A 72089-nucleotide genomic window follows, 5' to 3' on the forward strand; every position below is an offset into this window, starting at 1 on the left:
ATTCAGAGTCATCTCATTATTATTTGAGGACAGGGTCAGTAGAGTTATCTCATGATCATTAGAGGTCAGGATCAGCAGAGTCACCTAATTATTATTGGAGCACAAGATGAGCAGAGTTATCTCATTATTATTATTAGAGGGTTGGTAGGAGTAACCTCATTATTAGAGGATGGGCACGGTCAGCAGCATCATATCATCATTATAGGCTGAGTTCAGCAGAATCAACTCATTAATAGGCAGGATTGACTGCCATCTCATCATTATAGGGGAGGGTCAGCAGAGTCATCTTATCATTATAGGGTAGGGTGTGCAGAGTCATCTCATTAATAAAAAAACAATTATTGTAATTGGAGTAGAAAAATAGCGCCAGCGTCCTCTACAATATAGTGCCCTTCTATGAATATAAATGTCGTCTTCTGTGGTTCACCTCTCCAGGTGGTCAGTCACATCAGCCGCATTCTCCACATTCTCCCCCTTACAAGCCGCTGTCATCCTCTTCAGTGAGTTCCTGTGCTGAGGAGAGGTCATCAGTATTACGGCTCTATGTAATTTAGAATCAGTACAGGATAAGTAATGTATGTACACATTGACTGCACCAGCAGAATAGTGATTGCAGCTCTGGAGTATAATACAGGATGTAACTCAGGATCAGTACAGGATAAGTAATGTATGTACACAGTGACTCCAACAGCAGAATAGTGAGTGCAGCTCTGGAGTATAACACAGGATGTAACTCAGGATCAGTACAGGATAAGTAATATAATGTATGTACACAGTGACTGCACCAGCAGAATAATGAGTACAGCTCTGGAGTATAATACAGGATGTAACTCAGGATCAGTACAGGACAAGTAATGTAATGTATGTACACAGTGACTGACCCAGCAGAATAGTGAGTGCAGCTCTGGAGTATAACACAGGATGTAACTCAGGATCAGTAGAGGATAAGTAATGTATGTACACAGTGACTGCACCAGCAGAATAGTGAGTGCAGCTCTGGAGTATAACACAGGATGTAACTCAGGATCAGTAGAGGATAAGTAATGTATGTACACAGTGACTGCACCAGCAGAATAGTGAGTGCCGCTCTGGAGTATAATACAGGATGTAGCTCAGGATAAGTACAGGATAAGTAATGTAATGTATGTACACAGTGACTGCACCAGCAGAATAGTGAGTGCAGCTCTGGAGTATAATACAGGATGTAACTCAGGATCAGTACAGGATAAGTAATGTAATGAATGTACACAGTGACTCCACCAGCAGAATAGTGAGTGCAGCTCTGGAGTATAATACAAGATCAGTAGAGGATAAGTAATGCATGTACACAGTAACTCCACCAGCAGAATAGTGAGTGCAGCTCTGGAGTATAATACAGGATGTAACTCAGGATCAGTACAGGATAAGTAATGTAATGTACAGTACAGACCAAAAGTTTGGACACACCTTCTCATTCAAAGAGTTTTCTTTATTTTCATGACTATGAAAATTGTAGATTCACACTGAAGGCATCAAAACTATGAATTAACACATGTGGAATTATATACATAACAAACAAGTGTGAAACAACTGAAAATACGTCATATTCTAGGTTCTTCAAAGTGCCCACCTTTTGCTTGGATTACTGCTTTGCACACTCTTGGCATTCTCTTGATGAGCTTCAAGAGTCCCCTGAAATGGTTTTCACTTCACAGGTGTGCCCTGTCAGGTTTAATAAGTGGGATTTCTTGCCTTATAAATGGGGTTGGGACCATCAGTTGCGTTGAGAAGAAGTCAGGTGGATACACAGCTGATAGTCCTACTGAATAGACTGTTAGAATTTGTATTATAGTGGATAGGTTTAAAAAATGAACCTTATAAAAAGCGGCGCTGCTGCAGAAGACAGGACTCAAATAGATAAAATAAAGTGGGTCTTTATTTATATTGGTCTACGCGTTTCGGGGCGGACTGCCCCCTTCATCAGGACAATATGTCATTACATTGTGGGTGTGAACATTATGACTTTTTATTCTGTTTGTTTGGGCGCGATAATTCGGCCTCTGGGGGGGGAGGGGGGGCGGAGACATGAATGCACGTGTTTCTCTTGTTGATATGCCGCCCACAAGAGGTCTGCTGCGTGCCTTCTTTAGTGATGTGTTGAAAGACCTTGCTGACGTCTTTCTTGTGGGTGCGGTCTTCGTGACGTAATCTGTGGGCGGAGTTACGACTCTTCAGTGGTGACATCCACCGATCACCTCTGATGTTTTGTGGGCGGTGTATTTTGTTTGTATAGCGCTGGTTTGGTCTCTCAGATATATTCTTTTTCAGGTATGGTATTTTTGGTTTAGTTTGTATGGTTGCTATGCCGACCCTAGCTGGTCTGTTAGGTGCCGCTTTAGTGTAGCGTTTGAGGACCTTCCTGACGTCACGTTTGTGGGTGCGGTCTTCATGACGTAATACAGGGGCGGAGCTATGAACTTCTAGCCATAAGTATTACGTTTCAATTGTGATGTCTTGTGGAGGGTCTGTATTGTTAGTGTTGCGCTAGTTCAGCCACTACAGTGTGTTTTTATGCGGGCATAGCAGTGTGATCACAGGAGTATATAAGAGAGTGCAATGGCCTACAATAGGAATTTATGTATATAGATACAAAAAAGTGCGGGGCATGCAGAATGCGGGACATGTGGGAGTGAATAAAAGGATGTGTATGTATATATATGTGTATGTGTGGGGTAAAAAAACCCCACGTACAGGTACATATAAATGAGAGTGAGCATAAGGTAAAAAATGGTTTAAAAATGGAAAATACCAAGTAAATTAATTGGGTAATTAGATAAAAAGAAAATAATAATAATAATAAAATAAAATAAAAAAAAAATAAAAAATAAAAATAAAAAAAAGAAATAAATAAAAAATTGATGAAAAATAATTGATGAAAAATAATAAAATAGATAAAAAAAAGGATAAAAAAATATAAAAATAAAAAGAAAAATAAATAAAATAAAAAATGATAATGTTAAAAAATAATAATAATGAACAATAATAGATAATAAATAATAATAGTGGTAGTGGACAGCCATCTGGCGGGGATGTAACCCTTTACCAATAAGAGTGGGAGACGGGGGCTGTATCACCTCGTATGAGTCTGTGTATATAAGATAATATATTTTTTTATTTATTTATAGGATAATATATTTATCGATTTTATTTATTCATTTATTTATATATATAGTCACTGGTAGGTCTACTCATAGGGCCTTGCGACTAAAGGGGTGGGTCTCGATGGCCTATTTATGGTGGTCCAGAAGCACAAGTATTTTTTATATATAAAAAAGAGAGATTCGGGTTTGCAAGAGAATTTTTGGGGATCTGAGAAGAACGAGTTGTGGTGGTAAAAATATATTTATCTAGTAGCCAATATTTTTGCGTACGGCGTACATATACGCTCACGAGTGTGTCCGTTATTACTGTGAGGTGTGAGTGGGGTATTTGGTTTTACAGAATGGTTTCGCTGATCTCATTTAGTCCCGAAGGGGGTTAGGGTATCCAGTTGGAATATCCAAAAGACCTCCCTTCTTGGAGGCTGTTGAACCTATTATAGGGATTTGTGGGTATATAATCAATAGGTGTGATTTTTATTGCATGTTTGTCTTTTTCTGTTGTGGTCATACAGTGTCTAGAGATGCTGTGTTTTATATTCTGTTTCCGTATATTGTATCTGTGTTGGTTGACTCTGCAGTGTAGTGGCTGTGTGGTACGGCCCACATATTGGAGGCCACATTGGCATTCAATCAGATAGATGACATAGCTGCTCTGGCATGTCAGATGGTGTTTGATTTTGAAAGTGGCACCGTTTTTTGTGGATGAGAAAGTTGTGTTTCTATGTGTAATAATATTGCAACAAAGGCATCGTCTTTTGCCACATTTATAACTGCCTATTCTATTCTGTATAGTGCCCTTTTCTTCTCCCATGCTATGTTTTGGTTTGTTTGGGGCCACAGTGCTCTTGATTGTGGGGGCTCTTCTGTATGTGATTATTGGTTTGTTGGGTAGGTATTTTTCGAGATAGGGATCTTGTTTTAGGATGTGCCAGTGTTTTGTGAGTATTGTGCGTATGGCGTTGTTAGATGTATTGTATTGTGTGATGAGGTTGAGATGTCTTTCTATTTGGGTCCCTTCATTTTCAGTTTTTTTGTTGCTGGTCAGACATTCTTTTTGGGTATTTTTGATGCTTCTTTTATATGCGTTTGTGATGAGTCTTTTAGGGTAACCTTTTTCTATAAAGCGTTTTTGTAAAATTTTTGCTTGTTTTTTGAAGTCTGAGTCCTCTGTGCAGTTGCGTCTTACCCGTTTATATTGGCTATAGGGCACGTTCTGTAGCCATTTTTTATGGTGGAAGCTTTTGTAGTGTATGTAGCTGTTTGTGTCAACTTGTTTGAAGAATGTTTTTGTTGTGAGGATGTTGTTTGTAATAGAGATAGAGATGTCTAGGAAATCTATGTGAGTTCTATCAAAAATTGGGGTAAGGGCAATCCCCCAGTCTGTTTTGTTTAGGCTTTCGCAAAATTCTAGTGCTGAGGGTTCATTTCCGTCCCAGATGATGAAGACGTCATCTATATATCTTCTGTAGTATATGATTTCCTTCCTCTGGTTATCGTAGATATGAGTTTTTTCAAATTGGCCCATAAAAATGTTAGCGAAGGCCGGTGCCACTTTCGTACCCATCGCGGTCCCCCGGCGTTGATGGTATGTGTGGCCATTATAGATGAAAAAATTGTTCTCTAAGATAAAACGCAGACTTTCAAGCAAAAACAGAATTTGTTGTGGTTTTAGTGTAAGGTCCTCTCTCAGTGTATTTTCTACACATCTAATACCTAGGTCATGTTGTATGTTGGAGTATAATGCTGATACGTCCATCGTGAGTAGAGCATATGAGTCCTTCCAGGGGATGTCAGTTAGCTCTTGGATTAATTGTCTGGAGTCGTGAAGATAGCTGTCTAGATTACGTACATAGGGTTGTAGGAACAGATCAAGATAGTGTGATAAATTACTTGTTGCTGAGTTGGTGTTTGATACTATGGGTCTCCCTGGAGGGTTTTCGGTGTTCTTATGTATTTTTGGCAGATGGTAGAAATAAGGATTAGAGGGTGATTTTGGAATGAGAAAATTCTTTTCTTTTTTGTTTATGTATTGATTCTCGTGAGCACTTTTTATAAAGGTGGTTAGTTTTTTTATAATGTTAGGGAAGGGGTTCTCCGTTACTTTCTGGTAATAATTTTTGTCATTCAGAATGTTCAGTGCTTCTTTTTCATAAACTTCTGTATTTTGTTGGACTATTGCCCCTCCCTTATCTGCTGGTCTTATTTTAAGATTTTTATTGTTCCCGAGTTTTTTTAGGGCAATTTTTTCTTGGTTGGTTAGGTTGGCCTTATTGTGGTGGCTAATTGAGGGGTTGGCGTTTGTGGTGATCTTTTTAAAGTCTGCTGCCACTAGATCAAAAAAGGCTGGTATAAGGTGTCCTTGACTCTGAAGTGGAAAGAAATTCGATTTCGGGCGTACTTCTTGGTGTTTGTATGTTTGTATATCCTCTGGGTTGGTGCTCTCTAGTAACTTTTTTGTTTGGTTCTTTTTATGTTCGTATTCGAAATGTCTTTTTATTGTCAGGTTTTTACGAAATTTTTGCATGTCGAGGTATAGTTCGAAGGCATTCACTCTGTTGTGTGGACAAAATGAAAGGCCCTTTTGTAGGAGACTTTGTTCTGAGGTTGTGAGCTGGTGTGCTGATAGGTTGAAGATTTTTATTGTTGGTATAGGTTCATTCTCGTTTTTACTTTTGTCGTTTTTCTTTTTTGTTATATTGCCTTGCCTTTTTTGTTGTTGCCCTCCTCTACATCCTCGCATTCTAATTTTCTTTTTCCCGGGGTCGGTTTGAAGAACTCTGTTATTTGTGGTGTGATTGATATGTGTTGTTTGGTACCTATTTGTTTCGTGCTCGGTTGGGATCGAATATTGTTTGCATGGTCTAAAAAAGGAACCAGGGCTGAGGTTCCTGTGCGGGTATTGTCAATGGTAATGCAGTGGGGGGGTGTTACAGGTTTGTCTGGCGGAGAGGTGTGATGTACCGTAAGGATGGATGTGTCAAGAAGTGAACTGATATTCAGTGATGTGTGGCATAGGTGGGTGTCCGCTGTGGTGCCAGATCTCTTGGGAGATATATCTTTTTTTGGGGTTGGGCTAAGATGTATGAGTGGGGAGGAGTTAGCCGTGTAATCTTTGAGTGGTGTACGGTTCTTTTTAAAGTCTAAATATTTAGATTTTAGGACTCTGAATTTTTCCAAGAACTCGTCGGTGGATGAGTCTAAGTCGTGTTTTTTATTGGGAGGGTCGGTGTTTGCGCTTGGCGAGTTGCGTACCAGACTGGTATTGGTAGTGTCATTCAAAAGTATTGTTTCCTTTATAATGGCGGTGATGGGTGTAGGGGTTATGGGGGGTTTAGGGTTGGGTGGTCGCTCATGTATTGGTGGTATGTTAGGTGGAGCGCTGGTTTTACTGGACGGTATAGTGTTTTGGAATTTGTATACTGTCGGTGCCGCTTTCTCGGTTTCTCTATTTTTGGATTTTTTGTAAGCATTATTGGTAAAAAAACGTGTTCTCGTCTCATGGTTGAAACTGGGTTTTTGGGGTCGTGTGGTATTGGTCATATTTTGAGGGCCCGTGTGTTTCTGGTTATGTTTGCTAGGGTTTATGATGTTATGTTGGTTCCCTTTTCTTCGTGTGAGTCTATAGGTTCCCTGTTCTTTGTCCATTCTATCTCGTTGCAATTTTTTAGCTTTATTGGCTATAATATTTTGCTCACTCTGGTAAATTCTATTTGTGAGATTTTGGTTTATTGTTGGGTAATCTGGGTGAAGTTCATAGTGCTGTAGGGATTTTATGATTATTTAAATTTTTTCTGTATGGTTTTTAATCAGAGCTTCCCTTTTGTTGGAGATGATTCTTATTAGGCCCGCCGCACATTGATCCAAATAGTCATTCCATTCATATGCGAAGACAGGGTCTTCTGGAAAGGTCGGGGCATTTCCTAATCTTAGACCTCTTGGTGCTAGATTCTCAAGTGTATATATTTGTAAAAACATGGCATCTAGTGAGTGTATCAGTTCATTTCTCAGGTTATCCTCAAGGTCCTGAAAGAGTTGGCACATAGTCTTAGTTTCATCATGTGAAAAACTTGCCTTGTCATTTTTGCTGGTTGTCATGGAAGCAGGTTCGTTGGTATTATTCCTTGATGTATAACGTAGCACCAGGGACTTGCGTTGCTGTGTACGTTGCGAAAAATACTCCATTTTCCTTCTTTGTAGTGGTTACGGTTTTTCTACACGCTTTTAGGCTGCAGTTCCTCCTTGGAAAAAAGGACTTCAGGGGGTCCTCCGGGTTCTGTGTGTTCCCACCAGGCTCCGGACACAATATGTAAGAAAAGGAGAAAGACAGGAGGCAGCGCCTCGTGTGTAGAACCGTATGATAATATTAAAAACAACAATGCACTGATTGTGCTTACCGTATTGGGTTGTGATGAGTCACAACTCCTATGAATCGCTTATGCTGGTAAAAGCCCGTCCAGCTTGCGGGGATGACTGCTGCTGCTGCCCAGGTTCTTACCCGTTTTCGTGGAGCACGATATCCGGGGTATGGAGAATAGTAGATAGGTATAAAAAAGTGAACCTTATAAAAAGCGGCGCTGCTGCAGAAGACAGGACTCAAATAGATAAAATAAAGTGGGTCTTTATTTATATTGGTCTACGCGTTTCAGGGGCGGACTGCCCCCTTCATCAGGACAATATGTCATTACATTGTGGGTGTGAACATTATGACTTTTTATTCTGTTTGTTTGGGCGCGATAACATCGGCATAGCAACCATACAAACTAAACCAAAAATACCATACCTGAAAAAGAATATATCTGAGAGACCAAACCAGCGCTATACAAACAAAATACACCGCCCACAAAACATCAGAGGTGATCGGTGGATGTCACCACTGAAGAGTCGTAACTCCGCCCACAGATTACGTCACGAAGACCGCACCCACAAGAAAGACGTCAGCAAGGTCTTTCAACACATCACTAAAGAAGGCACGCAGCAGACCTCTTGTGGGCGGCATATCAACAAGAGAAACACGTGCATTCATGTCTCCGCCCCCCTCCCCCCCCACGCCCCCCCCACGCCCCCAGAGGCCGAATTATCGCGCCCAAACAAACAGAATAAAAAGTCATAATGTTCACACCCACAATGTAATGACATATTGTCCTGATGAAGGGGGCAGTCCGCCCCTGAAACGCGTAGACCAATATAAATAAAGACCCACTTTATTTTATCTATTTGAGTCCTGTCTTCTGCAGCAGCGCCGCTTTTTATAAGGTTCATTTTTTAAACCTATCCACTATTCTCCATACCCCGGATATCGTGCTCCACGAAAACGGGTAAGAACCTGGGCAGCAGCAGCAGTCATCCCCGCAAGCTGGACGGGCTTTTACCAGCATAAGCGATTCATAGGAGTTGTGACTCATCACAACCCAATACGGTAAGCACAATCAGTGCATTGTTGTTTTTAATATTATCATACGGTTCTACACACGAGGCGTTGCCTCCTGTCTTTCTCCTTTTCTTACAGAATTTGTATTATGGCAAGAAAAAAGCAGCTAAGTAAAGAAAAAACGAGTGGCCATCATTACTTTAAGAAATGAAGGTCAGTCAGTCAGCCGAAAAATTGGGAAAACTTTGAAAGTAAGGGCTATTCGACCATGAAGGACAGTGATGGGGTGCTGCGCCAGATGACCTGGCCTCCACAGTCACCGGACCTGAACCCAATCAAGATGGTTTGGGGTGAGCTGGACCGCAGAGTGAAGGCAAAAGGGCCAACAAGTGCTAAGCATCTCTGGGAACTCCTTAAAGACTGTTGGAAAACCATTTCAGGGGACTACCTCTTGAAGCTCATCAAGAGAATGCCAAGAGTGTGCAAAGCAGTAATCAAAGCAAAAGGTGGCTACTTTGAAGAACCTAGAATATGACATATTTTCAGTTGTTTCACACTTGTTTGTTATGTATATAATTCCACATGTGTTAATTCATAGTTTTGATGCCTTCATAGTCATGAAAATAAAGAAAACTCTTTGAATGAGAAGGTGTGTCCAAACTTTTGGTCTGTACTGTATGTACACAGTGACTGCACCAGCAGAATAGTGAGTACAGCTCTGGAGTATAATACAGGATATAACTCCGGATCAGTACAAGATAAGTAATGTATGTGCACAGTGACTGCACTAGCAGAATAGTGAGTGCAGCTCTGGAGTATAATACAGGATGTAACTCAGGATTAGTACAGGATAAGTAATGTAATGTATGTACACAGTGACTGCACCAGCAGAATAGTGAGTGCAGCTCTGGAGTATAATACAGGATGTAACTTAGGATCAGTACAGGATGAGTAATGTATGTACACAGTGACTCAGATTTTGTAGACTCAGTTTATGTTAGGTGAAGAAAAGGTGGACATAGTGTTAGATGAAGATGAAGTGTAGACTAAACGCTGAGCTCCCTTCAGATGTTTGCTTGTATAAGTGGATCAGTAATTGTGTAATCATTTCAGATTAGATTTTATTTGCTTTCTAAGTTTATGAAACTCCTTGAAAAAAACAAATAAAAGGTATAATAGGATTTCCCTCTGCTGGTTATGATGAGGGGAGGCCTCTCTCCATCCTGTCCTCCACTTCAGCCTCTTCAGATTCTCTCAGTTGTTTCCTGTCTCCTGCACATCTGTGTCAGCCATTGTTTTTGAGGACTCCGCACTCCGGGATCTTACCAGGCTTCAGGCCATTGTCTCTCCTCATTCAGTTCTGATTCTCTGCCAGATGTCAATTTTATTTTACTTGAGGAAAAGGGAGGAGAAAAAGCATCTGGAACATTGTGATCGAAGACGAACATGAGCAGGACCCGTAGAAGTTCCCTCGCTGTTCTACTGCAGGTAAGTCCAACCTGATACTCGATGATACATGTGATGTTACTACTGGACCCCGACCATGGTCATTATTATTATTTATTATTAAAGCGCCATTCGTTCCATAGCGCTGTACATATGATAAGCGGTGCACATACATAATACAGACACTTGCACTAAACATAAACAAGACGAGTTAGAAACTGGTACAGAAGGAGATGGGTCCTGCCCGTGAGCTTACCATCTACATAGTATGGGAGAAGGAATCGGGGGCTTCTGTCCGGCCTCGTATCAGACAGATCCGTCATAATCTGTGAAGCTGGAGATGACGGCTCACAGGTCACACTGACCGCCCCTCTTATTATTATTATTATTATTATTACTTCTATGTATTTCCAAGTTTCTATGTTAGAAAATAAATTACGAAAGAACAGCTCGAAAACTGAGACAATCACTCGTCTTTCTTCCTTTTTCTCGCCTCTCTGTATTTCTTTTCCTCTCTCTCCTCTTCCATTCTGTCTCTCTCTTATTCTCCTTTTACTACTTGTATTTTTTGTCTCTTCTCTGTCTCTATCTCTTATCTTTTCCTCTCTTTTTGTGTCCCTCTATCTCCCTTTCTATCATCTTTCTTTCTTTCTTTCTTTCTTCCATTTTCAGTACCCTTCACTTTCTTCTCTTTCTTACCTTTTCTGTCTCTGACTTTTTTTTGTATCCCTCATCTTTTATTCCCTCCTCTGTATACCTTTTAGAATATATAGATAATATAAAGTTACCGGTAACTGAACTTTATTACACAATCTGTCAAAATAATGATTTCTAAAACGTAGCGGCAGCAGTGCTCATCGGAGAGCGGTTCCCCTTCTGCTTTCCTCTATGGGCTACTTGCGTATGGACTCCGTATACTTTCTATGTATTTGTACACTGCAAGTTTAGTCACTCTGTAAAAAGGAACGCCACCTAAAATACATCTCTGCCTTGGATTATTCCTGGTTTTCTTCCTGTGCCGCCACTTTCCACCCTGGACCAGACGTCAATGAATTTTGGATCAAAATGATGTTATATTATTGATTCAGGATGACACGTTATTATATACTTTATTATATAGGAAATGTTTGGAGGTTGTCATTGGATGTTGTTTGTTTTTGCCCCATTGAACAATAACTCTTTCAACTCCATATCTATAAGATAAGGCTCTGTTCACATCACGTCTGAGCCCTATATTTGGGGCTCACACCAAATGTATACAGAAGGCTTCGTTCCCCGGATGGGGGTCATTTGAGTGTTGGTCGGGTGTCTGCTGGGCCGGTCAGTAAACTTAGTTCTTTTCTGTATAGAAAAGTATAGTCAACAAAGTATATTGGATAATATAATATGGAAACTTAATCTCTCATTGGTTACAATGTATCAGTCTGAAGTCCAGATCATTGTCTAGACCAGGGATCGGCAACCTTCTGCACTCCAGCTGCTGTGAAACTACAATTCCCAGCATGCTCCATTCATTTCTATGGGAGTTTGGAGAAGAGCAGAGTAAGTATGCATGCTGGGAGTTGTAGTTTCACAACAGCTGGAGTGCCGAAGGTTGCCGATCCCTCGTCTAGACTGATACAATTGTATCCACTTCTGAGCCGAGAGCAGGACGAGCTGTGGACATTGTGAGTGTAGACAAGAGGGTTCTCGTTCTCAGAAAGCAAGCAGAGATCTGGAATTGAAACATAAAGTTACATTTACTAACATTGTGTTTAGCGAGAAAGTCTAAAAATGCTTCAGATTTATCACTGCGACTGACGCTGGATAATAAGTGTGGCACAGATTTAGATTGTACATTTTGACCACTGATTAGGTGGCTTAATTTGTGCCAGAAATGTGCACCTGAATTTTTGCAGCGTTTAAAGCCACACCCTTCACCATTAAAGCCACACCCTTCACCATTAAAGCCACACCCTTCACCATTAAAACCACACCCTTCACCATTAAAACAACACCCTTCACCATTAAAGCCACACCCTTCACCATTAAAGCCACACCCTCCACCATTAAAGCCACACCCTTCACCATTAAAGCCACACCCTTCACCATTAAAGCCACACCCTCCACCATTAAAGCCACACCCTCCACCATTAAAGCCACACCCTCCACCATTAAAGCCACACCCTTCACCATTAAAGCCACACCCTCCACCATTAAAGCCACACCCTCCACCATTAAAGCCACACCCTCCACCATTAAAGCCACACCCCCTTTGTAACCCCTTGTCGATTGAGGCAAGGTGAGACACAAGGCAAATTATCTGTGACATTTAATAAATGTGGCTTCAGTTTGAGCAAGAATTCAGATGCATTTGAAATAGGAAATCTGCCCCGATGTCAGAAAGTTCTGGACCTTCTCATTCTTTTACATAAAAGTGGAATATCCCTTTTACCTTAAAGGGGCGCTCCCTTCCAAGACTTTTTTTGGCACACTGCAATGTATCAGATGAAAAAAACCCTGAATAATACATGAATCGTAAGAGCCCTTGTCAAATATCTCAATGTTTGCATCCTCCTGATCTCCAGATCTTTTGCGTTATGTGTACGCAGCACTTCTGCAACATTTAAGGTTTTGGTCACCTTATGGCATTTTTTGGGGGGCAAATTTTCCATCTTCTGGGCAGACCTGCAAAGAGAAGCATACTTACCTGCTCCCTGGCACTGGGTGCCGCCGGCTACTTTGCTCCCCATCCTCAGCGGCCTCATTCAGGCTGCTAATATCCTCTTTGACTCTGCTGCAGCAAATTGCTGGCCGCCAGAGTGACCTGCTCCCCTTATGTCATGTCAATTGGTGACATCTGAGCCCTATGTTTGATTCCCTTTGCAGGTCTTCCCAGGAGGGCTTTTACCAAAAACCTTGTAAAGGTGGCCAACCTCTGGACCACTATAGCACTATACCGCCTAGCCTTGCCTGTCAGTGTACACCATAGTTCTTGGCCTCTATTCATGGCGGTCTCTGTGAACAGTACTGTATATCTACCAATTTTCAGTTTTGCGGAAATGTTTCCAGTAATGGAACAGAGGATTCATCCCCCTCACTGGGACACTGAGCAGACGGCCACATCACCCAGGAGAATCCCAGAGGATGGGAACATCCTGTAGAAGGAGTCTCCTGAGGGAATGCTCAAATAAATATTAGGAACGAGAACAACAGAGATTTGTTGAATTCTTCGCCTTCCCTGGAGATTTCTCCTGATGTCGGATAAATATTTAGAATGATTCCACAATGGATCCGCGGCTCAGGATCTTCTTATCAGCGAGACATCAGGGAAGAATGTCTAATAGATCACAATGGGAACTTCCCTCTAACAGGGGCTGTCATGTCTGGTAGATAATGTTCCACAGATAATGTATACACTGCACAGCAGGTCTTGGGGTCTCGGGGGCAGTAGGGTGGGAAGGGGGGGCACCACCTGTTTCACATTCTGGAATTTGTGCAGTTATTGAAATGTAAACTTTTCCTCTTCTCCTCACTTTGTGATCTGGATTTGGCTAAAAAAATATCATAATAAAAGCCGCACTGGGTAAATAAAGCCTAAGGCTGCTCTATATGGGGACACACTGAAACATACCTGTATATACTCGGGTATACAGTTGCAAGAAAAAGTATGTGAACCCTTTGGAATGATATGGATTTCTGCACAAATTAGTCATAAAATGTGATCTGATCTTCATCTAAGTCACAACAATAGACAATCACAGTCTGCTTAAACTAATAACACACAAAGAATTAAATGTTACCATGTTTTTATTGAACACACCATGTAAACATTAACAGTGCAGGTGGAAAAAGTATGTGAACCCTTGGATTTAATAACTGGTTGAACCTCCTTTGGCAGCAATAACTTCAACCAAACGTTTCCTGTAGTTGCAGATCAGACGTGCACAACGGTCAGGAGTAATTCTTGACCATTCCTCTTTACAGAACTGTTTCAGTTCAGCAATATTCTTGGGATGTCTGGTGTGAATCGCTTTCTTGAGGTCATGCCACAGCATCTCAATCGGGTTGAGGTCAGGACTCTGACTGGGCCACTCCAGAAGGCGGATTTTCTTCTGTTTAAGCCATTCTGTTGTTGATTTACTTCTATGCTTTGGGTCGTTGTCCTGTTGCAACACCCATCTTCTGTTGAGCTTCAGCAGGTGGACAGATGGCCTTAAGTTCTCCTGCAAAATGTCTTGATAAACTTGGGAATTCATTTTTCCTTCGATGATAGCAATCCGTCCAGGCCCTGACGCAGCAAAGCAGCCCCAAACCATGATGCCCCCACCACCATACTTCACAGTTGGGATGAGGTTTTGATGTTGGTGTGCTGTGCCTCTTTTTCTCCACACATAATGTTGTATGTTTCTTCCAAACAACTCAACTTTGGTTTCATCTGTCCACAGAATATTTTGCCAGTACTGCTGTGGAACATCCGGGTGGACTTGTGCAAACTGTAAACGTGCAGCAATGTTTTTTTTGGACAGCAGTGGCTTCCTCTGTGGTATCCTCCCATGAAATCCATTCTTGTTTAGTGTTTTACGTATTGTAGATTCGCTAACAGGGATGTCAGCATATGCCAGAGACTTTTGTAAGTCTTTAGCTGACACTCTAGGATTCTTCTTCACCTCATTGAGCAGTCTGCGCTGTGCTCTTGCAGTCATCTTTACAGGACGGCCACTCCTAGGGAGAGTAGCAGCAGTGCTGAACTTTCTCCATTTATAGACAATTTGTCTTTCTGTGGACTGATGAACAGCAAGGCTTTTGGAGATACTTTTATAACCCTTTCCAGCTTTATGCAAGTCAACAATTCTTAATCGTAGGTCTTCTGAGACCAGAACTGGTGTGTGTTTTTTATAGGGCAGGGCAGCTGTAACCAACACCTCCAATCTCATCTCATTGATCGGACTCCAGTTGGCTGACACCTCACTCCAATTAGCTCTTGGAGATGTCATTAGTCTAGGGGTTCACATACTTTTCCCACCTGCACTGTAAATGTTTACATGGTGTGTTCAATAAAAACATGGTAACATTTCATTCTTTGTGTGTTATTAGTTTAAGCAGACTGTGATTGTCTATTGTTGTGACTTAGATGAAGATCAGATCACATTTTATGACCAATTTGTGCAGAAATCCATATCCTTACAAAGGGTTCACATACTTTTTCTTGCAACTGTATATATACACATACACACGCCCCTTTTTTATAATGCTATTAATGGGTCCCATTTCTTAGTACCAGTAGATTTCCTCCAGTAATAATGCCAGCAGTGTGCCCACTATTCTTAGTACCAGTAGTTTCTCCTAGTAATAATGCCAGCAGTGTGCCCACTATTCTTAGTACCAGTAGATTTCCTCCAGTAATAATGCCAGCAGTGTGCCCACTATTCTTAGTACTAGTAGATTTCCTTTCAGTAATAATTCCAGCAGTGTGCCCACTATTCTTAGTACCAGTCGGTTATCTCCAGTAATAATGCCAGCAGTGTGCCCACTATTCTTAGTACCAATAGTTTTCCTCCAGTAATAATGCCAGCAGTGTGCCCACTATTCTTAGTACCAGTAGATTTCCTCCAGTAATAATGCCAGCAGTGTGCCCACTATTCTTAGTATCAGTAGATTTCCTCCAGTATTAATGCCAGCACTTTTCCCACTATTCTTAGTACCATTAGTTTCTCCTAGTAATAATGCTAGCAGTGTGCCCACTATTCTTAGTACCAGTAGATTTCCTCTAGTAATAATGCTAGCAGTGTGCCCACTATCCTTTGTACCAGTAGATTTCCTCTAGTAATAATGCCAGCAGTGTGCCCACTATTCTTAGTATCAGTAGATTTCCTCCAGTAATAATGGCAGCACTTTTCCCACTATTCTTATTACCATTAGTTTCTCCTAGTAATATTGCCAGCAGTGTGCCCACTATTCTTAGTATCAGTAGATTTCCTCCAGTAATAATGGCAGCACTTTTCCCACTATTCTTATTACCATTAGTTTCTCCTAGTAATATTGCCAGCAGTGTGCCCACTCTTTCTATTACCAGTAGATTCCCTCCAGTAATAATGCCAGCATTGTGCCCTCTATCCTTAGTATCAGTCGGTTATCTCTAGTAATAATGCCAGCAGTGTGCCCACTATTCTTAGTATCAGTAGATTTCCTCCAGTAATAATGCCAGCAGTGTGCCCACTATTCTTAGTACCAGTAGATTTCCTCCAGTAATAATGCTAGCAGTGTGCCAACTATTCTTAGTACCAGTAGATTTCCTCCAGTAATAATGCCAGCAGTGTGCCCACTATTCTTAGTACCAGTAGATTTCCTCCAGTAATAATGCTAGCAGTGTGCCCACTATCCTTAGTACCAGTAGATTTCCTCTAGTAATAATGCCAGCAGTGTGCCCACTATCCTTAGTATCAGTAGATTTCCTCCAGTAATAATGCCAGCAGTGTGCCCATTATTCTTAGTACCAGTAGATTTCCTCCAGTAATAATGCTAGCAGTGTGCCCACTATCCTTAGTACCAGTAGATTTCCTCCAGTAATAATGCCAGCAGTGTGCCCACTATTCTTAGTACCATTAGTTTCTCCTAGTAATAATGCCAGCAGTGTGCCCACTATCCTTAGTACCAGTAGATTTCCTCCAGTAATAATGCCAGCTGTGTGCCCACTATCCTTAGTACCAGTAGATTTCCTCCAGTAATAATTCCAGCAGTGTGCCCACTATTCTTAGTACCAGTAGATTTCCTCTAGTAATAATGCCAGCAGTGTGCCCACTATTCTTATTACCAGTAGATTTCCTCTAGTAATAATGCCAGCAGTGTGCCCACTATCCTTAGTACCAGTAGATTTCCTCTAGTAATAATGCCAGCAGTGTGCCCACTATCCTTAGTACCAGTAGATTTCCTCTAGTAATAATGCCAGCAGTGTGCCCACTATCCTTAGTACCAGTAGATTTCCTCTAGTAATAATGCCAGCAGCGTGCCCACTATTCTTAGTATCAGTAGATTTCCTCCAGTATTAATGCCAGCACTTTTCCCACTATTCTTATTACAATTAGTTTCTCCTAGTAATAATGCCAGCAGTGTGCCCACTATTCTTAGTATCAGTAGATTTCCTTCAGTAATAATGCCAGCAGTGTGCCCATTATTCTTAGTACCAGTAGATTTCCTCCAGTAATAATGCTAGCAGTGTGCCCACTATCCTTAGTACCAGTAGATTTCCTCCAGTAATAATGCCAGCAGTGTGCCCACTATTCTTAGTACCATTAGTTTCTCCTAGTAATAATGCCAGCAGTGTGCCCACTATCCTTAGTACCAGTAGATTTCCTCCAGTAATAATGCCAGCTGTGTGCCCACTATCCTTAGTACCAGTAGATTTCCTCCAGTAATAATTCCAGCAGTGTGCCCACTATTCTTAGTACCAGTAGATTTCCTCTAGTAATAATGCCAGCAGTGTGCCCACTATTCTTATTACCAGTAGATTTCCTCTAGTAATAATGCCAGCAGTGTGCCCACTATCCTTAGTACCAGTAGATTTCCTCTAGTAATAATGCCAGCAGTGTGCCCACTATCCTTAGTACCAGTAGATTTCCTCTAGTAATAATGCCAGCAGTGTGCCCACTATCCTTAGTACCAGTAGATTTCCTCTAGTAATAATGCCAGCAGCGTGCCCACTATTCTTAGTATCAGTAGATTTCCTCCAGTATTAATGCCAGCACTTTTCCCACTATTCTTATTACAATTAGTTTCTCCTAGTAATAATGCCAGCAGTGTGCCCACTATTCTTAGTATCAGTAGATTTCCTTCAGTAATAATGCCAGCAGTGTGCCCTCTATCCTTAGTACCAGTTGGTTATCTCTAGTAATAATGCCAGCAGTGTGCCCTCTATCCTTAGTACCAGTTGGTTATCTCTAGTAATAATGCCAGCAGTGTGCCCTCTATCCTTAGTACCAGTCGGTTATCTCTAGTAATAATGCCAGCAGTGTGCCCACTATCCTTAGTACCAGTTGGTTATCTCTAGTAATAATGCCAGCAGTGTGCCCTCTATCCTTAGTACCAGTCGGTTATCTCTAGTAATAATGCCAGCACTGTGCCGACTATTCTTAGTACCAGTAGATTTCCTCCAGTAATGATGCCGTTAGGATGAGTGTGCCCACTGTTTTTTTCTTATGTGGCAGAGACGCCTTTGAGTGGTACTGGTGCCTCATCACCCCCCATAGCTGTGCTCCTGGCCCAGCAGTGTAACCCTTATAACTGATGCATCAAGCCCCAGTAACACCATCACAATGAGTAAATTTGGCAGGTTAGTTTTTCCAAAGCATTGATACCAGGAGAACGCCTCCAGTAATAGAGAGACCGTAGTATCCTCAGTTACGCTCCCAGTAAAAGATCCAGGAGAACGCCCTCAATTATAGCACCATCAGATAATCCCCTCTGACTTCTCTCATCTCTGCCTGTAAGATACAGAGAAATGGCAGCAGAAGCTGAGTGGTGGCACCGCACCAAGTATTGTCGCCAGCGGCCTGGGAGTAATGCCCGAGGAGCAGATCTGCAGATAGAGAGTAACAATGGAGAGGCCACCTGTAAGACTGCAGATTACAGAGAGTTTACAGCATGGAGAATTCACTGGGCGACTCTGTGACAATGAGAGGTGGAGCAGATCCCTAACATCATTGTACTGACTTCATATATAAGCGGGAAGAGTCCATAATAACCCTGAAGGGCAACAGAGAACATCAGCTTCTCCATTAGTGTCCTGTGGGAGAGGACGACCTGATGTCTGTGCCAGATTATTATTTATACGGCGCCACCGACCTCTGTACAGCCTTACATAGAACAATCCTGGGGTAACACATTGTAACAAGAAGCCAGCGAGGTACAGAGAAAAGATAGATATATAAGGTAGAGGCTCTGACCACAGGAGCTTACAATCTATAAGAGGAGATACAAGAGGTGGGGGAGGAGTAAGAGTCCTCCACCTCCTGTATCTCCTCTTATTCCTTATAGATTGTAAGCTCCTATGGTCAGGACTCTTACTCCTCCCCCACCTCTTGTATCTCCTCTTATTCCTTATAGATTGTAAGCTCCTGTGGTCAGGACTTTTACTCCTCCCCCACCTCCTGTATCTCCTCTTATTCCTTATAGATTGTAAGCTCCTGTGGTCAGGACTCTTACTCCTCCCCCACCTCCTGTATCTCCTCTTATTCCTTATAGATTGTAAGCTCCTGTGGTCAGGACTCTTACTCCTCCTCCACCTTCTGTATCTCCTCTTACTCCTTATAGATTGTAAGCTCCTATGGTCAGGACTCTTACTCCTCCTCCACCTCTTGTATCTCCTCTTACTCCTTATAGATTGTAAGCTCCTGTGGTCAGGACTCTTACTCCTCCTCCACCTCCTGTATCTCCGCTTATTCCTTATAGATTGTAAGCTCCTGTGGTCAGGACTCTTACTCCTCCCCACCTCTTGTATCTCCTCTTACTCCTTATAGATTGTAAGCTCCTGTGGTCAGGACTCTTACTCCTCCTCCACCTCTTGTATCTCCTCTTACTCCTTATAGATTGTAAGCTCCTGTGGTCAGGTCTCTTACTCCTCCACCTCCTGTATCTCCTCTAATTCCTTATAGATTGTAAGCTCCTGTGGCCAGGACTCTTACTCCTTATAGATTGTAAGCTCCTATGGTCAGGACTCTTACTCCTCCTCCACCTCCTGTATCTCCTCTTACTCCTTATAGATTGTAAGCTCCTGTGGTCAGGACTCTTACTCCTCCTCCACCTCCTGTATCTCCTCTTACTCCTGATAGATTGTAAGCTCCTATGGTCAGGACTCTTACTCCTCCTCCACCTCCTGTATCTCCTCTTATTCCTTATAGATTGTAAGCTCCTGTGGTCAGGACTCTTACTCCTCCACCTCCTGTATCTCCTCTTACTCCTGATAGATTGTAAGCTCCTATGGTCAGGACTCTTACTCCTCCTCCACCTCCTGTATCTCCTCTTATTCCTTATAGATTGTAAGCTCCTGTGGTCAGGACTCTTACTCCTCCCCCACCTCCTGTATCTCCTCTTATTCCTTATAGATTGTAAGCTCCTGTGGTCAGGACTCTTACTCCTCCACCTCCTGTATCTCCTCTTATTCCTTATAGATTGTAAGCTCCTGTGGTCAGGACTCTTACTCCTCCTCCACCTCCTGTATCTCCTATTACTCCTTATAGATTGTAAGCTCCTGTGGTCAGGACTTTTACTCCTCCCCCACCTCCTGTATCTCCTCTTATTCCTTATAGATTGTAAGCTCCTGTGGTCAGGACTCTTACTCCTCCCCCACCTCTTGTATCTCCTCTTATTCCTTATAGATTGTAAGCTCCTGTGGTCAGGACTCTTACTCCTCCCCCACCTCTTGTATCTCCTCTATTCCTTATAGATTGTAAGCTCCTGTGGTCAGGACTCTTACTCCTCCTCCACCTCCTGTATCTCCTCTTATTCCTTATAGATTGTAAGCTCCTATGGTCAGGACTCTTACTCCTCCACCTCCTGTATCTCCTCTTATTCCTTATAGATTGTAAGCTCCTGTGGTCAGGACTCTTACTCCTCCCCCACCTCTTGTATCTCCTCTTATTCCTTATAGATTGTAAGCTCCTGTGGTCAGGACTCTTACTCCCCCCCCCCCCTCTTGTATCTCCTCTTATTCCTTATAGATTGTAAGCTCCTGTGGTCAGGACTCTTACTCCCCCCCCTCATCCTGTATCTCCTCTTATTCCTGATAGATTGTAAGCTCCTGTGGTCAGGACTCTTACTCCTCTTATTCCTTATAGATTGTAAGCTCCTGTGGTCAGGACTCTTACTCCTCCTCCACCTCCTGTATCTCCTCTTATTCCTTATAGATTGTAAGCTCCTATGGTCAGGACTCTTACTCCTCCCCCACCTCCTGTATCTCCTCTTACTCCTTATAGATTGTAAGCTCCTGTGGTCAGGACTCTTACTCCTCCACCTCCTCTTGTATCTCCTCTTATTCCTTATAGATTGTAAGCTCCTGTGGTCAGGACTCTTACTCCTCCCCCACCTCCTGTATCTCCTCTTATTCCTTATAGATTGTAAGCTCCTGTGGTCAGGTCTCTTACTCCTCCCCCACCTCCTGTATCTCCTCTTATTCCTTATAGATTGTAAGCTCCTGTGGTCAGGACTCTTACTCCTCCTCCACCTCCTGTATCTCCTCTTATTCCTTATAGATTGTAAGCTCCTGTGGTCAGGACTCTTACTCCTCCTCCACCTCTTGTATCTCCTCTTATTCCTTATAGATTGTAAGCTCCTGTGGTCAGGACTCTTACTCCTCCCCCACCTCTTGTATCTCCTCTTATTCCTTATAGATTGTAAGCTCCTGTGGTCAGGACTCTTACTCCTCCCCCACCTCTTGTATCTCCTCTTACTCCTTATAGATTGTAAGCTCCTGTGGTCAGGACTCTTACTCCCCCCCCACCTCTTGTATCTCCTCTTATTCCTTATAGATTGTAAGCTCCTGTGGTCAGGTCTCTTACTCCTCCCCCACCTCCTGTATATCCTCTTATTCCTTATAGATTGTAAGCTCCTGTGGTCAGGTCTCTTACTCCTCCCCCACCTCCTGTATATCCTCTTATTCCTTATAGATTGTAAGCTCCTATGGTCAGGACTCTTACTCCTCCTCCACCTCCTGTACCTCCTCTTAGTCCTTATAGATTGTAAGCTCCTATGGTCAGGACTCTTACTCCTCCTCCACCTCTTGTATCTCCTCTTATTCCTTATAGATTGTAAGCTCCTATGGTCAGGACTCTTACTCCTCCCCCACCTCTTGTATCTCCTCTTATTCCTTATAGATTGTAAGCTCCTGTGGTCAGGACTCTTACTCCTCCTCCACCTCCTGTACCTCCTCTTATTCCTTATAGATTGTAAGCTCCTGTGGTCAGGACTCTTACTCCTCCCCCACCTCCTGTATCTCCTCTTATTCCTTATAGATTGTAAGCTCCTGTGGTCAGGTCTCTTACTCCTCCTCCACCTCCTGTATCTCCTCTTACTCCTTATAGATTGCAAGCTCCTGTGGTCAGGACTCTTACTTCTCCACCTCCTGTATCTCCTCTTATTCCTTATAGATTGTAAGCTCCTGTGGTCAGGACTCTTACTTCTCCTCCACCTCCTGTATCTCCTCTTATTCCTTATAGATTGTAAGCTCCTGTGGTCAGGACTCTTACTTCTCCACCTCCTGTATCTCCTCTTATTCCTTATAGATTGTAAGCTCCTGTGGTCAGGACTCTTACTCCTCCTCCACCTCTTGTATCTCCTCTTATTCCTTATAGATTGTAAGCTCCTATGGTCAGGACTCTTACTCCTCCTCCACCTCCTGTACCTCCTCTTAGTCCTTATAGATTGTAAGCTCCTGTGGTCAGGACACTTACTCCTCCCCACCTCCTGTATCTCCTCTTATTCCTTATAGATTGTAAGCTCCTGTGGTCAGGACTCTTACTCCTCCTCCACCTCCTGTATCTCCTCTTATTCCTTATAGATTGTAAACTCCTATGGTCAGGACTCTTACTCCTCCTCCACCTCTTGTATCTCCTCTTATTCCTTATAGATTGTAAGCTCCTATGGTCAGGACTCTTACTCCTCCTCCACCTCCTGTATCTCCTATTATTCCTTATAGATTGTAAGCTCCTGTGGTCAGGACTCTTACTCCTCCTCCACCTCTTGTATCTCCTCTTATTCCTTATAGATTGTAAGCTCCTATGGTCAGGACTCTTACTCCTCCTCCACCTCCTGTATCTCCTCTTACTCCTTATAGATTGTAAGCTCCTGTGGTCAGGACTCTTACTCCTCCACCTCCTGTATCTCCTCTTACTCCTTATAGATTGTAAGCTCCTGTGGTCAGGACTCTTACTCCTCCTCCACCTCCTGTATCTCCTCTTATTCCTTATAGATTGTAAGCTCCTGTGGTCAGGACTCTTACTCCTCCCCCACCTCCTGTATCTCCTCTTACTCCTTATAGATTGTAAGCTCCTGTGGTCAGGACTCTTACTCCTCCCCCACCTCCTGTATCTCCTCTTATTCCTTATAGATTGTAAGCTCCTGTGGTCAGGACTCTTACTCCTCCCCCACCTCCTGTACCTCCTCTTATTCCTTATAGATTGTAAGCTCCTGTGGTCAGGACTCTTACTCCTCCTCCACCTCCTGTATCCCCTCTTATTCCTTATAGATTGTAAGCTCCTATGGTCAGGACTCTTACTCCTCCACCTCCTGTATCTCCTCTTATTCCTTATAGATTGTAAGCTCCTGTGGTCAGGACTCCTACTCCTCCCCCACCTCCTGTATCTCCTCTTATTCCTTATAGATTGTAAGCTCCTGTGGTCAGGACTCTTACTCCTCCTCCACCTCCTGTATCTTCTCTTATTCCTTATAGATTGTAAGCTCCTGTGGTCAGGACTCTTACTCCTCCCCCACCTCTTGTACCTCCTCTTATTCCTTATAGATTGTAAGCTCCTATGGTCAGGACTCTTACTCCTCCTCCACCTCCTGTATCTTCTCTTATTCCTTATAGATTGTAAGCTCCTGTGGTCAGGACTCTTACTCCTCCTCCACCTCCTGTATCTCCTCTTATTCCTTATAGATTGTAAGCTCCTGTGGTCAGGACTCTTACTCCTCCCCCACCTCCTGTATCTCCTCTTATTCCTTATAGATTGTAAGCTCCTGTGGTCAGGACTCTTACTCCTCCTCCACCTTTAGTATCTCCTCTTATTCCTTATAGATTGTAAGCTCCTATGGTCAGGACTCTTACTCCTCCCCACCTCTTGTATCTCCTCTTATTCCTTATAGATTGTAAGCTCCTGTGGTCAGGACTCTTACTCCTCCCCCACCTCCTGTATCTCCTCTTATTCCTTATAGATTGTAAGCTCCTGTGGTCAGGACTCTTACTCCTCCCCCACCTCTTGTATCTCCTCTTATTCCTTATAGAATGTAAGCTCCTATGGTCAGGACTCTTACTCCTCCCCCACCTCCTGTATCTCCTCTTACTCCTTATAGATTGTAAGCTCCTGTGGTCAGGACTCTTACTCCTCCCCCACCTCCTGTATCTCCTCTTATTCCTTATAGATTGTAAGTTCCTGTGGTCAGGACTCTTACTCCTCCCCCACCTCCTGTATCTCCTCTTACTCCTTATAGATTGTAAGCTCCTGTGGTCAGGACTCTTACTCCTCCTCCACCTCCTGTATCTCCTCTTATTCCTTATAGATTGTAAGCTCCTGTGGTCAGGACTCTTACTCCTCCTCCACCTTCTGTATCTCCTCTTACTCCTTATAGATTGTAAGCTCCTATGGTCAGGACTCTTACTCCTCCACCTCCTGTATCTCCTCTTACTCCATATAGATTGTAAGCTCCTGTGGTCAGGACTCTTACTCCTCCCCCACCTCCTGTATCTCCTCTTATTCCTTATAGATTGTAAGCTCCTATGGTCAGGACTCTTACTCCTCCTCCACCTCTTGTATCTCCTCTTATTCCTTATAGATTGTAAGCTCCTGTGGTCAGGACTCTTACTCCTCCCCCACCTCTTGTATCTTCTCTTATTCCTTATAGATTGTAAGCTCCTGTGGTCAGGACTCTTACTCCTCCCCCACCTCCTGTATCTCCTCTTATTCCTTATAGATTGTAAGCTCCTGTGGTCAGGAGATACAGGAGGTGGGGGAGGAGTAAGATTCCTGACCACAGGAGCTTACAATCTATACGGAGTAAGAGGAGATACAAGAGGTGGGGAAGGAGTAAGAGTCCTGACCACAGGAGCTTACAATCTATAAGGAATAAGAGGAGATACAAGAGGTGGGGAGGAGTAAGAGTCCTGACCACAGGAGCTTACAATCTATAAGGAATAAGAGGAGATACAGGAGGTGGAGGAGGAGTAAGAGTCCTGACCACAGGAGCTTACAATCTATAAGGAGTAAGAGGAGATACAAGAGGTGGGGAGGAGTAAGAGTCCTGACCACAGGAGCTTACAATCTATAAGGAATAAGAGGAGATACAGGAGGTGGAGGAGGAGTAAGAGTCCTGACCACAGGAGCTTACAATCTATAAGGAGTAAGAGGAGATACAGGAGGTGGGGGAGGAGTAAGAGTCCTGACCACAGGAGCTTACAATCTATAAGGAATAAGAGGAGATACAAGAGGTGGGGAGGAGTAAGAGTCCTGACCACAGGAGCTTACAATCTATAAGGAGTAAGAGGAGATACAGGAGGTGGGGGAGGAGTAAGAGTCCTGACCACAGGAGCTTACAATCTATAAGGAATAAGAGGAGATACAGGAGGTGGAGGAGGAGTAAGTGTCCTGACCATAGGAGCTTACAATCTATAAGGAATAAGAGGAGATACAGTAGGTGGGGGATGAGTAAGAGACCTGACCATAGGAGCTTACAATCTATAAGGAATTAGAGGAGATACAGGAGGTGGAGGAGTAAGAGTCCTGACCACAGGAGCTTACAATCTATAATGAGTAAGAGGAGATACAGGAGGTGGAGGCGGAGTAAGAGTCCTGACCACAGGAGCTTACAATCTATAAGGAATAAGAGGAGATACAAGAGGTGGAGGAGGAGTAAGAGTCCTGACCACAGGAGCTTACAATCTATAAGGAGTAAGAGGAGATACAAGAGGTGGAGGAGGAGTAAGAGTCCTGACCATAGGAGCTTACAATCTATAAGGAATAAGAGGAGATACAGTAGGTGGGGGATGAGTAAGAGACCTGACCATAGGAGCTTACAATCTATAAGGAATTAGAGGAGATACAGGAGGTGGAGGAGTAAGAGTCCTGACCACAGGAGCTTACAATCTATAAGGAGTAAGAGGAGATACAAGAGGTGGGGGAGGAGTAAGAGTCCTGACCACAGGAGCTTACAATCTATAATGAGTAAGAGGAGATACAGGAGGTGGAGGAGGAGTAAGAGTCCTGACCAAAGGAGCTTACAATCTATAAGGAATAAGAGGAGATACAAGAGGTGGAGGAGGAGTAAGAGTCCTGACCACAGGAGCTTACAATCTATAAGGAATAAGAGGAGATACAGGAGGTGGAGGAGGAGTAAGAGTCCTGACCACAGGAGCTTACAATCTATAAGGAGTAAGAGGAGATACAGGAGGTGGGGGAGGAGTAAGAGTCCTGACCACAGGAGCTTACAATCTATAAGGAGTAAGAAGAGATACAGGAGGTGGGGGAGGAATAAGAGTCCTGACCACAGGAGCTTACAATCTATAAGGAATAAGAGGAGGTACAGGAGGTGGAGGAGGAGTAAGAGTCCTGACCACAGGAGCTTACAATCTATAAGGAATAAGAGGAGATACAGGAGGTGGGGGAGGAGTAAGAGTCCTGACCACAGGAGCTTACAATCTATAAGGAGTAAGAGGAGATACAAGAGGTGGGGGAGGAGTAAGAGTCCTGACCATAGGAGCTTACAATCTATTAGGAATAAGAGGAGATACAAGAGGTGGAGGAGTAAGAGTCCTGACCACAGGAGCTTACAATCTATAAGGAATAAGAGGAGATACAAGAGGTGGGGGAGGAGTAAGATTCCTGACCACAGGAGCTTACAATCTATAAGGAATAAGATGAGATACAAGAGGTGGGGGAGGAGTAAGAGTCCTGACCACAGGAGCTTACAATCTATAAGGAATAAGAGGAGATACAGGAGGTGGAGGAGGAGTAAGAGTCCTGACCATAGGAGCTTACAATCTATAAGGAGTAAGAGGAGATACAAGAGGAGGGGGAGGAGTAAGAGTCCTGACCACAGGAGCTTACAATCTATAAGGAGTAAGAGGAGATACGAGACCTGACCACAGGAGCTTACAATCTATAAGGAGTAAGAGGAGATACAGGAGGTGGGGGAGGAGTAAGAGTCCTGACCACAGGAGCTTACAATCTATAAGGAGTAAGAGGAGATACAGGAGGAGGGGGAGGAGTAAGAGTCCTGACCACAGGAGCTTACAATCTATAAGGAATAAGAGGAGATACAGGAGGTGGAGGAGGAGTAAGAGTCCTGACCACAGGAGCTTACAATCTATAAGGAATAAGAGGAGATACAAGAGGTGGAGGAGGAGTAAGAGTCCTGACCATAGGAGCTTACAATCTATAAGGAGTAAGAGGAGATACAGGAGGTGGGGGAGGAGTAAGAGTCCTGACCACAGGAGCTTACAATCTATAAGGAATTAGAGGAGATACAAGAGGTGGGGATGAGTAAGTGTCCTGACCACAGGAGCTTACAATCTATAAGGAATAAGAGGAGATACAGGAGGTGGAGGAGGAGTAAGAGTCCTGACCACAGGAGCTTACAATCTATAAGGAATAAGAGGAGATACAGGAGGTGGAGGAGGAGTAAGAGTCCTGACCACAGGAGCTTACAATCTATAAGGAATAAGAGGAGATACAAGAGGTGGAGGAGGAGTAAGAGTCCTGACCATAGGAGCTTACAATCTATAAGGAATAAGAGGAGATACAGGAGGTGGAGGAGGAGTAAGAGTCCTGACCACAGGAGCTTACAATCTATAAGGAGTAAGAAGAGATACAGGAGGTGGGGGAGGAATAAGAGTCCTGACCACAGGAGCTTACAATCTATAAGGACTAAGAGGAGGTACAGGAGGTGGAGGAGGAGTAAGAGTCCTGACCACAGGAGCTTACAATCTATAAGGAATAAGAGGAGGTACAGGAGGTGGAGGAGGAGTAAGAGTCCTGACCACAGGAGCTTACAATCTATAAGGAATAAGAGGAGATACAGGAGGTGGAGGAGGAGTAAGAGTCCTGACCACAGGAGCTTACAATCTATAAGGAATAAGAGGAGATACAGGAGGTGGAGGAGGAGTAAGAGTCCTGACCACAGGAGCTTACAATCTATAAGGAATAAGAGGAGATACAGGAGGTGGGGGAGGAGTAAGAGTCCTGACCACAGGAGCTTACAATCTATAAGGAGTAAGAGGAGATACAAGAGGTGGGGGAGGAGTAAGAGTCCTGACCATAGGAGCTTACAATCTATAAGGAATAAGAGGAGATACAAGAGGTGGAGGAGTAAGAGTCCTGACCACAGGAGCTTACAATCTATAAGGAATAAGAGGAGATACAAGAGGTGGGGGAGGAGTAAGATTCCTGACCACAGGAGCTTACAATCTATAAGGAATAAGATGAGATACAAGAGGTGGGGGAGGAGTAAGAGTCCTGACCACAGGAGCTTACAATCTATAAGGAATAAGAGGAGATACAGGAGGTGGAGGAGGAGTAAGAGTCCTGACCATAGGAGCTTACAATCTATAAGGAGTAAGAGGAGATACAAGAGGAGGGGGAGGAGTAAGAGTCCTGACCACAGGAGCTTACAATCTATAAGGAGTAAGAGGAGATACGAGACCTGACCACAGGAGCTTACAATCTATAAGGAATAAGAGGAGATACAGGAGGTGGAGGAGGAGTAAGAGTCCTGACCATAGGAGCTTACAATCTATAAGGAATAAGAGGAGATACAAGAGGTGGGGGAGGAGTAAGAGTCCTGACCACAGGAGCTTACAATCTATAAGGAATAAGAGGAGATACAAGAGGTGGAGGAGTAAGAGTCCTGACCACAGGAGTTTACAATCTATAAGGAGTAAGAGGAGATACAGGAGGTGGGGGAGGAGTAAGAGTCCTGACCACAGGAGCTTACAATCTATAAGGAATAAGAGGAGATACAGGAGGTGGGGGAGGAGTAAGAGTCCTGACCACAGGAGCTTACAATCTATAAGGAATAAGAGGAGATACAGGAGGTGGAGGAGGAGTAAGAGTCCTGACCACAGGAGCTTACAATCTATAAGGAATAAGAGGAGATGCAGGAGGTGGAGGAGGAGTAAGAGTCCTGACCACAGGAGCTTACAATCTATAAGGAATAAGAGGAGATACAAGAGGTGGGGGAGGAGTAAGAGTCCTGACCACAGGAGCTTACAATCTATAAGGAATAAGAGGAGATACAGGAGGTGGAGGAGGAGTAAGAGTCCTGACCACAGGAGCTTACAATCTATAAGGAATAAGAGGAGATACAGGAGGTGGGGGAGGAGTAAGAGTCCTGACCACAGGAGCTTACAATCTATAAGGAATAAGAGGAGATACAGGAGGTGGAGGAGGAGTAAGAGTCCTGACCACAGGAGCTTACAATCTATAAGGAATAAGAGGAGATACAGGAGGTGGAGGAGGAGTAAGACTCCTGACCACAGGAGCTTACAATCTATAAGGAATAAGAGGAGATACAGGAGGAGGAGGCGGAGTAAGAGTCCTGACCACAGGAGCTTACAATCTATAAGGAATAAGAGGAGATACAAGAGGGGGGGGGGGGGGAGTAAGAGACCTGACCATAGGAGCTTACAATCTATAAGGAATAAGAGGAGATACAAGAGGAGGACCATATTTTACCCATGAAAATACAAAGATATCCTAAAAGACGGAGTATACATTGTTATCTTCCCAGGTGTCATGTGGACGTTTATTGCCTCATTTAAATGTACTTCTTGTGTAATTGGGATCTTAATTTTTATGTATGAAGAATTTTAAGTTAAAGAGAATTGGTTTTATAGAACTGAACTCTTGCTATATTTGCCTTCTGAGCTCTGACCCACCGGGCGCGGAGACTTTCTTATCGTTATATAATAATCCATTGTTTGGACCTTTGTGTTTATTCTACTTGTTTGTTGTATTTTAGGAACATGAATGACCCCGAGGGGAGGGGGATCATCCTCTTCTAGAGTCTTCGGCACTGGACGTTCTTCCTGGTAGAAATTCCCCAAGACATTGTGAATCATCATCATCAGCTGATAACGGAGGACAATGAAGCGGAGACGAGACGTGACGCTGCCCATGCTTCTCCTCGCCTCCATCACAGTGTATGGTAAGCTGTGCGGTCATCTGGTCCTATGTGCTACAATGTTATCCTGATTATCTCCTACAGAATATAATGGGGAGTGGGCGGGGCTCCCAGCAGTCAGGCCCCTCCCAGTCAAAAAATCTGGAGACTCCATCATAGTGGTCAATAGTGAGGAGCGAATTGATTCGTTCAAAAATCAGTTTCCTTGAGCAGCGATGGACTCGATGGACAGGGCTGGACATCTCACCCGTCCCCGTCAGTCTCATGCCTGTGCCATTGCTTCGAGTAGTGACACAAGTGCAGAGGCTCTTCTGCTGGTACCTGAGCAGTGCAGATGCCGACTGTGAGAAAAAAAGAGATTTCAGCTCACCCACCGTCCTCCTTCGCCATGCACGGATCCCGGATCGGGAATTAATCAAAACCGTAGAAAAAAAACAGCGGCCTGTTTACGGCCTGCTCTCCGGATCCGTTTTTTTTAGCTTTTTTTTTTTACACCGCTCATTTTGTACCGCAGATACCTCCTAGGATACTTATTTTATATCTTTATTTTTCCCATAATTACTGTTTCTGCCTCTCTCATTATGTTTCATAACAGTTTTTTTGCTTTTGTGTTTTGGGGACTGCCCTAGGGGAATGATCCCCCTCTTGGGTAGAGGCCGACGAATCAGCACTCGTGATGCTGACTCCGTGTTGGGAGTACTTTCTGCGTCGCTTGCCTTTTAAAATAGATTTGGGTGTGCCCCCAGATTTTTGTTTCCACGTATACACTCTGTTTAACGAAGGGTCCTGCACATCCCTTTTAAATTTCGTCTCTTTGATATTATTTCATTTTCCAAGGCAATCATTCTCTCTTTTCACACGGGCGAGTATTCCGCGCGGATGCGATGTGTGAGTTGAACGCATTGCACCCGCACTGAATCCAAACCCATTCATTTCTATGGGGCTGTGCACATGAGCAGTGATTTTCACGCATCACTTGTGCGTTGCGTGAAAATCGCAGCATGCTCTATATTCTGCGTTTTTCACGCAACGCAGGCCCCATAGAAGTGAATGGGGTTGCGTGAAAATCGCAAGCAAGTGCGGATGCGGTGCGATTTTCACGCACGGTTGCTAGGTGACGATCGGGATGGAGACCCGATCATTATTATTTCCCCTTATAACATGGTTATAAGGGAAAATAATAGCATTCTGAATACGGACTGCATAGTACAACAGCGCTGGAGGGGTTAAAAAAAATAAAAAATAATTTAACTCACCTTAGTCCACTTGATCGCTCAGCCGGCATCTCCTTCTGTCTCCTTTTTTGCTAAACAGGACCTGTGGTGACGTCACTCCGGTCATCACATGATCTTTTACCATGGTGATGGATCACGCGATGGATCATGTGATGACCGGAGTGACGTCACCACAGGTCCTGTTTAGCAAAAAAGAAGACAGACGAGAAGCCGGGCTGTGCGATCAAGTGGATTAAGGTGAGTTAAATTATTTTTTATTTTTTTTAACCCCTCCAGCGCTGTTGTACTTTGCATTCTGTATTCAGAATGCTATTATTTTCCCTTATAACCATGTTATAAGGGAAAATAATACAATCTACACAACCCCGATCCCAAGCCCGAACTTCTGTGAAGAAGTTCGGGTTTGGGTACCAAACATGCGTGATTTTTCTCTCGCGCATGTTCCCGCAACGCACCCGCACATTTTCCCCGCAATGCCCGTGTTAAAGAGGCCTTAGATCTTTATCTAATGCCACAAACTCGTCCTTTTCATTATAGGGTAGCAGGGTATTTTGCACCGCTATGATTTTCTCACGAGTAACTTCCAGCAATGCTTCTTCCTGCGCTACAATCAGGCTGATTAGTCTTAGGGCTCATGCACACAACCGTATGCTCTCCGAGACATACACTCCGTAAGCGGGCCATATGTCCTGGAGCGGCATACATCGTGCGCACGGGAGCGCACAGCATCATAGGTTACTGGGGCTATAACTCTTGTCCCGCACTCATATGATCTTATGTACCGTATGTCTCGGAGGGCATACGGTCATGTGCATGAGCCCTTAGTGAGCATTCAGACAATGCGGCATTCCAGCTTTCCATAAAGTCCAACGAATAATTAAATGTTGGAGTTCTTTTCAGCCGTAGCCCCCCTGTCGATAAGATCTTAACGTCTTGGCATCCCACCTGGTGCGCATTTCTTTGGATAACAAAGACTCAAGTTCCCACATTAACAATTCCATGTCACAAGGAGTGTCACATCAAAAATAACCTCATCATCCATAACATCGTCAAGGCACATTGCTCTCGGCCATGCCTCCCGTCAAATTTGGTTCAGCCATTGTGCGACCAACGCTTTAATATATAGTAGGTCGGTGGGGAGCCGACTGTGCATGCGCCGCTCATGTCTGGTAACAGCACATGGACACTCGGCATCTGTGCCGCTCAGGCAGGAGCAGAGCCTCTGCGCTTGCGCCACTAGTGGTCTCTTGCTCCCTTTGTGGACTCTTCTACTTCCACCCTCCCAGCCTGAGCGACTCTCACTCACTGCTGGTCACCTACCACCCGTTTCCGGTGGCCTCCTGCAACACGCCATGGGCGCGTTTACATTTGCATTGTCTAAGTTCTTCCACAATTCTATGCTTTTCAGTCTTTGAAGACTGGAACTATAGCATTGCTCATCCCTGAATAAAATGCAAGAACTTCAGTGATGAGTGACACACACTAATTGAAAAATATAACATGATATATGTGTGATTCAGAATGACTACTCCTTTAAGCTCTGTAACGGCATCCTCAGCGGCACACAAGGGGCCGATATCTTCTATACGTCCTGTGTGCGCTCACAGCCGCGTGACTTCTTATTGTTGGGATCATATATCTAATCAGGAAGTTTTTTCCATGTAGCGGATTGTGTTACGTCATCCCAGAGGTCGATGCATTTCACCTACATCTTGGACGCACGCGGACAGGAAATCCTGACTTCCTTGTGTCTGTTCGGAGGCTTCTTCTGGCGGTTTCCTCTTCTTGTAGTGAGGAAGGTCTTGGGGTTGTATTGTGCATTGACAGAACCTCGTCTCTCACCGCCATCAAGTGCTCGATGTCCAGAGAATGGACACAATTCCTAAAATACTAAATGCTCAAGATCTTCAAACGGGGGCCGGATCTCAGTGTTAACAACAACCATATCGTGCACCAATAGTAACGCTGTAGCTGTGGTATACGGTATTCAAAGGACAGTGCCTTACCACATCTGAGTCTGTTCTACACAGTACCAAAGTAATAGTGAAATACAGTACCCAAACCACAGGACCAATGTGCAGTAGAATTTATAAGTAAAGGTGCCATGCAGTGCCACAATAATGGTTCCATATGATATGCAGCGTCAAAGTGCCATGCGGTATACAAGCATTTGTGTTATACAGTACACAGTATAAAATAGCAGTGCAATATAGTATAAAATAGCAGTGCCATATAGTATAAAATAACTGTGCAATATAGTATAAAATAGCAGTGCCATACAGTATAAAATAGCAGTGCAATATAGTATAAAATAGCAGTGCAATATAGTATAAAATAACTGTGCAATATAGTATAAAATAACAGTGCAATACAGGGAGTGCAGAATTATTAGGCAAGTTGTATTTTTGAGGATTAATTTTATTATTGAACAACAACCATGTTCTCAATGAACCCAAAAAACTCATTAATATCAAAGCTGAATATTTTTGGAAGTAGTCTTTAGTTTGTTTTTAGTTTTAGCTATTTTAGGGGGATATCTGTGTGTGCAGGTGACTATTACTGTGCATAATTATTAGGCAACTTAACAAAAAACAAATATATACCCATTTCAATTATTTATTTTTACCAGTGAAACCAATATAACATCTCAACATTCACAAATATACATTTCTGACATTCAAAAACAAAACAAAAACAAATCAGTGACCAATATAGCCACCTTTCTTTGCAAGGACACTCAAAAGCCTGCCATCCATGGATTCTGTCAGTGTTTTGATCTGTTCACCATCAACATTGCGTGCAGCAGCAACCACAGCCTCCCAGACACTGTTCAGAGAGGTGTACTGTTTTCCCTCCTTGTAAATCTCACATTTGATGATGGACCACAGGTTCTCAATGGGGTTCAGATCAGGTGAACAAGGAGGCCATGTCATTAGATTTTCTTCTTTTATACCCTTTCTTGCCAGCCACGCTGTGGAGTACTTGGACGCGTGTGATGGAGCATTGTCCTGCATGAAAATCATGTTTTTCTTGAAGGATGCAGACTTCTTCCTGTACCACTGCTTGAAGAAGGTGTCTTCCAGAAACTGGCAGTAGGACTGGGAGTTGAGCTTGACTCCATCCTCAACCCGAAAAGGCCCCACAAGCTCATCTTTGATGATACCAGCCCAAACCAGTACTCCACCTCCACCTTGCTGGCGTCTGAGTCGGACTGGAGCTCTCTGCCCTTTACCAATCCAGCCACGGGCCCATCCATCTGGCCCATCAAGACTCACTCTCATTTCATCAGTCCATAAAACCTTAGAAAAATCAGTCTTGAGATATTTCTTGGCCCAGTCTTGACGTTTCAGCTTGTGTGTCTTGTTCAGTGGTGGTCGTCTTTCAGCCTTTCTTACCTTGGCCATGTCTCTGAGTATTGCACACCTTGTGCTTTTGGGCACTCCAGTGATGTTGCAGCTCTGAAATATGGCCAAACTGGTGGCAAGTGGCATCTTGGCAGCTGCACGCTTGACTTTTCTCAGTTCATGGGCAGTTATTTTGCGCCTTGGTTTTTCCACACGCTTCTTGCGACCCTGTTGACTATTTTGAATGAAACGCTTGATTGTTCGATGATCACGCTTCAGAAGCTTTGCAATTTTAAGAGTGCTGCATCCCTCTGCAAGATATCTCACTATTTTTGACTTTTCTGAGCCTGTCAAGTCCTTCTTTTGACCCATTTTGCCAAAGGAAAGGAAGTTGCCTAATAATTATGCACACCTAATATAGGGTGTTGATGTCATTAGACCACACCCCTTCTCATTACAGAGATGCACATCACCTAATATGCTTAATTGGTAGTAGGCTTTCGAGCCTATACAGCTTGGAGTAAGACAACATGCATAAAGAGGATGATGTGGTCAAAATACTCATTTGCCTAATAATTCTGCACGCAGTGTATAGTATAAAATAACAGTACCATATAGTATTAATAGCAGTACCATATAGTATAAAATAACAGTACAATATAGTATAAAATAACAGTACAATATAGTATAAAATCACAGTGCAATATAGTATAAAATAGCAGTACAATATAGTATAAAATAGCAGTGCCATATAGTATAAAATAGCAGTGCCATATAGTATAAAATAGCAGTGCCATATAGTATAAAATAACTGTGCAATATAGTATAAAATAGCAGTGCAATATAGTATAAAGTAAGTGCTATACAGTATAAAATAACAGTGCTATGCAGTATGAATTAACAGGGCAATACAACATCCAAATAACAGGGCAATACAATGTTAAAATGACACTGGCTTGCAGTGCCGGAGTATATTCTCTGAATAATAGTGCCATACAGTGCACACATAGTGCCATACAGTGCACACATAGTGCCATACAGTGCACACATAGTGCCATACAGTGCACACATAGTGCCATACAGTGCACACATAGTGCCATACAGTGCACACATAGTGCCATACAGTGCACACATAGTGCCATACAGTGCACACATAGTGCCATATAGTATAGAAATACAAGCACACACAGCTCTATGGTGTCTACAGGACCTAATGCAGCAGAAAGGAAATATTGTGTTGCAGTCCGGACAAGTAGCACAGTCTCTGCTTCCTCAGATGGTGGCGGTAGAACCCCCCGCCCTCTCCTGTCCCTGGCACCCCTGAATGTGATGGGCATGGTGTGGTGGAAACTCACAGATGGCAGAGGTAATTGTCTTATTTGCCCCATTTGTAATCCAGTCCTGTTTCCTGGCTTGGTCTTGGGCACAGGTAGGTGAGCTCACCATAGTCAGTAGGTGGGGGGTTGTCACAGTAGAGGCTCTGCCCTGTGGTCTACACCTCTCACAGTATCTTTTCTTTCTTGATACAGGCTTTCTGCTGGTGTGGGCGCAGACTGACACCATAGAGCTGACAACGATCACTGGGGACCTCGTACGTCCTATGTCGCCTCCTCTGAACCCCGCGTTCAATATAGTGACCGAAGGGAATGTCTCTATAGAGCTGTCTCCCTGGCCCAGCACCACCATGGTGCCAGCTGTCACCACTCCGGGACAAGATGCCACAGTAAATATGGACAGCACGACGACTGCTGCCACCAGCCTGAATGGCGCCACAATACCACTGCCAACCGGTGCAACTAATAACAGTGACGTGTGCGGTGACACAACCACAAGAAGTGCGGGCAGGGAGTCTACACCGCAAACTACCGGCAGTGCCAACATCGTGCCCAGGTCAATAAAGAAATCCAGAGCTGTCACTAACTTCACAGGTAAGACATGGGGGCATATGGAGCCATCACATGTATGTCATACGTTATCTGTGGTGTTACATAGGACTGCAGGTGACACCTACTACATTATCTGTACTCAGAGAGTTATCACTGTGTTATCTGTGGTGTTACATAGGACTGCAGGTGACATCTACTACATTATCTGTACTCAGAGAGTTATCCCTGTGTTATCTGTGGTGTTACATAGGACTGCAGGTGACATCTACTACATTATCTGTACTCAGAGAGGTATCACTGTGTTATCTGAGGTGTTACATAGGACTGCAGGTGACATCTACTACATTATCTGTACTCAGAGAGTTATCACTGTGTTATCTGTGGTGTTACATAGGACTGCAGGTGACACAGTGATAACTCTCTGAGTACAGATAATGTAGTAGATGTCACCTGCAGTCCTATGTAACACCACAGATAACACAGTGATAACTCTCTGAGTACAGATAATGTAGTAGATGTCACCTGCAGTCCTATGTAACACCACAGATAACACAGTGATAACTCTCTGAGTACAGATAATGCAGTAGATGTCACCTGCAGTCCTATGTAACACCACAGATAACACAGTGATAAGTATCTGAGTACAGATAATGTAGCAAATGTCACCTGCAGTCCTATGTAACATCTGCTACATTATCTGTACTCAGAGAGTTATCACTGTGTTATCTGTGGTGTTACATAGGACTGCAGGTGACATCTACTACATTATCTGTACTCATAGAGATATAACTGTGTTATCTGTGGTGTTACATAGGACTGCAGGTGACATCTACTACATCATCTGTACTCAGAGAGGTATCACTGTGTTATCTGTGTGTTACATAGGACTGCAGGTAATATCTACCACATTATCTGTATTCAGAGAGTTATCACTGTGTTATCTGTAGCGTTACATAGGACTGCAGGTGGCATCTACTACATTATCTGTACTCAGAGAGGTATCACTGTGTTATCTGTAGTGTTACATAGGACTGCAAGTGACATCTACTACATTATCTGTACTCAGAGAGGTATCACTGTGTTATCTGTAGTGTTACATAGGACTGCAAGTGACATCTACTACATTATCTGTACTCAGAGAGGTATCTCTGTGTTATCTGTGGTGTTACATAGGACTGCAGGTAACATCTACTACATTATCTGTACTCAGAGAGGTATCTCTGTGTTATCTGTGGTGTTACATAGGACTGCAGGTGACATCTACTACATTATCTGTACTCAGAGAGGTATCTCTGTGTTATCTGTGGTGTTACATAGGACTGCAGGTGACATCTACTACATTATCTGTACTCAGAGAGGTATCTCTGTGTTATCTGTGGTGTTACATAGGACTGCAGGCCTTCTACAAGGTCTATCCCTTTGATGTTAGGACTTACACTTAGCAGATACTGTGAGGATTTCTTGGCAGGACTTTTGGGTGCAAAATCACGTATTACAGGTGCTGCAGAGGTGAATGGAAATGTTATAGAGCTGGAGTGCCATCTAGTGTTTAAACTTGGTATTGTAGGATTTCATTATTTGTGGTTGGAAAGTACTATTTATTATTATTATTATTATTATTATTATTATTATTATTTTATATTATTATTAATATATCTTATTCATTCAAGAGTCCTTAAAGGGGATGTCAAGCCAGTATTAAGTAAAGGCTCAAAATAGTCAAAAATAGTAAAATAAGTCATCTTCGCCTCACTGTTTCCCCACTGCTCAAAATCTGATTGTTCCCAGTCCCCCACGATCTCGTCTTCCTGGCTGCTCGATGCAAAATGTGACTGCTCAGCAAATCACTGCATGAGGCCGGTCACTGCTGCGGCTTTTATTTGCTGAGCGGTCGTATTTCTTGTGTTGAGAAGGACCAGGAGGGAGAGAGCGGTAGAGACCCAGACACCATCGGACTGTGAGCAGCAGGGATCAGTGACCAGAGTATGGATTATTTTATCATCTGACATCATTCTGAGCCTTCTTTGTCCCCCTGTGACCACCAATGTACCTTTTACGGTGGTCACTAAGGGGCCTTAGGCTGGAATGCTGCTTCCATACAGTCTGCAGCAGAGAGAGGGACTGGGCTCTCACAGGCAGAAGTGCCTCTCTGGAATGTTTAAACCCTTAGATGCTGCAGTCAATAGCGAGCGCAGCATCTAAGTGGTTTAAAGGGAGGGAGCCCCACTTGTCTTTGATCGTCATCCTGCAAAGGAGATGGTGGGGCGCCAATGTCTTAGCATGGGAGCCTGGGGCCTAATGAAAGCCCCAGACCTGCCTGCAATGTATCCCCATCTTTGGCGCAGCCTGCTGGTGACTGTCAGTATAGCACTGTCAGTATAATACTGCCCTGTATAGTCAGTACAGGGTATTATAGAAGTGATCAAAAGATTGCCTGTTAAAGCCCCCTTATGGGACAAAAGAATCCAAGTAAACAATAAAGAATACACCCTTTTCCATTGGAAAAAAGCTTTTCAATGGAAAAAGAAAGTGCAGAAATAAAATCCCCTCCATATTTGGTATCGCCGCATCTGTAACAACCTGCACTATGCAATTATCATGTAATTTATCCTGTATGGTGAATGCTGTACAAAAAAAAAAAAGAAAAGCAAATAGAACCATGCCAGAATTGCTGTTTTTTGCTTTTTCACCACCAAAAAAAAAGGAATAAAAAGCATGATATCAATGATGACAATGAAAACTAAAATTCATCCTGCAAAAATGCTCTGTAGAATGGAAAATTAAAAAAAAGTTCTGCGTCTTGGGATGCAGAGATGCAAAAACATTTTCTTTTTTTTTAAAGAGTATTTATTGTGCAAAAGAAGTAAAACGTAATAGAAATCTATGTATTTGTTATCGCTGTAATTACACTGACCCAGAGAATAACGTTTTTGTGTTATTTATGCCGATAAATGAATCCCGCTAAATGTATAACTTAATAACTCAGTGGCAGTATTGCTGTTTTTCCATCCATCCCGTAAAGTTAATAAACGCTATTCAGTAAGTTATGTGTACCCCAAAATGGAGCCATTAAAAACTACAACTTGTCCTGCAAAAAACAAGCCCTCATACAAAAATAAAAAAGTTCTAACTCTTGAAATGTAAGAAAAAAAAAATGAAAACAAAAAAATTGCTTGGTCGTTAAGGTCCAAAACGGGCTGGTTACTAAGGAGTTAAAGAGAAAAAAAAGAAAAGAATTGTTTTGACAGCCCCTTTAACCGCTTAAGGACCCTGCCATATTTCACCTTCAGGACCAGACCATTTTTTGCAAATCTGACCAGTGTCACTTTATGTGTGAATAACTTTAAAACGCTTTGACTTATCCAGGCCATTCTGAGATTGTTTTTTCGTCACATATTGTACTTCATGACACTGGTAAAATAAAAATAAAATTATTTATAAAAAAAATTCAAAATTTACCCAAAATTTTGAAAAATTAGCTAATTTCCAAATTTCAATTTCTCTACTTCTATAATACATAGTAATACCTCCAAAAATAGTTAGTAATTTACATTCCCTATATGTCTACTTCATGTTTGGATCATTTGGTGAATGCCATTTTATTTTTTGGGGACGTTAGAAGGCTTAGAAGTTTAGAAGGAAAAGCTTCCCGAAAACGATTACACCTTCGGGGCCGATTCCAACTCAGAACCAGCATTCAATGAAATGTGGTTCTCGGAGGGGGTGGATCCTATGTTGGATGAATTGGTCCCCCCCTTGTACAAAATTCTCCATATAGACAGGGCCACTAGAGGTGGAGGTGTTGCAATGGTCTTTCGTGAGCATCTAATGATGACAGCCCTTAAGAATGGCCCAATTTTTAAAACCTTTGAACACCTAGCTATCAAATGCCAGAAGAGTCCAGAAGAGGCTTTCTCTATCTATATTGTCTACCACCCCCCAGATTTTAAAACAGGATTTGATGATGAACTGCTGGAAATGGCCACATCGGCCTTCCTAGATAGTCAAAAGAACATCATTGTTGGCGACATAAATTGTTGGGCCGATGATGTGTCCAACATCCAAACCCAGCAATTATTAACATCTCTTGAGACCATTGGCTTCATGCAGGAGGTGACCTCCCTGACTCACAGGGGCGGCCACATCCTGGACTGGATTCTGACATCCGGGGTGGAGATACAGGTCCAATCCATACATTCTCTGGTGTGGACTGATCATAAAAATATACTTTTTAATCAAACTATCCCCCCTTTAAAAAAAGCTCCCCATTTTCCAGTGAGAGATAAGACTCTCACCCAACAAAGAAATTAGAAAATTCTTAATTTGGAGGAATTTGGCAACAGCTTTAAGGAGAATCTGAATATAGATTTATTCCGCTCCATAGAATCCACGGAAGCAAAGCGAACAGCTTTTAATGATTGTATATAGGCTACACTAAACACCTTAGCACCTATGAAACATAAACAGCAACCTCGTCCCCCTAATAAAAACCCGCCTTGGTTCACTGCTGAATTAAGAGAGGATAAACAGACTACCAGAGCCCTTGAAAGGGCCTGGAGAAAAAAATCCCATAGAAGACACCAAAATTAAATACAAAATAAGTATGAGAAAGTACAGAGATAATATTAAAAATACCAAAAGAACATACTACTTAAATAAAATAGGCAATGCGGCTAACAACTCCAGAGAACTTTTCAAAGTGGCTAAAGAACTAGCCAATCCTAGATGTAAGATTGCAACGACGGAGCACTCTTAAGCACTGTGCCAGCAAATGGCCGAATATTTGCTGAAAAAATTCAGAAACTTAGGGACAATATCCCAACGGTTCATAGGACGGACGAGACACTTTCTTCTTCATTTTAAACCTTACCCTATTCCCTCACAGAATTTCAGCCCATCTCTGAGGAGAGAACGATTGAAATCATTGGAGCTCTTAGATCCTCCTCCTCGCCTCTAGACCCATGCCCGGCGGCCGTGGTGAAGTCCGCCGCGGTTGCAATGGCACCATACATTCGAGACATTATAAATAGTTACTTTTCCAGCGGCTATTCTGAAGCAGGCAGTGGTAACACCTCTGCCTAAGAAACCGGTGAGCGATCGGAGTAACCTTAGACCGATTTCGGGACTGCCATTCGTTGCAAAGATAGGCGAGAAGGAGGTTGTTGCACAACTGCAGGGATATCTGAAGGCCAATCACATTCTTGACGACTTCCAGTTGGGATTCCGACCCGGAAGGTGTACTGAGACTGCTCTGGTCAATGTCCAGAATGATCTACTGATGGCATTAGACTAGAACGACTCCATGGTCCTAGTACTTCTGGACCTATCATCCGCTTTTGACACTATTGACCATCAAGTGTTATTGAACCGGTTGAAAGTGGTAGCCGGATTAGATAGAAAGACCTTGGCATGGATGGTCTCATTTCTCTAGGACAGGGTACAACGAGTGAAGCTGGGGGTATTTCACTCAGCCGATCTCCCACTGTCCTGTGGAGTACCACAAGGCTCGGCACTATCCCCAGTCTTGTTCAACATCTATCTGAGACCATTGGCCAACATCATCAGGAGCCACAATCTTCAGTTTCATGTTTATGCGGATGATACACAACTGTACTTTAGGCTTGCCAAAGGAACAGTTGATCAAGTCGATCTGGCCGGATGTCTCTTGGAGATCGATCACTGGATGAGTGCCAATTATCTAAAGCTTAATGGCACCAAAACTGAATGTATTACATTCAGTGACCAGAAAATTACACCCTCAGCACCCCAATGGCCATTGTCTTTTGGACCTGTCCCTGAGACAGCCACCCAGGTCAGGGACTTGGGAGTGGTCTTGGACTCCAGATTAACCCTGGCCCCTCAGATAAATCAGGTGGTTAGTACCTGCCACTACCAGCTGAAACTTCTGGGGAGGATTTTAAAATACATCGAATCTCCGCTCAGGAATGCCTTGGTCGGAGCAGCGATCAGCAGTCGGTTGGACTATTGTAATGCCTTGTACATGGGACTCCCTAAGAAGAACTTGCATAGACTTCAACTTGTGCAGAATGCCGCGGCAAGGCTCCTAATGGGTGTTGCCCGCCGAGAGCATATCACTCCCTCTCTCAATGCCTTGCACTGGCTCCCAGTCCAACAACGGGTGATGTTCAAGATTGGATGCTTCATGCATAGGGTATTCCATGGTGTGGGGCCCTTGTACCTGTGACGTAAATTCACCAGGTATGCCCCGTTGAGGACATTGAGGTCTAGTAACTCTGCGAATTTTAACATCCCGCAAGTTAACAAGATCAGACGTGGAGGTAGATCCTTTTCGGCTCAAGGGGCCAGATTTTGGAACCACCTACCTCCTGGCCCTGAAAATGATTCCCAGTCTTCTCTCATTCAGACGTGCACTGAAAACCTTACTTTTTAAACAGGCGTTTGATCTTCCTATATAACACTTATTTGGTTTATATAATTTTGGGGGTTTTCTTAAATCTTAGTCTATAAATTCACGGTTGGTAATGTTCTTTTATTTTGAAGATACTTTTTTGCCACGTTTATTAAATTGTTTTCTTCACATTCTCTATATCTCGTCCGAACCCTTTGAACCTTGAGATCCCCCTCCCTTCCTCCCCTTTTTCTTGACTCTCCATTTGATAAGTGCTAGGAAATTGGTCTCTGGAATAGGTGCCTTATTCTCTAGGCCTTTGTGGCCCATGGCAAAGTGTCATGCTTTCTTTTTTTCCTCCCTGTTGAATTAGTCTGCTAAGCGCATCGAGGCCCGAAGGGTAAGACTGCGTGTACACAAGACTATACATCATCATCATCAGAAGCAAATCTTGAAATTTTTCTGAAAATTTCTAAACCCCACTTTTTCAGGACCAGTTCAGGTCTGAAGTCACTTTGTGAGGCTTACATAATAGAAACCACCCAAAAATGACCCAATTTTACAAACTACACCCCTCAAGGTATTCAAAACTGATTTTACAAACTTTGTTAACCCCTTTAGGTGTTCCGCAAGAATTAATGGAAAGTAGAGATAAAATTTCTAAATTTCACTTTTTTGGCAGATTTTCCATTTGAATCCATTTTTCCAGTTACAAAGCAAGGGTTTACAGCCAAACAAAACTCAATATTTATGGCCCTGATTCTGTAGTTTACAGAAACACCCTATATGTGGTCGTAAACAGCTGTACGGGCACACGGCAGGGCGCAAAAGGAAAGGAATGCCATACGGTTTTTGGAAGGCAGATTTTGCTGGACTGTTTTTTTTGACACCATGTCCCATTTGAAGCCCCCCTGATGCAACCCTAGAGTAGAAACTCCATAAAAGTGACCCCATCTAAGAAACTACACCCCTCAAGGTATTTAAAACTGATTTTACAAACGTCGTTAACCCTTTAGGTGTTCCACAAGAATTAATGGAAAATATAGATACAAGAGTAGAAACTCCATAAAAGTGACCCCATTTTGGAAACTACGGGATAAGGTGGCAGTTTTGTTGGTACTATTTTAGGGTACATATGATTTTTGGTTGCTCTATATTAACATTTTTGTGAGGCAAGGTAACAAGAAATAGCTGTTTTGGCACCGTTTTTATTTTTTGTTATTTACAACATTCATCTGACAGGTTAGATCATGTGGTTTTTCTGTAGACCAGGTTGTCACGGACGCGACAATACCAAATATGACTACTTATTTTGGTTGTTTGTTTCAGTTTTACATAACAAAGCATTTTTTTTAAAATGATTCTTTAGTGTCTCCACATTCTGAAAGCCATACTTTTATTTATTTTTTGGGTGACTGTCTTGTGTAGGGGCTCATTTTTTTCAGGATAACATGATTGTTTGATTGGCACTATTTTGGGGTGCGTATGACTTTTTGATCGCTTGCTATTACACTTTTTGTGATGTAAGGCGACAAAAAATAGCTTTTTTTACACCTTTTTATATATATATTTTTTACGGTATTCACCTGAGGGGTTAGGTCATGTGATATTTTTAAAGAGCAGGTTATTACGGATGCGGCGATAGCTAATATGTGTAGTGCATTTAATATTTTTTATTTTTAATCAGTGATAAATGTGTTTTTTTATTTAAACTTTTTTTTTCACTTTTTTTTTTTTTGACCCAGTCCCACTTGGTTCTTGAAGATCCCGTGGGTCTGATGTCTGTGTAATACAGTACAGTACACTATATAGTGTACTGTACTGTATTTCCATTTTACACGTAGGTCTCTCTCCAACGGGCGTCATATTTTTTGCCCGGACAAGATGCGGGTGCGTTGCGGGAAAATGCGCGATTTTTCCCGCACGAGTGCAAAACATTGTAATGCGTTTTGCACGCGCGTGAGAAAAATCGGCATGTTTGGTACCCAAACGTCACTACGCTCATCACATGGTCCATCACATGATTTTCTACCATGGTGATGGATCATGTGACGGACCATGTTATGAGCGCAGTGACATCATCACAGGTCCTTTACCCAGGTCCTGAAGAAAGAAGACAAAAGAGAAGCCGGGCTGCGAGATCAAGTGGATTAAAGTGAGTTAAATTTTATTTAATTTTTTTAACCCCTCCAGCCCTATTGTACCATGCATTCTGTATTAAGATTGCTATTATTTTCCCTTATAACCATGTTATAAGGGAAAATAATAATGATCGGGTCTCCATCCCGATCGTCACCTAGCAACCGTGCGTGAAAATCGCACCACATCCGCACTTGCTTGCAGATGCTTGCGATTTTCACGCAACCCCATTCATTTCTATAGGGCCTGTGTTACGTGAAAAATGCACAAAATAGAGCTTGCTGCGATTTTCACGCAACGCACAAGTGATGCGTGAAAATCACCGCTTATGTGCACAGCCCCATAGAAATGAATGGGTCCGGATTCAGTGCGGGTGCAATGCGTTTACTTCACGCTTTGCACCCGCGTGGAAAACTCACCCGTGTGAAAGGGGTTTTAGTCTGATCAGACTTCTGCCTTTAGCAGACTTAGCCTTACCATGGCAAGCCAGAAGCCATCACCCGCTGCCACAACAGAGCAGTGGGTGATGGGGAGGGCGGCCCCCTCCCTCTGTGATCCCATCAAGAATCGGGGGCTGAAACGGCACAGCAGCCCACAATGGGAGAGGGAGCTCCCTCCCTGTTAACCCCTTCCATACAGCGGTCCCTACGGACCGCGGCATGGAGGGGTTAAAAGGCTGACATCTGTGAGCACGGATGTCAGCTGTTTCAAGCAGAGTGTCAGCAATGTGCTTACACTCTGCTAACCGCTCGGCCATCCTGAGAGAGGGGGCGGGAGGATGATCGTGCGCCCGCCGGCAGATATCAATGAGGGCTGCGGGGGGGGGGGGGGGGGGGGGGTTTTAAAAATGAAAAGTTAGGTCATTTTGAAGTTTATGATCAGAAACTTCCGAAAGCGCTGCAAACCGCAGGTCTGAATTGACCTGCGGTTTGCAGCGATCGCCGATATGGGGGAAGGGGGGGGACACACAGGACCCCCCTCGGCATTGTCCCAGGGTGCCTGCTGATTGATTTCAGCAGGCACCCAGTTCCGATCACCGCCTACCGCAAGAGTTGATCGGAAATACACAGGGCGTACAGGTACGCCCTGTGTCCTTAAGTATCGGGACATCAGGGCGTACCTGTACGCCCTGTGTCCCCAAGAGGTTAAGGACTGGTGTTATGTATTTATACTGGGTATTCTGGTTGTAGCTGACCAGAAGGGGCTGGAGGAGTAATTACACAATTTTATTAATTAAGGGAATTCTCCAGTTTGTATCCTTTTTTCTTAAAAGAGACCCTGACTGTACACTGATCACATGATGTTCTGGTGTTAAGACCCCCAGCAATCAGCTGCAATCTGTGTAGGAACCTGGTAGAAACTGTTAAATTCCCCTATAGTGCCTCCACAGGTGAAATTAAGTATTGCACAGTTACTATCAAAATCTGTTGGATGCCCATGTAATGCTTGGATGTGCCGAGTCCTCCAAGGATGGAGCCAATGTTTGTAGGTTCCTGGGCAAGGTATCCCACCCTCCAGAAGTCCCTTTAAGATTATTTTTTTTAACCAGACAACCCCTTTAAATCAGAGGATTGGAATTAGAAGTAGAAATGAAAGTTATTTTGTCCTGTTTGGTTTTACAAGAAAAGCAGCAAGTGGTGCGCCCCAAAAGACAAGGAGGTGCTCACCAGATGTGGTTGTGCTGAGCGCACAATGGCTTGAAGAGCGTGTACCAGATCCCTGCGGCCTCTCCAGGAGTAATGTACACCAGCGCTGGACACAGATACAATGTAGTGAAGAAGACTCCGGCTCAGGGATAAAGATCTCCTGAGATTTTTCAGAAAAATACCTTTATTAGGTGCACGGACAACACGTTTTGGGAATGCACCAACCTCTTAATCAGGTAAGTAGCGCCATGTTATCACAGTTAACACAAAGTGACATTTTTAAAATCTATATTCACTCCAAACGGGGGTGAGGGGTGGACAGTACGAGAGTGACAAGTGGGCAGAGGATTGGAAACAGATCAAATGGAATTATGGGAGTTCAAATAAATAGTTAATACTGAATGCTTATAATAAAAGGACCCTGATGTAAAAATATATAAGTATCTAGTCTAAGGCTACTTTCAGACTGGCGTTTTTGCTGGATCCGACAGGGCTCAGCAAAAACGCTTCCGTTACTGATAATACAACCGTCTGCGTCTGTTATGAACGGATCCGGTTGTATTATCTGTAACATCGCCAAGACGGATCCGTCATGAACTCCATCGAAAGTCAATGGGAGACGGATCCGTTTTCTATTGTGTCTGAGAAAACGGAATCCATCCTCTGATCCGTTTTGCTCCGCATCCCATGACGGAAAGAAAACCCCAGCTTGCTGCGGTTTGCTTTCCGGTATGAGAATGGAACGGAATGCATTTTGGAGCGCTCCGTTCTGTTCAGTTACATTTTGTCACCATGGACAATGAATGGGGACAAAACGGAAGCGTTTTCCTCCGGTATTGAGATTCTATGACGGATCTCAATACCGGAAAATGTAAACGCAAGTGTGAAAGTAGCCTAAGTATCCATAAAATAACAATAAAAATAGTAGTAGTGGTATTGTTAATAATAATAATAACAATGATGACAACAATAATAACAATGACATGATTCTGGTTAAAATAAATAAATACATGGTTAATATTAATAATTAGTAATATTAACGGCAAAAAAGATAGGTGTAATTACCAAATATGGTCACTAGAGGGGGACAGACGTCCTACCTATAAGAAGTGTAGGAAAGCGCATGGGGCCGTCTTTGACGGAAGATATGTGTCACCGAGGTTCCTGGCCTCGGTGAGGTAAGAGACGGTAATTTTAAGTGTCAGCGGCAGCTAGTGCTGGCTGACACTATTGGTTATTTAGTGTGGCTGTGAAAGCCAATCCGGGCCGGCTCTTACTGGGAGCAGCCAAAGTGCAGGGTGGGTGGCTGTTCCCCACGTTCCAGGCCGGGTTTTGGTTTGGGATAAAAACCCAGTCTCAGCTGCGCGGATTATCCTCCCTCTGATCAGTCTGGGTGTTGAAGCCTGAGAGTTTGGGCCGGGACTAAGGCCTGCTACATTGTTTGGGGGAAAAGCACATGGATTTCTGCTTCACCCAAGGACTTATGTGCTGCAGCCTGGTGTGAACAAACACCAGACGCAAGGTGACTGTTTTTCCTTGAAACTGTTTTTTTTTGTCGTCACTTTACTTATGTGTGAATCAAACACTGAACTGTTTAAGTTAAAGACTTTGTCATTGCCTCTGTACTGCGTCCGCAGCCGGTCTACCAGAGCGAATCCCCATAGAAGGTAAAATGATAAATGTATAGAAATAAATATAGATAGATACAAATGGTGATAAGTCTACAGGTAAACACACAAATATGTAATGCAGGAATCTATTGGATATAAATGACGGTATTTGTACTTCGGGGTTTGTTACACTATGGTTTCTGTAATGGTCTGTAGTGTAAAGATCCAAAAGTCCTGGTTTTCCTTCGAGCCTCAGACGTGCGGTGGGTCTTGTCTGGTATGTCCCCATTAGAGCCCCCGTCATGGCGGTCAGAACAGTGTTTCCGCAGGCCGTGGGTTTACTGATATTATAGGTCTTAGGGTACATTCACACAATGATATGAATGGGTCTGCATCCGTTCCGCAATTTTGCGGAAGGGGTGCTGACCCATTCATTTCAACGGGGCCGCAAAAGATGCGGACAGCACTCCGTGTGCGGTCTCCATCCGTACTTCCATTCTGCAGCCCCACAAAAAAGATAGAGCGTGTCCCATTCAGCAGAATGCTGGATATAGAGTGCGATCACATTTGTATTCTCCGTTTGTACATGTCCCATTCTTACCCGCAATTGTGGACAAGAATAGGCATTTTCTATATAGCGCTGGACCTGTGCTTTCCATAAAATGCGCAACGCACGCGGCCGGTATCTGCGTTTTTCAGACCACATAACGCTCCCCCGAGCAGATTAATACAGCACAAGAAAGAAGGGAGCGTCCGATTACAACCGGGGAGCTGCCGATGTCAGGACGTGGTCCACCAGACGAGATCTCTTCTGAAGCATCACCTCAGGTGCCCGTCTAGTTACATTATTTATCTGACCGATTGGACACGTGGCGTGCAACATGTCGTCCGCACTACTCACAAGCTCCGTGTCAGACTGAATCAGCATCGCCGTGATATCCGTAAACCCTTTCTGAAGCGCGGCCTGCGGAAACGCTGTTCTGACCGCCATGACGGGGTCTCTAATGGTGACATACCAGACGGGACCTACCGCACGTCTGAGGCCTGAACGAAAACCAGGTCTTGTGGATCTTTACACTACAGACCATTGCAGAAACCATAGTGTAACAAACCCCGGAGTACAAATACCGTCATTTATATCCAATAGATTCCTGCATTACATATTTGTGTGTTTACCTGTACACTTATTACCATTTGTATCTATCTATATTTTTATATTTATTTCTATACATTTATCATTTTACCTTCTTATAGGTAGGACTTCTGTCCCCCTCTAGTGACCGTAATGGGTAATTACACTTGTCTTTTTTGCCATTAATATTAACCATTTATTTATGACATTGTTATTGTTCTTATTATTGTTGTCACTATTATTATTATTTATTGTTATTTTATGGTTACTAACCTATTTGTTTCTAATTATCATCTTAGACTGGATACTTATATATTTTTACATCAGGGTCCTTTTATTATAAGCTTTCAGTATTAACTATTCATTAGAATTCCCATGATTCCATTTATTCTGTTTTCAATCCTCTTCTGGTATTGTTCACTCCCTACATACACAAATGTCACTGTGTGTTTACTGTTATATCATGGCGCTACTTACCTGATGAAGGGGTTGGTACTAAATCCGACCGTGCACCTAATAAAAGTATTTTTCTGAAAACTCTCAGAAGATCTTCATCCCTCGCCGCTTTGAGCCTTCTTTGTCTTCCCCTCTACGAGGTATCTGTTTGGTTTTAGGCTGGGTTCTCACTTGAGCGTTTTACAGCGCGTTTGAACGCGCTGAAAAACTCCCTACGCTCAAAAAAGTTCTTGAGCTTCTTTGGGGCGCTTTGTCGCGCGTTTGCGGCCATAGGACACTGCTGTCAATCACACAAACGCGCGTAATACGCGCGTTGACTATGGACAAAAACGCACGACTTAAACGCGCATATCAAATACGCTCAAGTGTGAACCCAGCCTTACAGAAGATAATGGCCACCACCGGCGTCCTATACAAACATTATTGTGGAGAATTGACGTAAATCCTGTAACTTATAATAAATTGATCTATAATGTCTCAACAGGTCATGTTTCGATAAAGGTGAAGATTCAGAGCAGCGCTCCTAAAGATGATGCAATGGAAATGTTTTTGAAGAAGGTAATTTAATAATCTAGAGACTAAACCTGATTAACACTAATCCCGGAGGAGTAACTTTTAGCTCTTGGGTCATAGGTGACCTCTTTTCCAGCCTCTGACTAGAACTGTTCTTGATGGTCTACACTTGTGTCCACTGGTTCTGGTCAGCCTGGACGCCGATCAGATTCCTGGCTTGGCGTCCCATCCCCAGAAGATGAAGTCTGGCATCGTCTGCTTGTCAGTGCCTGTGATTCATCGATTCCTCCAGTCGGTGCTCTGTATTCAGCCAGCATTGCATCCCAGATAGATGTTCTCCTGTACGGACTGGTTTCTGCATTAACCCCTTCTCTTCTGATCTGGTTTCCCCTGACTTTCCTTGCTCTGACTTCTCGTTCTGTTTCTGCATTAACCCATCGTCTACTGATTTGGCTTCCGCTGAATCCTGGCTTTGACTTCTCAGTCTGTTTCTGCATTAACTCCTTCTCTCCCAATTTAGTTTCCTTGACTTTCCTTGCTCTGACTTCTCGGCCTGTTTCTGCATTAACCCATTGTCTACTGATTTGACTTCCAGTGACTTTCCTGGTTGACTCTTCATCTTTTTTTACTACATTAACCCCTTGTCCACTCACTCTCCTGGTGTTTACTGATCAGCTTGTTTCTGTATTAACTCTTTGTCTCCTGATTTGTTTTCCCCTGACTTTCCTTGCTTTGACTTCTCAGTCTGTTTCTGCATTAACCCATTGTCTACTGATTTGGCTTCCAGTGGCTCTCCTGTTTGACTCTTCAGCTTATTTATTCATTAACCCCTTGTCTACTGATTCTCCTGGCTATTTCTCTCCTATACTTCATGGTATGTGATAGCTCTGCTACCTGCGAGCTTGCACCTGTTTTATGCCACCCAACTCTGCAGGTGTAAACAGGGTCTCTAGCAGCCAAATCCCAGCAGCCGGCTGCGGTGAAATCCTAGGAGTAGCCTCAGATCTACGAACCAGAGTGGTGAAGATTAAGGCCCCTTTCACACGGGCGAGTTTTCCGTGCGGGTGTAATGCGAGAGTTGAACACATTGCACCCGCACTGAATCCCGACCCATTCATTTCTATGGGGCTGTGCACACGAGCGGTGATTTTCAAGCATCACTTGTGCGTTGCGTGAAAATCGCAGCATGCTCCTCTTTGTGCGTTTTTCACGCAATGCAGGCCCCATAGAAGTGAATGGGGCTGCGTGAATATCGCAAGCATTCGTAAGCAAGTGCGGATGCGGTGTGATTTTCACGCACGGTTGCTAGGAGACGATCAGGATGGGGACCCGATCATTATTATTTTCCCTTATAACATGGTTATAAGGGAAAATAATAGCATTCTTAATACAGAATGCATAGTACAATAGGGCTGGAGGGGTTAAAAAAATAATAATAATAATAATTTAACTCCCCTTAATCCACTTGCTCGCGCAGCCGGCTTCTCTTCTGTCTTCTTTTTTGCTGTGTGCAGGAAAAGGACCTGTGGTGATGTCACTCCAGTCATCACATGGTCCGTCACATGATCTTTTACCATGGTGATGGAGTGATGTCACCACAGGTCCTTTTCCTGCAATCAGCAAAGAAGGAGACAGAAGGAGATGACGGCTGCGCGAACAAGTGGATTAAGGTGAGTTAAATTATTATTATTTTTTTTTAACCCCTCCAGCGCTATTGTACTATGTATTCTGTATTCGGAATGCTATTATTTTCCCTTATAACCATGTTATAAGAGAAAATAATACAATCTACACAACACCGAACCCAAGCCCGAACTTCTGTGAAGAAGTTCGGGTTTGGGTACCAAACATGCGCGATTTTTCTCACGTGAGTGCAAAACGCATTACAATGTTTTGCACTCGCGCGGAAAAATCGCGCATGTTCCCGCAACGCACCCGCACCTTTCCCGCAACGCCCGTGTGAAACCAGCCTAAGAGTTTGCTGGTAGTTGTCCGAGACACTGACCTCTGTATTCTTCCTCACCTCTGTCTCTTACATTCAGCTTGATTAGGACATTTGCAATATGTAATAAAAGTCTTGGTGGTCCGTTATAAAGATCGCCATCTCTGCCTTCTTTTCATCTCAGTTCCTGTCATTTATGTGTTTGTTTTTCCTTTTAGGCCTGTGAATTTTTCCACACTTTGCAGCTTGAAGATGTGCGTGTGATGCTGGGACCGGCCAAGACTCCAATGCTCTGCTTGCCACCTATTAATAATTAACATCCCCGTCTTTAGCTCAGGTGTTTCCACAAGTAAAGCAAAACTTGAAGCTTTGCCATAAAAGGAGGAACCCGCTGCCATTGTAGAATTCATTCTTGCATTTTCCATTTTATTTTTATGACTGATGTGTAGAGGAAAGTTCTTGAGAAATTGTGGGTGAAGGGTCTAACAAAACTCCTTATCACCATGAAGTATAGAAGATCTCAATGGTAACTGACATCACTAAAGCTGCTCCAGGGGCCAAGGGACCCATTAACCATATGTGATCTCTGATACGTTTGGTAATTTATGTGTTTTGAGCATTTATCGAGTAAGACTGTGGGAGCACGCCTTGTGAACCATGGCCTACTGAGGGTGCGAAGACAACAGTCACACCCGGGCACTGGAGACTGACGGGGAACGAAATCCTTCTGCCCCATTTGAGGAGACCAATACTGTAAATGTGTAAAGATGATGATAATTGAGGTGCTCTTTTCCACGTTTTTTTTTTTATTGGAGCCCAGAAGCTTGAAGTATTGTCCTCTTTGTTAGAAGGGTTTGTTGACAATAAGATGGTCACCTCCAGCAATCGTCTGGAGCAGTAAGTGCTCCATTTCCCTGCAGCACCACCACAGGAGGAATTAAGTATTACACGGTGTCCATACATTCAGGACAGAATAGGTCCTCCAGGAGGAGATGTTCTTAATAACTGCTCTCTGACCAATCGATGAGGATCCTCATCATTCCCCAACACGGTGCATGAAAACTGGTTTTCTAAAATGGACAACCCCTTTAACCCCTTCCTGCCAAAGGATAGACCTGTCCATTGGGATTGCATGTGATGTAGCGCAATCCGACATACGGTTACGTCATGTGTATGGCATGGGCTCAGGAGTTGATTGTGGCTTATCGATATTTGCCATGGCAAACAGGGGTCCCTGCAAAGGCCCACCCGGGGCCTGTTAGGCTTTGCCAGAGGCCTGGCCTAATGGACTGTCTGTCAGTTTGAATGACGCGTAATAATGCTTTAGGAGTAAAAAAAATAAGTAAAATTTTACAAAAAATTAAGTAAAAAACCCCCTAAACAAATATGATATTGCAAGAAACTGCAAACAACAAAGATAAAATTGCTATTCCCCCCCCCCCAAAAAAAATATATAGCAGTAATCAATAATGCACGGTATATGTACCCCAAAATGTCCGAAGAAAATAAGAGTTATGGGAACGGCCCGACATAAGACAGATTTGTTTCCATGAAATTAGCTTTTATTGCTCAAAAGTAGTAAAACCTTAAAAAAATCCATCGGACTGACCTGTAGCATAAAAGGTAACGTGTTATTTAGGGCTTATGCCCACAAACGTGTGCCGCCGTTCCGTGAATTGGGGACCACAATTTGCGGTCCCCCAGTGCACAGGCAGCATTTGTTTGGTTCCGTCAGGATCTATTTTTTGCGGTACGGAGAAAAAACCCCCCAGGGAAACGCTCCGTAGTGCTTCCATAGGGTCCAGTGCCACCGCTCCTTCCGGATTGCAGACACAATCCTTAATGTGGTGTAGACACGGCCGGTGCCTGTATATTGCGGACCCGCTGTTTGCTAGCCGCAATATGGGCATGGCCGCGTGCATGAGCCCTTAGGCTGCGGGTGAATGGTGCAAAGTTTAAGTTGAGTTCAGGTTGCCTAGCAACCACCTGTCTTCCTGCCTGAGTGACCACCAGATTAATCCGTACAGCTATGGATGAAGGATATAGTCGGCCGTACAATCACCGGCCTCTGGGGCTGAGAGGAGACAACGTGGAGCTAATGTAGGAAGGAGGGAGGCAGACATGATGGGAAACCTGCACCATACTGAGAGGATGCAAAGGCAATAACGCAGAGTGTAAAAAATGGAATAAAATCTATATACAGTACAGACCAAAAGTTTGGACACACCTTCTCATTCAAAGAGTTTTCTTTATTTTCATGACTATGAAGGCATCAAAACTATGAATTAACACATGTGGAATTATATACATAACAAACAAGTGTGAAACAACTGAAAATATGTCATATTCTAGGTTCTTCAAAGTAGCCACCTTTTGCTTTGATTACTGCTTTGCACACTCTTGGCATTCTCTCGATGAGCTTCAAGAGGTAGTCCCCTGAAATGGTCTTCCAACAGTCTTGAAGGAGTTCCCAGAGATGCTTAGCACTTGTTGTCCCTTCAAGTGCTCAACTACTGCTTGATTTCTCATGTTTTGTGGTTTGATGCTTTTGCTTTTTTTTTTCTTTCATTCTGTATATATTGTATTCTTATTTTTCATAAATAAGGAAATTTGATATATTTTTGAATGCTGTAATAAATACACATTATATTGTGGAATCACTTTTACTTGAACCAATAGAACTGTGTGTCTTCCTTGATTTTTGGAGGAATCACCAGACATGAAAAGTGAAAAAAAAAAATCTAAGTCAAGTTTGCCTTGAAAATGATAGGAAAAAAACGGACACGGATCACGGACGCGGATGACAATCTTGTGTGCCTCCGTGTTTTTTCACGGACCTGTTGACTTGAATGGGTCCGCGAACCGTTGTCTGTGAATAAAATAGGACAGGTCCTATTTTTTTCACGGATTGGAAACACGGATCACGGACGCGGATGACAAACGGTGCATTTTCAGAGTTTTCAACGGACCCATTGAAAGTCAATGGGTCCGCAGAAAATCACGGAAAACGGAACAACGGACACGGAACCCGACAACGGTCGTGTGCATGAGGCCTAAGGCTCAGTTCTGCCCAATGGCCTTTGTGTATATTGGAATCCACAATGCAGGGATGGATCCGCTGCCTTACACACACACCGGCGCCGAGTAACGGGCGAGTATTATTATTTTCTATAATGGAGTCCATCAGATTCTATGAGATTTCTGTCCGCTTGAGAGGAAATATAGGCCGGCACGCAGAGCCGCTTCATCTGTTCTGGAGGCTCCGTGCTCCGTGGATGTGAACAGAGCCTTACGGTGTAGGAATAACAGTGCAAGGATAATACCGCCATACAGTGCAAGGATAATACCGCCATACAGTGCAGGGATAACTAAAAGTGGCCCCATGTTGTCCGGATGAAACAGAAGGCAGGGCAACACAAATAGGCAGGGTCAGCAATACCATAGCGTGAAATACTGTCCCAGCAGAACCATATACTACAGAGCAGCACAATATACCGTCCCTCTGTTGTGGCCATCATTAGACGCTATTTTCCATCCTCCTCCTCCAGTTTTCAGCCATTAAGATGTGGCGCAGGGGGCTCAGGAGGTGAGATGCGGCCACGGCAGTTGAACACAGGAGGACATGTCTGGTCGCTGGCTGGGTACGTGAGTTTCTGATTTTCACAGGGTTAATTACCGCTGAGAGCTCTTTATGTACCCGGCCGGCGGCAGAGACGGGGGCTTGGGTGTCCCTATGGGCATCAGCCCACCGGGAAATTTCCCTATAAGGTCTATGCCCCTGGGTGCAAGTGGCAGTCAGTGCAGAAATAAAGGCGCAGGCAGTGCACACAGAACACCGCCATACGGTGCAGCATTATTATCACACACTGCAAAGGAAACAGAAGAGTCTCAGATTTTCGGCTCCGTCAGTTCTCTCTGTTTCAGCTCTGGGCTTGGTCTGGACGGTGACGTTTCTGCAGTGAGGTGTGAAGAGGCCGCTCCTTACTGAGCCTCAGACAGTCACACTCTGCAAGTGACCCCATCAGCGCTTTAATCTGAGACCTTCACTAGAACAATGCTGGGATGTAGGCAGAGCGTCTGACACGGAGCCGGCCTACCTTCATCCTGGGGACACCTGGAGCAAGTCCTGTGCCAGATAACTGACAAGACTGTGTCCCAGCGCCTGCGCCGGCCTAGAGCTCCTGGATCTTACACCGCACCCCCTTATTACATCAGGTCACGACCCCTGCTTTGACTATGCATAGATTAGGTTCCGCTAAATGTAGATGCCACATTCACATTTTTATATTATTAATTTCTTCTAAAAAATAAAATAATCATCGAACCGTCTTCCTGGTATTTTCTATTAATAATCACTATACGAGCACTGTCACATCTGGTCCGTGATTCCAGCAGGGCCAGGGAAGAGGAGGACTGTAAAATACTACTATTAGTACTACTGCAACCACTACTACTACATTTACTACCACTACAACTAGTACTACCGCTACGACTACTATTAGTACTACCACCATTACTGCTATCACTACTTCTATTACTACTATCGCAACTACCACTACATCACTAGTACAACTACTGCTATCACTAATACTACTACTAATACTACTGCAACTATCACACTACTACTATAAGTACTACTATTACTACTAATACTACCACCATTACTGCTATCACTAATACTACAGCTACTTCTATTACTACTATCGCAACTACCACTACAACTATCACTAGTACAACTACTACTATCACTAATACTACTACTATTACTTCTGCAACTACCACACTACTACTATAAGTACTACCATTACTACTTCAACTACTACTGTTACTACTACTACTATTACCACTACTTCTACTACTACTGCTACTATCACTAGTACTACAAGTACTACTATTGCTACTACAACTACTACTGTTACTACTACTACAACTACTACTGTTACTTCTACTATTACCACTACTACTATAAAAACCACTACTACTTCAATTACTACTAGCACCACTACTACTATCACTAGTACAACTACTACTATTACTACTATCGCTACTACTACTATTAATCCTACAACTACTACTATTACTACTATTGCAACGGCCACTACTACAATCACTAGTACTTCAAGTACCACTATTACTACTACTACTACTACTACTGTTACTATTACTAACACCACCACTACTACTTTTACTACTACTACAATTGCTAGTACTATTACTACTACTACTATCACTACTACTACTACAATTACTACTACTATTACTACCACCTCCACTACAACTATCACTCCTACTGCTCCTAATACCACTACTACCAATATCAGTAATACTAACACTAATGCTACTACCAAAATCACTATTACCTCTACTACTAGTACTACCAACATTACTCCAACTATTGCCACTGCTACTAATAATACCACTACTGCAACTACTACAAACAGTATTACTACCACCAGGTAGGTACTACTGGGTTGACAGATTACTGGGAGGGGCTGGAGAAGATCCAACAGTCATGGTCCATATCGGAACCAATGACAAAGTTAGGTAGGTGGAGAGTCCTTAAAAGTGATTTTAGGGATTTAAGTCACAAGCTTTGGGCAAGGACCTCAAAGGTAGCGTTTTCCAAAATACTACCTGTACCACGAGCCACACAAGAAAGGCAGCGGGAGATTAACAAGTGGTTCAAGAACTGGTGTAGGAAGGAGGGATTTGGGTTCCTGGAGAACTGGGCCGACTTCTCTATCGGCTACAGGCTCTATCGTAGGGACGGTCTGCACCTCAATGGGGAAGGAGCAGCTGTGTTGGGGAAGAAGATGGCTAGAAGGTTGGAGGAGTGTTTAAACTAGGGACTGGGGGGGAGGGTAATTACGTTACAGGATGGGAAGATAGTGCAGATAGAGACCGGGGGCAAGGTAGTGGGACTGTGGGAGGAATGGAAGGAGGGACTAGAACAGTTCATAAGGAAAGGTGTAGGGTAAAAAATATACATAAACCTCTCAAATGTATGTATAATAATGCCAGAAGCCTGACTAATAAAACTGGGGAGCTGGAATTAGTGATGTGTGAGGAGTAGTGTTGATCGAGCACCATAGTGCTTGGGTGGTCGGAGGCTCGGGCCGAACACATTGGGATGCTCGAGTGCTCTAACGGAAGAGGGGAGGGTGCCTGGTTCATAGGAAAAGTTCAGAAATGGATGGAAATACCAGTGACATGGTTCAGGAACAGCAGGGGGAGGATGTCTGGATGCATCTTGGACTCCCAGGTCGCTGCTGGGAACGATGTTGTCCGAGTAGTACGCCACTTTTACAGATTGACAATAATACGCACAAAACCGAAGATAAAATCGATTTTAGAGGAAAAATTGTTAGGAATCATTCTTTCCTGTATATTTACTTGTATAAAAAAGGGCAAGTGCTGCCAAAAATGTTGTTGGTTTTCGGAACTGGGGCCATGTTTAAGAGGGATGGCCGGGGGCATCCGTATTGTGCCGCTAGAGGTGAAATTCTTGGACCGGCGCAAGACGAACCACAGTGAAAGCATTTGCCAAGAATGTTTTCATTAATCAAGAATGAAAGTCGGAGGTTCGAAGACGATCAGATACCGTCGTAGTTCCAACCATAAACAATGCCATCCTCCGGCATTATTCCCATGACCCGCCAAGCAGCCTCCGGGAAACCAAAGTCTTTGATTTTCGGGGGAAGTATGGTTGCAAAGCTGAAACTTAAAGGAATTGACGGACGGCACCACCAGGAGTGGAGCCTTGCGGCTTAATTTGACTCAACATGGGAAACCTCACCCGGCCCTTCTGGTGAGCTGACCCTGTAAAAGATTGTAGGTGAGGGCCTGCTGGTGAGATGACCCTCTAAAACATTATATGCGAGGGCCTGCAGGTGAGCTGACCCTGTAAAAGATTGTAGGTGAGGGCCTGCTGGTGAGATGACCCTCTAAAACATTATATGCGAGGGCCTGCAGGTGAGCTGACCCTGTAAAACATTACATTCGAGGGCCTGCAGGTGAGCTGACCCTGTAAAAGATTGTAGGTGAGGGCCTGCAGGTGAGCTGACCCTGTAAAACATTACATTCGAGGGCCTGCAGGTGAGCTGACCCTGTAAAAGATTGTAGGTGAGGGCCTGCTGGTGAGCTGACCCTGTAAAACATTATATGCGAGGGCCTGCAGGTGAGCTGACCCCGTAAAAGATTGTAGGTGAGGGCCTGCTGGTGAACTGACCCTGTAAAACATTATATGCGAGGTCCTGTAGGTGAACTGACCCTGTAAAACATTATATACGTGGGCCTGCAGGTGAGCTGACCATCGAAAACATTATGGGTGAGGAGCCTGAGAAACAGCTACCACATCCAAGGAAGGCAGCAGGCTCGCCAACTACCCACTCCCGATGCAGGGTCAAGGTAGTGACGATAAATAATACAGGACTCTTAAGAGGCCCTGTTATTGGAATGAGTACCCTATTAAATCCTTTAACTGCGTTGGTCAGGGCACGTGTGATGTTACGAGACAGATGTTGGTGTAAGGCGGGCACACGTTACACTGGAGATGTGGCACTGGTAATGTCACAGTCAGAAGCGGACACCGTCTGTTGACAAAGTACACGGTATGTCACTGATACATTTTTTCAGCGCACACATTACACTGCAGATGTGGCGCTGGTAATGTCACTGTCCGCAGCAGACACCGTCTATGGAAAAAGTTCACTGGATGTCACAGATATTTTTGGGATGCGCACACAGGAGATGTGGCGTGGATAATTTAACTGTCCGCAGCCAACTAAGAGAGGCCATAGTCCTCAAAAATAAAAATATAGCCACAAAATGGCATATTTTTAAAAGCATCCTAAAATCTAATTGTGACAGGTACATACCTTATGGGAATAAAAGGTTAAGGAACAAGAAGAAACCAATGTGGTTAATGGAAATGTAAAGAAAGCAATAAATGACAAAAAGAAAGCATTTAAATCACTAAAACAGGAAGGTAGCGAGGAAGCACTGAAAAACTATAAGGAAAAAAATTGAATATGTAAAAAACTAATAAAAGCAGCCAAACTGGAGACCGAGAGATTAATTGCCAAAGAGGGTAAAACTAACCCTAAAATGTTCTACAATTATATAAATGGTAAAAAGTATAAATCTGAAGGTGTCGGCCCTCTGCAGAGTAATGAGGGGGGGGGGGGGTTGCAGAGAGTGATGAGGAGAAAGCAAGGCTATTAAATATTTTTTTCTCCACTGTATTCACTAAGGAAAATAAATGAGATAAATCTGATGAAATGCAGAATGTAAAAGTAAATTCCCCATTAAAAGTGTCCTGTCTGACCCAGGAAGAAGTACAGCGGCGTCTTAAAAGGATTAAAATAGACAAATCGCCAGGACCAGATGGCATACACCCCCGTATCCTAAGAGAATTAAGTAATGTCATAGCCAGACCCTTATTTCTGATATTTAAGGACTCTATACTGACAGGGAATGTCCCACAGGATTGGCGCATAGCCAATATTCAAAAAGGGTCCAAAAAAAGAGCCCGGAAACTATAGGCCAGTAAGTTTAACATCTGTCGTGGGTAACCTGTTTGAAGGTTTTCTAAGAGATGCTATCTTGGAGTACCTCAATGAAAATAAGCAAATAACGTCATATCAGCATGGCTTCGTGAGGGATCGGTCATGTCAGACTAATTGAATTAGTTTCTATGAGGAGGTAAGTTCTAGACTTGACCGCGGCGAATCAATGGATGTCGTATATCTGGACTTCTCCAAAGCATTTGACCCTGTACCACATAAAAGGTTAGTATATAAAATGAGAAGGCTTGGTCTGGGAGAAAATGTCTGTATGTGGGTAAGTAACTGGCTGAGGGATAGAAAACAGAGGGTGGTTATTAACGGTACACACTCAGATTGGGTCACTGTCACTAGTGGGGTACCTCAGGGGTCAGTATTGGGCCCTATTCTCTTCAATATATTTATTAATGATCTTGTAGAAGGCTTGCGCAGTAAAATATACATTTTTGCAGATGACACTAAACTGCGTAAAGTAATTTAGGAAGAGGACAGTATACTGTATATATATACTACAGAGGACAGTATACTGTATATATATATATATATATATATATACACTACAGAGGACAGTATACTGTATATATACTACAGAGGACAGTATACTGTATATATACTACAAAGGACAGTATACTGTATATATACTACAGAGGACAGTATACTGTATATATACTACAGAGGACAGTATACTGTGTATATATATACTACAGAGGACAGTATACTATATATATACTACAGAGGACAGTATACTGTATATATACTACAGAGGACAGTATACTGTGTATATATACTACAGAGGACAGTATACTGTATATATATACTACAGAGGACAGTATACTATATATACACTACAGAGGACAGTATACTGTATATATACTACAGAGGACAGTATACTGTATATATACTACAGAGGACAGTATACTGTGTATATATATACTACAGAGGACAGTATACTATATATATACTACAGAGGACAGTATACTGTATATATACTACAGAGGACAGTATACTGTGTATATATACTACAGAGGACAGTATACTGTGTATATATACTACAGAGGACAGTATACTGTGTATATATATACTACAGAGGACAGTATACTGTATATATACTACTGAGGACAGTATACTGTATATATACTACAGAGGACAGTATACTGTATACTACAGAGGACAGTATACTGTATATATACTACAGAGGACAGTATACTGTATATATACTACAGAGGACAGTATACTGTATATATACTACAGAGGACAGTATACTGTGTATATATATACTACAGAGGACAGTATACTGTATATATACTACAGAGGACAGTATACTGCTACAGATGGATCTAGATAGATTGGAGGCTTGGGCAGAGAAGTGGCAGATGAGGTTTAACACTGACAAATGTAAGGTTATGCACATGGGAAGGAATAATGCAAGTCACCAGTACATACTAGATCAGTGGTCGGCAAGCCGCGGCTCGCGAGCCACATGCGGCTCTTTACACACTTTAATGCGGCTCTTCTGCAGGGCTCCAGATGCCATTTGCGACTGGACCCGCCGCCGCAGCTCTGCTCAATACAGCGGCGGGCACAGGAGATGATCGTTCTCAGCAGCGCAGGAGGAGTCTCTCCCTCCCCCCTGCCCCCGCCGCTGCCAATAAGAAGAGACGGGAGGAGGAGGGGAGGGGCTGTGGCCACTGCGCCACCAATGAAGAAAACTGACCTGTTAATACAAATACAGGAGGCGGGTGCCGGAATCAAATAGCCGGCACCCGACCTCTGTGACAGGGAGCTGCGATCAGCTGCAGTTGAGTTAACCCTTCAGGTGCGGTACTGGAGGGGTTAACTGCCGCTGATCGCAGCTCGCTGTCACAAAGGTCGGGTGCCGGCTATTTGATTCCGGCACCCGCCTCCTGTATTTGTATAAGAAACGTTGGTGGCACAGTGCGCCCCCCCCCCCCCAGTATAATAAACGTTGGTGGCACAGTGCGCCCCCCCCCCAGTATAATAAGTGCGCCCCCCCCCCAGTATAATAAACGTTGGTGGCACAGTGCGCCCCCCCCAGTATAATAAGTGCGCCCCCCCCCAGTATAATAAACGTTGGTGGCACAGTGCGGTTCCCCCCCCCCCCCCCAGTATAATAAACGTTGGTGGCACAGTGGGAAGTGCCAATGAGGGTTAAAAATAATAAAAGAAAATTAACTCACCTCCTCCAGTTGATCAGGTAGCTGCCGGTCTCCTGTTCTTACTTCTTTCTAGTTTCTTCAGGACCTGTGGTGACGTCACTGAGCTCATCACATGGCCCATTACCATGGTGATGGATCATGTGATGAGCACAGTGATGTCACCACAGGTCCTGCGTCCTGAAGAAACTAGAAAGAAGTAAGAACAGGAGACGATCAATTGGAGGAGGTGAGTTAATTATTTTTTTATTTTTTAACCCTCATTGGCACTGCCTACTGCGCCACCAATGTTTATTATATTGAGGGGGGGCCGCACTGCGCCACCAATGTTTATTATATTGGGGTGATGGGGGGGCGCACTGCGCCACCAATGTTTATTATACTGGGGTGTTGGGGGGGCGCACTGCGCCACCAATGTTTATTATATTGACCTTCTACTATGCATTCTGTATTCAGAATGCTATTATTTTCCCTTATAACCATGTTATAAGGGAAAATAATACAGTGAATAGACTTTCATCCTAGGAACCATGCGTGAAAATCGCAAAGCATCAGCACTTGCTTGCGGATGCTTGCGATTTTCACACAGCCCCATTAACTTCTATGGGGCCTGCGTTGCGCGAAAAACGCACAACAGAGCATGCTGCGATTTTCACGCAACGCACAAGTGATGTGTGAAAATCACCGCTCATGTGCACAGCCCCATAGAAGTGAATGGGTCCGGATTTAGTGCGGGTGCATTCCAGTATTTTGAATGCCGGATCCAGCACTAATACATTCCTATGGGGAAAAATCCGGCATTCAGGCAAATCTTCATTTTTTTTCGCCGGAGATAAAACCGTAGCATGCTACGGTTTTATCTTTTGCCTGATCAGTCAAAATGACTGAACTGAAGACATCCTGATGCATCCTGAACGGATTACTCTCCATTCAGAATGCATGGGGATAAAACTGATCAGTTATTTTCCGGTATAGAGCCCCTGTGACGGAACTCAGTGCCGGAAATGAAAAACGCTAATGTGAAAGTACTTTAAAATATTAAGTTTAAATCCCCCCTTTCCCAATTTTACATATAAAATATATAAACAATAAATAAATAAACATATTACATAGCCTTTTTAGTCACCTTGTCACCCCAAAAAATAGGATAGGACTGTTCTATTATGGGCCGAATGTTTCATAAAATGCGAAATGCACGCAGCTTTTTTTGGTGTTTTTTTTTTTTTTGCACGGTATTGAGTATCACAATACTTTTTTATGGTGACGAAAGCGAATCAAAATTTTGGTTTCAAAACAACCCTACGCCGATCTGATCGGCGTAGCGTTGTCACGATACCAAAATTTTGATTCAGTTTCGATTTGGCGACTAAAAATTTGATTTGGCTCCTAAATTTTTCAGTTCAGGAGCCAATGGCTACTTGGAATTTTTTTTTAGTCTGGAGCACTGTTCTGTGTGCCGGGCGCCCGCTCCCCTCCCTCCTCTCGGGGGCGGCAGCCTGCGGCTGTCCTGCCTACATGTGTGCCGTGCGGCGCTCAGGCCAAAGGAGGCGTCACTGACTGTATTTTCGGTTTTAAAAATGTGGCTCTCAAAATAAATTTCAATCGTGGTTTTGGCGAGATTTGGCTCAGTTGAAAAAAAAGGTTGCCCACCACTGTACTAGATGGTAAAACACTCGGTAACACTGACATGGAAAAGGACCTAGGAATTTTAGTGAACAGCAAACTAAGCTGCAAAAACCAGTGTCAGGCAGCTGCTGCCAAGGCCAATAAGATAATGGGTTGCATCTAGAGATGAGTGAATCGAAGCTGCCGAAGTCGAATTCGTTCCGAATTTCAGGAAAAATTTGATTCTAAACAAATACAAATTTCCTTGCGCTTCGTGGTAACGAATCGCAATTTTCCCTAACATGGCGGCTAGCCAGCTACAATGGCGGCTAAAATGGCGGCTACACGTGTGAGGACATGGGGCAAGGAACTCTGAGAAGTCGTGATGACCCATAATGCCATGCATGCAACCAATCAGCAGCCAGCCAGCCAGGTGATGTCACAGCCCTATAAATACGGCGGCCATCTTAGAGTCTGCCATTCACTATCGTACTTTGTTCAGGGACAGGCGTGTAGTCAGGCGCTAGGGAGAGTTTTCGTGTTATTTGCGCTAAAAGTGTTTATTGTCATATTTCACTACAATACGAGAAAAATAGCCGCAGTTCCCTTTTGCTGTTATTTACGCTGAAATCGTTTTGTTGCCAATTTCATATCCTTTAGTTGCCAGTAAAAAAATAAATATATATTTGGCGCTTTTAGGGGTGTTTTAATTTGCTTTTAATTTATTTAGTTCAACTAAAAGTATGTCAGACAGAGAAGTTCCAGGCCCTGCACAGAGGAGTGGCAGAGGCGTAAATGATTATGGCGCAGGCACAGGTCGCAGCAGAGTAAGGGGGCGAGGCAGCAGCGGTTTCTTCCCGAGGCCTCAGGTTCACATGTCAGCTAGCGGTCGTGTCTTGACCAGCAACCCAGCGTTTCTTGATTGGTTGACTGGATCTTCGACTTCGTCGCTAATGACATCAGCACGAGCAGTCTGAGTCTAGAGTCAGTGATGAGCAGCTTTCTTCACCCGCCTAGTTAAGAAAGTACTCACCAGCCACAGCAGGTAGACCTGGAGCAGGACCTGAACCAGCAGGTGGTGGCATACTTTGACAGCACCCTGCCACCCCACATTGAAGATCCGCTGGACTGCTGGGCAGCCAAACTGGATTTGTGGCCACAACTGGCTGAGATTGCCCTGGAAAAGCTGTCCTGTCCGGCCAGTAGTGTGGCATCAGAGCGGGTGTTTAGTGCGGCGGAGGCCATAGTTACCCCAAGGAGAACTCGCCTCTCCACCCAAAATGTGGAGAGACTGACCTTTGTCAAGATGAATCAGGTGTGGATCAGCCAGGATTTCCACCCACCAATGCCTGATGCATCAGATTAGATCATCCATCTCCACACTATGTCACCATGCCTCTCTGGGGTATCACACTGCTGCTGTTGCTGCCATCTCCACACTATGTCACCTTGCCACTCTGTGGCCTCCTCCTGATGCTGCTGTCACCTCCACACTTTGTCATTGTGCCACTTGGTGGCCTCCTCCTGCTGCTTCCACCTCACCACTATGTCATAGGGGAAAAAAAGGAGACAATGCGGCAGCACTCTGCAAATCAGACAAAGTACAGTACAACAATGCTTACAAAAATTATGGTGCTAATACTACGCTTATTTATAAAAGCGAGATGCTTGGTCAATGCATTTTGTACAAAACCATCTAAGCCCGTATACCAAATGTCAAGGCGATCTCTGTTACACGGGTCCTAACACTAAATACTACCTGTTATGCGCCATAATGACCGCCATAAAATTCAGGGAGTGTTGGACCCACATGCATGTTGGATCCACTCTGCCTTTTTCCGTTTTTTTTGTGCCAAAATGGCCTCCATTACAAGGGATGCAGGTACCAACATGCATGCTGAGCCCAGTCTATACCCTTCCTGGTGCTAAACAGCTTCCAATGAATGTAGTGAGAGCAGGCTACAGCTTTATACTGAAAGTAATTAAAATCAGCCTATGAGGCAGACAGGCTAATCAGGAGTGCACTCTGTGGACTTCTCATGCTGTTCCCACCCTCCCCACTCTATGACGGTGTCGCTATTGTCCATGTTTAGCCATTTATTTGATCCTTCTTCTGATCGGTCAGAAGGAAGGAAAAATGAGACGCACAACGGATTCTCTCTGTCGAGCAGCTGTAAGGCCTTTATGGTCCCATCAGAATTGGCTTATGATTTGGTAGCCAAAAGCAGGAGTGGGTACAAAACACAGAAGACATGCAAATATTCTATTCACGTGTCATCTCTGTTTTGGATCCACTCCTGTTTTTTTTTTGGCTTTAGCAATACTGATGGATTACTGACCAAATGCTGACCGAGTGAAGCCATATGCTCCACAGACAGGATCCGTTTTTTGGGGGTTATTGTTCTGACGGATCAGAGGAAGGGCAAAATAATCAGTGACGTCAACACAAACTGCTGACACCCTCTCCGCTCTGTCGGGGGGCTCTACTTGTATAAGCATTTAATAGAACAGGTGGGTACAAAGGTGGGTACAAGGGACATAAACCAGCAACATTGTGAAGCTAGGGCTCTGCGATGTTGGAAATTGCTAGATATAGAATGGTGAACAACATCCAATTATCACAACAGTGTAACTTGACATTAAATCAAAGAGACAAAAACCTGTCAAACAGGAAACCTTGCATGTGTGAAAGCTGCAATTTAAAAGTACTAGAGCAAAGTAAAGTAAAGCTGTGGTAGCTAACACAAATGTCAGAGGAAATCTCCCTGAGACGGTGGAAGTGTTAAGGAACAGTATCTAGTTCCCCTGCCCTGACCCCCGAAACAGTATCCAAAATTAGGAATGAGCCCAGCTTGCTAATTCATCCATCAGATATATCTGGTCAATCCTATCTTACCAATCCTCCAATGTAGGGGGTGAGGCGTTCAACCAGTTTAAAGAGATTAACAGCCTCGCTGTCTGAATTATTAGGGTCGGCAAGTCATACATCGACGGCTGCCACTTTTTGAAGAGTTTAAATGGGTCGTTATACCATCTTGTCATGGTTTTAAAGGAATGTCCTGCGTTTTTTTATGCACCTGGAAAAGCCGTGTGATCTCAAAAAGATCTGAGCCACCTTCTGTGGAGAAAAGGTCCTGTCCAGATTCTTCTCCCAAGCTCTTATGAAAGCCGGGGTTGCTCCTTCTTTTTGGAGAGTAAAGACCTGTAAAGGAGCGAAATACAGGTTATCGTGGGCTGTGAGCTGTTCCAACCAAGTAGGAGCGGGGGCCTTAGTGTATTTGGTAATCAATGTCTGACAAGCGCTATAAAGCTCCTGTCTAGCCAGAAAGTCTCCTTCTTTGATAAATCTAGAGCAGAAGGGTGAAAAATACTCTACTGGTTTCAATTTTGAAAGAAGGATAATGGGACGTCTGCAAAGAGACTCCAGAATTGAGGTACGTGGGACAGTCAGGCTTCAGTAGGAAGGGAATAGCCTCTGCGGGCAGGTTACTTGGAGGGTCAGAGAAAAGACCTACGCTGGAATCAATGTTATATACATTTAGGCAAAGGCCCTTGGATATTCCAGTGGGTGCTACGTGAGGATTTACAATACCCCAAAGCCCTGCGTATTGTTTCGCAGATAATAATGCGAGCTCAATGTTAGAAACTATCATGCGGTATTTCGGGATACATAACTGTAACCATCTTTTTAACTGTACCGCTTTATAATAATAATTCAAATCTGGTAATCCAAATCCCTCTTGCGATCGGGTTCTGATTACCTGTCGTGTGCTAATCTGGGTCCACAGGAAAGAAGTAAAGATCTGTCTCAGTCATCTGAAAAAAGAATTTGGAGAAGGTATAACAGCTTAGGAACTATGTACGTTTGAAGCAGATTTTTTTGGCCTGGTAGGGATAGGGATTGTAGCTGACCCTGTATTTTCTTGAGGAGCGGTATGTAATTGGAGCTATATAGCTTGGAGGGGTCACTAGTAAGTTCTATTCCCAGATATGTGAGAGAGTCATCTCTCCATCTAAAGGGGTAAGATGCTTTGAGGAGGCGTGTTACTCAAGCCTTGTATCAATGTATTGTCAAGGAACGCCTGAAGCAATGTCTCCATCACTATTATAAACAGAGACGGGGATAGGGGACACCCCGGCCGTGTTCCATTGGTAATGTTGAATGGACTAGACAAGACTCCGTTGACCCTCACTCTAGCGCTGGGGGGTTTATACAAGGACATGATCTCTTGTATAAACAGGTCTGGTATTCCAAACCTATGGAGTGCGCGTTGTGTGTAGAGCCAGTCGACCCGATCAAAAGCCTTCTCGGCGTCAGTGCTTAAGAGCACGAGAGGCTGTGATTTACTCTTGGCCCAGGAGATGGCATTGAGAAGTCTACAGGACTGGAAGTTCCCCTCTCTACCCACCACAAAGCCCGCCTGTTCCTTATTAATTTTCCGTGGGGTATTAACATTGAGTCTCGACGCCAACATTTTGGCCCATACTTTTATATCTAAGTTAAGCAACGAAATGGGCCTATAGTTGCCGCATTCTCGAGCATCTTTCCCTTCTTTAGGGATTATGGTGATTTTGGCCTCAAGTGTCTGTTTTGGAGGGGTTTCTCCTCCTGCCAGTGCATGACACCACTTGGTTAAGTGTGGGGTTAGCGTGGGCAAGAGCTTCTTGTAGTATTCTATTGGTAGGCCATCTGGGCCCGGGGCTTTACCTAGAGACATGCTTTTGATGATCTTTTGTACTTCCTCTCCAGTAAATGGTTTTAGTAAGAGGGAGCAATCTTCCAAACTTAATCTGGGGAGATTTAAAGTATTTAAGAATTTGTCTATTTGACCCACTCTGTCCAATTCACTGGACTTAATTAATGAGCTTCCCGGGGCGTCGTCTAGATGATATAAATTTGTGTAAAAGGAACAGAATTCCTCTGCAATAGCAGTTGTAGATGAGACAAACGTACCCTTGGCCATCTTAATAGAGGAGACAAATTGAGTCACTTTTCTCTGCTTAATCTGGTGGGACATAAACTTATTTCCCCTATCACCATGCATATACTGTCTATATTTTGCATATTGGTAAGCCTTTGCACACTTAATGTTCAGCAGCTCTTTAAGCTGTCTCCTCAGGGAGTTAAGATCCTTTTGGGCAAGAGATGCTTTTGACTTTTTCCGTATGGATTCAATTGCAGCAATTTGGCCTAGTAATGAGTTAAGCTTTTTCTGTCTCTCCTTTTTAAGCCTGGAGCCCAAGGCAACAAATTCACCATGGATGAAAGCTTTGTGAGCTTCCCAAACAGTTAGGGGAGTGCCCGACAGCTCATTATCTCGGAAGTAATGAGTTAATTTGAGATTAATATCAGAGACGTGCTTATCTGAGTCTAACAGAATTTCGTTCAGACGCCACACCCATTCCCTTACAGGTAGGTTAGCAAAGGCGAGTGAGGTTGTTACAGGGGCATGGTCTGAGACCGTAATGGGCCCTATGAAAGACCTCTTTAGCATATCTATGTGGGAATTTGACAAGAATATATAATCCAACCGTTGGTATGAACGGTGGACCGCCGAATAATATGTGAAATCTTTTAGAGTCCTCCAAGTGTCAATTAAATGTGACTCTCTTAACAGTTTCTGGATTCCCCCAAGTGTTTTTGGGCATTTGGTGGAGCTGCCCAGAGATGTGTCTAAATGTGGGTTTAAGGACACATTAAGGTCCATCCCCCCACTATTTTAATACTTTCAGCAAAGTCTTGGAATTTGGCCAGGGTCAATTTAATCCATCTATGATGTCGGGTGTTGGGGGCGTAGAGACCCGCAAAGCGATAATAAAAGGTGCCCTTCACAAATATGAATCTACCTTCCGGGTCTTGCTGTACTACAATTGGTACAAATGGCACATTTTTGCTAATCGTGATACTAACTTCCCTAGAGGCCGATCCATACGTGCTGTGAAACCACTGTGTATGAGTTGATTTGGATATAGTTGGCACCTTTCCTGTCTTAAAATGCGTTTCTTGTAGAAAGCATATATCACTGCTGCCTTCCTTCAAAAGTGTGAGGATTTGGGACCTTTTTTGAGGGGTGTTAAATCCTCTAACATTAAAATTGGTTATGTTCAGAGGAGGAAGGGGTCATCTAAGTAACCCCGAAACGCGTATGGTCTATACCTTGCACCGGCATGCTGGGACAGTAGTTCCCCTGGACTTTGGAGCTGAACGGCTGTGTTAAGGACCGGCGAACACTGGAGGAATCCCCACGTAAGAAGCTCCAATCATAAGAAACATAAAGGAGCCACGTGAACGGATATCCAGTTGGCGTCTGGTCTACTGCGAATATTCTAAATTCGGATAAGGACAAGAGGACACCGGTTCGATCTAGGTAAAAATCGGAAACAGGTGGGACGCCACCCCGATATATTATCGCACTGTGTCTTTGCAAAAGTGTTTGCGATACCCGCTAATGCTCTGCTGATTGTTGGTGGGAGCAACATATAGGACTGATCACTCTATTGGAGTCATATGCGATTATATGATTAGCAACATCTATTAGAAGGAGGAATTGCGGTTTTTCCATATCTGCTCTTTTTTACATCTACGCTTTTTATATTTACGCCTCTGATGAATATGACTCTGGTCTGATGCTTTACACCGATCGCTGTTATATATTTATATGCTGCTGTGTATATACGATCTATTTATTTATATGCTGTTTAATTTATTGCATTGGTTTATTGTATTGATTTTAACTGGTATATATTGCCATTCGGGCAAAATCTCTACTAAATTGTTCTCACTTTTGACTCCATATTCGAGTGCCTGGTCTTACTAGTTTCTTTGTACTTTTGCCTTTTGTGACTGGGTGGGTCACATAGACCAAGAGCACCTTATCCTAATTACCCAGCTGTAGTGATCCACAGATACCTTGTTTGGATACTAATGATACCAGAGTCAGACGCTGTGATCACCTGTGTGAACGTGTTATTAAAAGGGGCCACGCTCCAGTGAGCGTCTACAGAGGCTTTGTCCCTGTCTATCATTGTCACATACCTGACAGAACGTCACCTGAGACACCGATGATAGGTAACGTCCGCTCCCTGTTCTATGGGAAGATATCCAGACACGGATTGTCCTGAAGACTTTGGCACATGGATCCCTGGAAGCAGCGGAAGGTCCTCTGGACACTGGGATCCATGCTGGTTTATGGTATGTGCTGTGTACTCTATAGATATGAATTAGAATTGTAATAGGGAGACGACAGAACAGACGTATAAGATGTAAGATTATTACTGAGTGTAATATGTACAGTACATACAATACAGTGTAATGTGTGTCTGACATAGCACAGCTCGGATGAAAATGTACTTATAGATGGAATCTCATTGTAAATGAATTACTACGTCTCTTATACTTTACCAAACCTTACATCCTGTATTTATTTTATTATAAAATTATAAAACATGACAATAACACAATGTAACAATATTAATAATAACAAACACAATCATCATAAAATATCAAACACAACCAAACAGTAAATAAAACTACCACTGGGTCCAGCCACTCACTCCAATATTAATATTGTATTATATACATTCACTACCTATACATATATACACCCACCCTGCACCAATTATATACAACTATACATGTGCCCACCCTATAATACTATA

The 72089-nt window shown here is 43.5% G+C and overlaps 1 protein-coding gene across 1 annotated transcript; it reads left to right on the forward strand.

Annotated features, from left to right (window-relative positions):
* The first annotated feature begins 9782 nt into the window (after nucleotides 1–9782).
* On the forward strand, nucleotides 9783–53448 carry LOC121002803. Its single transcript, XM_040434354.1, has 5 exons — nucleotides 9783–9996; nucleotides 29653–29838; nucleotides 35923–36321; nucleotides 50117–50190; nucleotides 52306–53448. Exons 2-5 carry the CDS (start codon nucleotides 29778–29780, stop codon nucleotides 52402–52404), a joined length of 633 nt encoding a protein of 210 aa, XP_040290288.1. The 5' UTR covers nucleotides 9783–9996; nucleotides 29653–29777; the 3' UTR covers nucleotides 52405–53448.
* Nucleotides 53449–72089: the final 18641 nt, after the last annotated feature.

This window comes from Bufo bufo, chromosome 5, assembly GCF_905171765.1.
Source record: "Bufo bufo chromosome 5, aBufBuf1.1, whole genome shotgun sequence".
NCBI lineage: Eukaryota > Metazoa > Chordata > Amphibia > Anura > Bufonidae > Bufo > Bufo bufo.

Bases quoted from the DNA above. Each gene is read 5' to 3' on its own strand.
- LOC121002803 (XM_040434354.1), top strand. From the start codon at position 29,778: ATGAAGCGGAGACGAGACGTGACGCTGCCCATGCTTCTCCTCGCCTCC. The intron at 36,322-50,116 runs GTAAGACATGGG...ATGTCTCAACAG, and splicing joins AGCTGTCACTAACTTCACAG to GTCATGTTTCGATAAAGGTG. The intron at 50,191-52,305 runs GTAATTTAATAA...TTTTCCTTTTAG, and splicing joins TGGAAATGTTTTTGAAGAAG to GCCTGTGAATTTTTCCACAC.